The sequence below is a fragment of the Psittacula echo genome, assembly GCF_963264785.1.
Source record: "Psittacula echo genome assembly, chromosome: 4".
Lineage (NCBI taxonomy): Eukaryota > Metazoa > Chordata > Aves > Psittaciformes > Psittacidae > Psittacula > Psittacula echo.
Window position 1 is genome coordinate 93,524,923 of NC_137738.1, and position 72,089 is coordinate 93,597,011.

A 72,089-nucleotide genomic window follows, 5' to 3' on the forward strand; every position below is an offset into this window, starting at 1 on the left:
TGTTTGTTCAGTGATTAATAGCCTATCTGAAGTAAACTCTCTTACTTGCGGAGTGAGAAACGTGCTGAAGTATACATAGGTGATGCATAAGATCCAGCCTTTTCTTTATCTCTGCACTCACATTTAACCATTATCTGTAAGTTTATTTATGGGGAGTTTTTTAAAACTGATTCTCACCACTAAATTCTCCTATGTATGAAATAAGTGGGGTTTCATGAGGCTACAGCATCTGATCACTCTAAAATAAGAGTATGAACCTTAAACTTCAAAAATGATCCTAGCAGTTGCTCAGCTTCTAGGAATGGCAATACTGGGTCAATACCAATTCTTGCAGTCCAGAAAATGAAGCACTGCTGAAAGAAAAAAGGTTGATGTAAATCAGGCTGATAGCTAACAAACGCCTGCTTTGGTTGCATTACAAAGTTAATCAGTTGCAATGACATTGCATTAGTATGTCAGCTTGTCTGAAATTTCAAATCTTCCCCCAGGTAGCTGTTCAAGGACAATTAGCTTGCTTTACGAATCTCAAGAATCTAAACACGCTTCATACAAGGTCCTTATGTGGGCTGTTGGGCTCTGCTACCTCTCCCCTACCTTGCCAAGGCTTTGGCTGGCTGTGCAGAAGGCCAGCTCTGGTAACAGCAAGGCCAAACAACTGGGGACCAGACTGCTATGACAGGAGCTGTGTGAGAAAGAGCTCTCAATAGCCCCACCCTACCCCTGCCCCTACTTTGCCAGGGAGCCCATCACCCTTGGTCCTTGCCTGAGCTATGATGCAGGTCTGCCCATGCCTGCCCAAGTACTTCATGATCCTGATCTTCTCTCTTGACTTTGGATGTGCCTCATCACCATGAATTTGTCTGTCTGGTCCACTGGCTGAACCTAGTTGCTGTCACCCCACTGCTGCTCTTGTTTGCTAACTACAGGACTGCACCTCCTGTCAGGCAAGTCACTGCGCCTGCCAGCCTTGCCACCCTGAGCTCCCTGCCTTCCCTCACAGAGCAGCCCACTCCTGCTGCTCCCCAATACCTCAGGAGCAAGGCTTGCAAGGAATATTCATCCCTATTTCAGAAGAAAGCTCTTGGGCTTGAATGTGTGCCAGGCAGCTGGGCACACACCACCAAGTATACCTCACCTGTATTCCAGAGCTATAGTGCTGGACACCCTGGAGAGCTATGCCTCACTGCTAGCAAAATACAAACACCGATCACTTCTTGTGACCAAAGTGAGCAATATACAAACACCACCACCCCCTTTCAGACATTTAATAGCCAGATCAAGGCTAGGAAATTGATTTTCCGCATGAAACTGATTCTAATCAGCTGGTGGTTCATGGGAAAAAGGAGCATGAGATTAAAAATTAGTTCAATTAATTTATGAGCTTTAAAATTACATACTAGCTTTCTGTCCTAGAGACATGCTGGGTATCCAATTTGCCTGCATTAGAGTAATGTGAGCCTCCTTCAGGAATGTATCTACAGCAGGAAAATACTTTTGGCACTGCAGACCCGCTCCTGTTTAATTCTCCCTGGTTCTTCAATTCTGCATCACTCACTGGTTATGTAGTAGAGCATGAATGCAGCTATAGCTATGATGGAGACAGCTTTGCCTCTTCTCCACCTTACACAAACACCCTACTCCACCACAGTCTCACACAAACCCTCAGCAATCCAGAGTTTCTTCCAATGAAGAAATTGTTGAAGAACTGTCCATTAGGCAGGTAGGTGTTCCTGGGCAAAGACAAGCAGACAAATTTACAACCCAGTCCAGTCAAGTTATGTTTACCATTCACAGATATTCAGATTCTTGGGCCAACTCTTACTGCTCTCATTCACAAATACTACCTGCGACTTCCAGTTTTCCAGGATTCTTCTGCATAATGACTAAGTACCTTCTATTTGTATTTCTATCTCTAATCAGCCTGATTCTAGCAAGATTATATATATATATATATATATATAAAAAATTTATATACATTGCACATAAAAATACAGCAAACTCACAGGCAAACCCTGCAGTGCTTTGGAAACCAAATGCAGTAGAGACTATCTTCAAACAACATAAGCTATGAAAAATACATCAAATCTGTCTTCCAGTTTCCATATTTGCTGCCTATAATATGCAAATCACAGTCACAAACCTACCTTTCCAGGCATCTCACAGGTGATGCATATTAAAACACTGTTTAAAGTGTATCCCAAATTCTTTTATGTGAAATAAACAGTGTGCTAAAGACAGTTTGCATGTGCCTTCTCTCAAACAGTACCATGTATATTCCTTTAACTATACAGGCTCCAACCCAAAAACATGATCAGTATTACCATGAGGTACTCCGTAAGTGCATGAAAAGCAAAACACTGACCTAAGCCAGTAAGAAGAATCTCAAAACAGAAGTACACTTCTAAGCTGAAACTTAACCATTTTAAACTTAGTTCACTGCTACCCTGCAGATCAACTGTGTCTTTTTGTACCGCTCTTGACAGCCAAGAGAATCACTGCTGAAATAAGGATGCCTTATACCATAAATGCACCTCTAATTCTTGATCAAACATAACGGGATTTAGGCCTACCCTGAGAAAGAACAAACTCCTCCCAATTCCTGTTCTTCTAGTGCCAATTCTGACCACCTCATCCCCAGTTCTCCCTGTATCAACCAGAATGGTGTCAAGTTTCCACCATTAATCTTTCCACACTCAATATAGCCACGCATATGAAGTGAACACACCTGCATTCCATGCAGATAATTTCTAAGAGATAACACAATGCTCCAGGGGAAAGATGTTGCACCAGTACAACTTTTAACTTGTCACTGTGCAAGGATTTGAACGGCTTGAATGTTATCAAAAGACAAGATTCCAAGAAGACGGACATACCCTGGAGCAATCACAACTGCATTACATTTTCTTAGTGGGTACAGAGAAGTAACTATGGTACCTGATACACAGTATGGGTGAGACTGACACAGGAATACTGGATAGTCCTGTGTTAAACAGAAAGCATAAGAAGCTTATGGTCAGTGCAGGAATTTGACAGCTAGAGGTAAAAAGCAGGCAATGAGACCCATCACTAAGTTGAATGCAAGGACAGAGAGGTGTTGGTTACAATTTATGTTTTAAAGATGAAAATACCAGGTGCAAAAGGCATTTTTAACTTGAAGGAAACCATATCATTAAAAAGGAACTAAAGCAGGTAAAATTAAATAAGGGAGAAGAGGAAAAAAAATTAACCATGTGACTGATTATTCTATTATCTAACACCCACCAAAAAAAAGCATCTGGTTATTAGAAACTAAGGTTTTTACTGAAGTAACTGCAAAAAGAATTTTTATGGCAAATACTGTCCAGGAGACCTGACCACACTGACAGCCTCTCTGGTTTATACAACAAAATACTTAACAACCTCCAAATCTCTTAAAAAGGCATAGTGCAATGCAGAGATTCACTGATCATTGCTGGATACAAAGCTCAGTTTCTTGGATTTAGCAAAAAAGACAATTTAAAAAGCCTTTTAAACAGCAATAAACAAAACTCCTTTAGGATCAAAGGTAAAAAATCATTTATTTTCTTAAGTGGTGAACTACTTATATAAATGATGGGTTGCAAGGTCAAAGTCAAGAAGCGATGCCGTACCCTGGTTAGCAACAAGTATGATTTGGGGAATCAGAAGAAGACATAGAAAAGATCTACCATTTTCTTAACATAGGTTCTAGCTTCTGAAGTTATTTAAATTAACTTTTTGAAGGATAGGAGGCTACTGGTATGGCCTTAATATGTTTATTATGTGAACATACATCACTTGGTCATGTTGAAACACAGCTGGCTTACCAAAATGTATTAAATCTGGTCCTAAGGATTCTGAGTAAAGGCAATATCCATGAAGCTTAACTTAATAAAACTATGTTTTCAAGAGTCCCCTTTGTACATTGGTGTGGCAAGACACGCTTCCTTATAGAGTGCCTTAGAAGAATCTGAACCAGGCATTCCCAATTGCCCTCTTGACAACCATTTGTACCTCTTCCTGGCTACTAAGGCAACCCAAGAAAGTAAAGCCAAAGTCAGTTTTTAAAAAACACAATTGTGTGTCATCCTTTTAGAACCATAAAAGAAAAATGTTGTGCCCTTTTAAAGGTAAGTTTTTAAGACAAAGCAACTTATCCTTGATCACACACAAAGATTTCAGAAAACAAAACCCCACAACTCTTAAGTTAAATAAAAACCAGGCAGCCTTGTTGTAAACATGAATTCTCATATAGAAAACATCTCGGGTTACAAAATAACCAGTTGCTGTTGATTTCTGCACAAATACAGTTCACACTGGAGTTTATAACAAACCATACCTGTAGTGTCCTCTATCAATGCTTTTACCTTCATAAACTTTCCCAATAATTAACACAGGGTTTCACAAGTTCTGGCTTTTGTGTTCATCAATGAACAAAATATAAATACATTGGTACAGTGTCCCAGTTTGAAAAAGTCCCCATTTCAAATAAAAACTAAGTTTCTTAAAAAGATAACATAAATCAATGAAACGGTCGTCCTCTTCCTCGTTTGCTCTTGAGATGACTAGCAGGGCGCCTAAGGGTTTTCCTCTCTTGACGATGTCTTTTCTCAGCTTCCTGCTGTTTCCTTTGCTGCTCTGACTGGAATATTAAAACAAAAATAGACTCAGGTTCTTATAAACCTACATATCACCTCATTGTTCAAGTATCTAGACATCAAGTCAGAATTCCATTAAGGAAATATGGATATGTTACTGTAAATGGGCCCATACTATCTTGTCTTAAACTTAATTCTGGGTGTCCCTAGGCATTATCATTCCAAGTAACTCAGAGCAACTATTTAAGACAAAGACAGCAAAAACCAGTGAATAAAATAATGCATTTCAGATGAAAACCAGTGTTTAACAGTAGACTGTAAAAATTACAGTCCAGATTTTAACATTTAGTGCCCTTAAGAAAGTAAAACACAATTTGAGCTATGCAGAATTTATCATTTAATGTCCCTAAGCAAGCAGAGCATAACTTGAGGCTATTCAGTACCCCCTTTGGTTAACTAGCATTCCCACATTTAATATTTGCACAAATGGATTTTAAAAAGACAGACCAGTTACTTAAATTTGCTGAAACCTACAAGTTTTCTAAAAAGTGTTCTTAGAATGATAAGCTGTATGCAATTCTAGAATGACTTGCCACATGAAAATAATTGTAAATCTCTGCTTCTGTGGCACATGCTCTACTAACATTTTTCCTCTTCATCAAAAACACGATGAAAGGGTTTCATTTACACACCACATAGATGAAGTGGCTCTTACAGCCATGAACTATTTTCTTTGAAAGACTAAGGCTTGTCTTCAAACTAAGCATAAACTGCAACTAGAGACATGACTAGCCAAGCTCAGGCAGCAACTAGAGCAATTTCAATAGCAGCACAGGATAACTGCATTCATAGTGTGACAGAAGAATTACTGAATATGTAGCTGCATCCCCACTGCACCTAATTCTATCAGTAGCAGTATTCATGCACCAGCCCATCTCTCCCTGAATCTTCCACTAAACCACCATTTAAACTTGAGCTCCAGATTTACATGCAGAGGCAGCATTTTGGCTGAGGCAAGATATGAACCAGGTCATTCTCTGTAGCAATAAGCCCATAATGGTATCTTGGTAGTAAAAGCTAATGGTCTCTAGACTTCATGGAATTTATTGACTCCTGTTTCACTGCAAGAATTTAAATATGTAACTAGTTTCTCCCTCCAGACTTCACTTGAAACAGTCTTGGGAAATCTTAATTTAAATGTTGACTCCTACCGCTACTGTATTGAAATTAAATGATTGTGATTTTATTTGAAGCTTTGTGGTTTGTTTTTGTGTATTTTGTTGGGTTTTTTTAATGTCCTCTATACCTCCTGAGTAGTATAAGTGCTTAGGTATAACAAAATAGCAGGGTTTCTAAAATATATATTTGCTATGATAAAGCATGCTGAAAATGCAAAACCAGGATACTACACCATACCAAAACCCCCTGAGAACTAAACTGGGAAATATCAATGACATTCTCATTGTTTGGTCTGTCAGTGGTTGGTGGGCATTCAGGAAGCTGGTAACATACTGCAGCTGCAGCAGCCAAGTTCAGTCCCAATTCCATTGACTTGCAAGTTTGAGTGATACCAATCCTATTGAAACACAATTCTCTCCCCTATTAAATCTTCCCACCTACTCCTAAACACACCTGTGCTTTAAGGAAATGGCACCACAAAGTGGAAGTTGATGATGAGAGCAACACTAAAACCCCCTTTTTGGACTGCCAACTTCATCTTTTCATCCTCTGAAAAGGAGTGTGAGAACAAGAGCATACTGCATAGCATTATCTCTTCCTAGCTGTCCCTGCTTCCCTGAGACTTAAGAATATATACACAGGGTCTGTTTATTTGAGAAAAAGACTGGTAAGTCTTATTTTGCTATTCTGTTGATAGGAGGAAAGATCTCCACTGTAGACGCATTATTTTTCTTTTAATTAAACTTTAAAAAGTGTTTTAATGCAAATGAGCACAATGTACACATTTCAATAAAGCAACATCAGTTAAAAAAAAAAATCAATATACGTTAGCAGCAAAATAATTTAAGACTTCAAAGCTATAGCGTATCTGATGGTATCAAGTAAAAATGGCATTCTGAAGCACCGCTGTATCTGTCTTCTCCCACCTTACTCCCAAATCTTCACAAAACTGTTAGTAAGAAGGTGATAGTTCATTGCTCATCACCAACTGCAAGAAACCTTGTGGCTTTGTGCTTTCTAAGTTAAAGCTACTATTAAACAAGGCTGTGCTTTCGAAGCCTGCAATGCCCATTTAATTAGCTGCAAGACACTAACGTATCAGTTACAGCAGTTAGTAAAATCCCCCGAACTGTTATCCTACACAGCACTGCAGAGGAATTCCACAGTCAATACGTTTTAAATTCCAGCAATAAAGGAATCAAAAGCATATGAAAAAGGATGTCTGCAAACAGAAAATAATCAGGTAAAACAGGTAAGATAGAAATAGTCCAATACATCTGGGTTATTTAATACTTTTTTTTTTCAGGCATACCCAATGTAAAATCAAATAACTACTTTTAGCCATTCTTTAGCAGCAGTTTTACTGATGAGAATAACATTTGACCACTGATAAGGAGAAACATACTACAGCATAGAGGTTTACCTGAAGAAAATCAGTTTTAACTCAAGTACATTTTGTCAGCTTAACATCAATTAATATCAGTCTTCTGGTTTTACATTGTGTCCCTTCCTCAGTTCTAAAGCAATTTTCTAACAAAAATCCTTAAGTGTTCTACATGCAATTAACTCTGCCTACACTACAAATTAATCACCTGTCTGTGATTTACAAAATTCCTTAGGATGGGAAATCAAAACCATTTAGGAAAGGCAGATAGGCAGCAGTCAATTACACACTTCCAGTGGAATTTGTCAAGTAGAACAGGACCAGAGCTCATTCTTGTGATCCGTTACACAAGTTCAATGACAAATGTAGTTAGGAGCTTTGTTTTTATCATGCTGAGGCCTAGCAACATTATCAACCAAGAGAAAGCCTGTTATCTATTGGACCTGCGATCAAGATCTGATCAGTCCTGGCACAGAAGTCAGGTAAGGTCACAAGCTTCTGATGGTATGTCTGCACATAAACTATTAGAAGATGGGAGCCATTATTTTCCACCAGAACATAAGATTTTATGAGTGCTGCCTGAGTTATAAGGATATAAACACACAGAATACTACCGGAGGCTTTCATTCTCTTGGCAAGAAGCAGAAGAGTTGGCAGCTTATAAAGAAACGAAGAGGGACATTTGTTTGACGGTTTTAAAGTTCCTGTTCTTTCATGCAAAAACTAAAGTTACTTGTGTATTATCTTAAAAAAATTACATATATAGCTTACCTTCTTTAATTTGAATGTTGCCTGTTTGCTGCCTACCGTGGTATCAGACACATTCAGCGTGCCAAGTTTTTCTTCAAGCTTTAAACGATCTCCAAGAGTTTTCCTGCAGAGAATAATTAACATTAGTCCCCATTCTTGTTATCTTTTTATTATAATAAAGACTGATAATGCAGTCAAAAGTAATCTCAATTTCTCTGAAATGCCAGAACTCTAAAAAATAAACATTCAGTAAACAGAAAATAGACAAGTTCAAATCATTCCCTCCAGATATTGCTTTCAGTAGAAACACTTCCAAAATTTATGTAAAACTCACTGGTTTTTCTGCTAAAAAAGCAACAGGACTCTAGTTGAGAAAGACACCATACCCTTCCATCGCCACAGTTCTCTACAAAATGTCAGAAAAAGTCAGGAATATTCAGCTGCACAGTAAGAGACATCTGCACCCCCGCCCCCCCCAAAAAAAAACAACCCCAAAGGCCTAGATATATACAATTTTCTTGAAATCTCATTATTTCTGAATTGCAAACACTTTTGAGGGAAGGAAATAATCTCAAATACATCACCACCAGATAAATCACTTCAGTGATGGAGACAAACGAGTCCAAATACAAATGACTGTTCAGACACTGCGCTTGCAATAGTCTAATGTAAACAGTTTTCTAAGTAAAAGAACATTGCAAAAAAGTGAATGTGATAAGACAGACCCTGACCCCAGAGAGCAGATACACATAAGCACATGCCTTCAAGCACGCTGTGCTTGTCCATTAGTTTCTGTAAACAACCTCGTACAGAACCTCTTCCTTGGGCATTGAAGTGTGGCATTTCTACAGAGGAGGAGGTAGTAGCTGTTGCGACCTAAACAGATACTGCTTTCAGCTCTCCTCCACTGGAGGATGTCCTACAAAGACAAGACACATGGACATGCCGCAGCTGCTCTAGGTTGCAAGCTGATATTTAGTATTACCATTGCTGAGTTCAGTTACATTGGGTTGTAAACTGGAACAGCTGAGGAGTGGAAATACGCCTTGTTCCCGCATAGCCTCCAGCATAGGGTGAGGCAGGCAGGCAGGCAGGGATGGTGCTGGCTTCAGCCAGCCTCCCAAAAGGCACCTGTGAGTCCTGACATGGCTTGTCCTCCCTTCTATAATGTGGGTGCTATGAGTACACAGTGCCACCTGAGAATATGGCATGGCCTGTAGGATCAGACAAACTCACTCCGCAATATGCTTAGAAAACATTCACTTAACTGTAAATGAAATTAGTTTCTGCAATTTGAGATGCTGCTATTGATGCTCTATGACATCTCTCTGAAAAGGGCTAAGACATATTTTTTGTACAAGTTTTAAAGTGGAAAACAAATCATCATGAAAATACAGATGACTAGCAGCCATCAAAGTTGATGGCATTTACTATGGATGAAGGGCTCATGGACTGTGGCCTATGCATGAAGCCTCTGAAGTCCACTGAATTTTGGTTAATGAGCCATTTTACGTAACAAAGACTTTTCAGATTAACAATAAAAAATTAATGTCAAGAATTACTTTATTTCTCATGACTAGGTACTTTGATTGTATTTTTTTTCTGTAGTACGTTTTTCATTCAGTACATGTAAAAACTTGTTCCCTCCGTGTGAATCAGGAAGACAAGCTAAGCCTTAGAGCTAACTATGGCAGAAGATCAGTCACTGACATTGTGGTGGGATTTCTACATTCAAGTGAAGTCCTATTTTCCTCCCCTTTGAAAGTGAACTGGAGAAATATGGCTACTACCCAGCAATTATTCAGCATGACTGCCTAGGTAATGCTTCAGTCAGGAGAAAAACTAAAATGAGTTGATATTAGCAAAGCACTGTGGGGTTCCTGTTTTACTGAACAAACACAGGTATGGCTGTATTTATCTGAAAATGTGCAGACCTCAAATGATAGTGAATTGCACACACTGATACACAACTAACCCAGCTGTTGTGTTTGTTTAAATCATTCACAACCAACTGATTCAAGGGATGCAGTAACACTGTTATTAAAAGCAACTTCCCCTGCCCTGCAGTATAAAACAAACAACAAAGTTGCCCAGGCACCTCTTCTTTTTCCTCATTATAAGGAGAGCAGCTTTTCAAGACTTTTCTTGCCGTTTTACTTTACCAATACCTAGGAATGTCAACTATGCTTTTGTTGGCTTTCTTGCCCATCTCTGAAGACATATACAGTGACTGTCATAGTTTATAAAGCATGACTACTGTAGTTTTTCATTTTGACATGCTCTAACTTCAATAACAAACGTTTAATGGAACATCAAGAAAATCAAAAGAGCTCTCAGCACACTGATAAATGCCCTTTCCTTTTCTGGATTCCTTTTAAGTCACTTTGCAAAGAACTTATGCAGTAAGTAAATAAAGCAAAGTTCTGCAGATTTTTATGTGCAAGCATTGGAGTGCAAAAAGGGAAAACGAAATGTAGATGGATTTGAGACAAGGAAGTTTTTATAACCATGAGTAAATTTTGTAGCTTTCCTGTGCAAAGAAATGCGTAGACTGTTGGCCTATGAAGAAATTTATAGTACGCACCAGTGCTTTAGAAGCTGGGCTTGGAGCCGTGCTGAGTCAGGAACATGTTGAAAGAAACACCCAGTTTTATATAAGTCATAAACTGTTTCCTCAGGTAGAACATTATACGATTAGAGAAAAAAAGAACACCTAGCCATTAAATGCATAGTGAAGGTATTAAGGTACTTAATTATATTGGTCACAAACCATCATTCCGTAACTTGGATAAATCAAATCAAAGACAAACATGCCAGCCTCACCAGATTGTACATGCCACTACAGTCTTTCCAATTTTCAGTACGTTACTTGAATTAATTATTTTTATGCTGACTACTTATCAGTGAATAAGGCCAGCTGAAAACATATTTCAGTATTTTCTTCATAAAATCCTAATATGTGAAAATGCTTTTTAACCAAACAAGTTAGCTCACCACGCAACGTAAGTCATTGTGATTACAGAACAATATATAAGAAACAGATACCAGCTGTTAATTTATACATCTTGTCTAAGAATTCGACAAATATCAAACTCCATACTGGAGTTTCTGGATGAGCATAAATGGTATCAGTGACTAGAGAGCTAACTACTTAGATAGAAACAAAAAACAACAATGAAAAGACAATTCAATGACAGCAAGTCAGAAAATCAGAAAGGATGTGATGCTGTCATATCCATTTTTTGGTCATCCTATTCCACCCTCAATTTTCTCTCCTTTCTCCTTATTCTTTTTCCCTTTTTTAACATTTTACATTACACTCCATCTGTGCATCTGCCACAGAGAGGGTATGTAACCTGAGCCTCCTAATTATGATTCTATTATTCCAGACATGAGGAAGATATTTTTTACAATGATGGTGGTAAAATGCCGGCACAGGCTGCTCAGAGGTGGTGGATGCCCAATCCCTGGAGACATTCAAGGCCAGGCTGGATGTTCTAAAGCAACCTGATCTAGTTGAAGATGTCCCTGCCCATGGCAGGGGGTTGGAACTAGATGACCTTTAAAAGTCCCTTCCAACTCAAACTACTCTATGATTCTATCCCACCTTGCAAAATATTCTGCAAAAAATTAGCATCAAATCTTATGACACATTCTCTTCTTCCTAAAAGCAGTCTCCTAGAAGTCTTTCTGTGGTTTATGTCATCATTGATATTCCTCCTTCCACGGGGCAGGTCTGTGGTATTTGCTTTCATTTTTCACAAGCTGAAGCAATGATTTTTCTTCCTCAGTACACCAGATGAAAGAATTTACTTTGACCTGTGTTACACTGTACTATTTTTTTTCCAAATGTTTCTCTTCCTTACATTTGTCTTGGCTTATTTACTTAACTTTCAGTATCCCTGTTCACATTTAAGCTTTCCACGTTCTGAACAAAATGAAACCTTAATATTTTTAATTGAGTGTCCTTGAGAATTTTCTTTTGAGGTCAGCAGCTGAATATGTGTAAAAAACTCAGTATGTGAGTAGGCTGCAGCCATACTGTCTTTTAGTGAAGCATTCCAATGGCAATGAGAATACAGTGTCATTTGACCAGTATCTTGTTCCTTTCAAGTCACTTGCTAATATGACTATAAATCTAAGTACCATGTAAAAAACTTCCTTAACCCACAATACTCTGACAGAGTGTCCAGTGTGGGTTTTCTCCTGACAAAAGTAAAAAATTGCTTCATCTTCTGGAAAAGAAAAATAATCACAAGTTGATGAAGAAATCTAAGAATGTTAAAGTTCAGTGTATGAATATATTCAATATGAAGAACAAAGAAAAACCTCTGTGTTAAAACACTTGCTGATAAAAACCAGCTAAGGAAAACAGGGGAATTAGTTCTGCAGAACCGCTATAAACCCCAATTTATAAAAACTACTACTTCTATTTAAAGAGGTACAAGATGGAAAACAGACTACTAGATTACTGTAAAAACATTGTCCCAGTAATCCTTAAAGACCATTTTACATTATGATTCCAGTTAAAATCTTGCACATTTAAGGGACAGGCTGAATTTTTATCAAATATTTCTCGACGTAACTCCAGAAAACTTCCATCACAAAACAACCAGGCTGTAGAGTTAGTCATTAGGGACATGAAGAAACAGCCCCATTATATATATATTATTCACTTCCTTTGACTGTATAATTTCATTCTAAGCAAAAATGTGATGGCTATTATGAGATCCACCTAGCCCAGCACTTGTTTCCAACATCAGTTCTGCTCTGCACCCAGAACGCTGCAAGATCTTTGAAACTATTGTGTTTCAAATTTTCAGTATTAGTGTCTACACTCCAAATAATAAAAGGCTATTAAATCTCATCTTCCAAAGGGCTACAAAAAATATCAGTGAAATTTTCAGGCATTAAGCACTTCAAAGTGCTCTAGTTTGACATACTCAAAGCCAAGTCCTTTAGTATGACATACTGTATACAGTACCCAATTACTTTAGTTGATCATCAATTCAAGGAACCCCAAATTAAAAAACAAAACAACAAAACCAAATCTGATTTTTTGTATCGCAAAAAGGAAACCAGAAATAGTAAGGCCTGACAATGTAAGGCCAGCATCGCTTTTTGGAAGTTTCTGGATGTCATACAAATACTCAGATAAAACATTTTAATTTTTTTACCACCTTGATTTTCCCCTCAAAAATAGTGACCAGTGATGCAGTATTTTACGTCTTTTTGGAGGGACAGACGAGAAACATCCACACTGTCAACCTCATACTCACATGGTGCAGAAATATAACCAAGTCTCACAGTGTTTTTTGTGAGAGTAGCAGTTTACCAACACGGACTAAGGGATCCCCAAATCTGGCTCAGAATATTAATCTCTTACTCATCTGTGTCTCTGCCATATTTCAAACATTGTGTTTGTTTAACCACAAAACAAAGCTTTCAACAACTATGATGCTTTAAGTTATACCCTTGAGTCGCCAGATGTGGCATTAATAGCTAGCACCTCCAAGCCAAAAATGCCACTGGCCTGCACTGTAGAGAAATACTTGAGTATCTTCCACCCCCAGCTATTAAAATAGGAACATTAGTCTTACTTCATTAATTTTTGTTTTTTGGCAGAGTCTTTGAAGCTTCTGAATTCCTCTCCTTCTTTAATCTCAAAAAACTGAGGTTTCAGTAATGTTTGCTGATCTTCCTTGAGCCTTTCCTGCCGCTTTACTTTTTCCTCTTGGCGTAAAAGCTTGCGCTGTTTCCTGACCTCTTCAACCCAGCCTTTTTCATCATCTGAACTCTCAGAACTTTCTGCATCACTTGCTTTTCCTTCTGGTTCTTCCTCCTCTTCCTGCAGACAAAAATAGTATAAAATAACAAATCATCAACTAATTTTCTTTTCAAACCATTCCTGCAATTAGAGTACGTGACAGCTTTTACATAGATACAGCTGAAGAGAACTAACATTTGAAGTAAAGAACAGCAAACTAAGCAGAAGATAATTATAAATTTGTTTCCACATACATATTTTACGTTTTTCAAACCTACATTCATGTAGACACAATACTGTTCACATCTAAAAAATTGGACGACATTATAAATTACACTTAATTACCATAGCTGTTAAGATATTCTTGCATTGCCTTTGTCTTCTTTCTAAGGTGAAAGATCTGAATACTTGAAACAAAGGGAAAAACCATCATACTATGGATTTTTTTTCTAATCCAAATGGAAAATATTTTACCTGTCCCTGTGCTTCCAGTTCCTCCAACATCTTTAGTTTCCTCTTTCTTTTCTCACTTATTTTAGAAACAAGTGGGTTAAGTAGCCTAAATTCTTCACTCTGCTCATCCACCTGGAAATCTGGATTCTCAAACATGACCTTAAAACGATCATCTTTCAGAAGACTAGGCAGATTCTAGAAAAGCAGCAAAGCATGAATAAGTTATAAAATTCTGAAACACACATTGGTAAAATAAGTAACACCTTTTTAATTAAACATAACTCAAAGCCACTATTTGAAATGCCAGTTTCTTTATGCTTCCAGGTCACATAAAGATCAAGATTTATGCTTATTATATTTTATTACATAAATATCATTCAAAGCTACCTCTAAGCAAGTCTTTTTAAATGCACACGATAGACACCTTAAGTACACAATTACTAATATTTTTGAATTAATGTTTCTCATACATTCAGCCAGCTAGTCTGGAGACATGTTTATATCTATTGACTAATCAGAAGTACCTCCAAGGCAAATACCCTGTCTGACAGGCATGATTCTACAACATGTGCAACAACTTATCAGGGTAAACATGTCTTTATGCAATGCTACTACTGTTTTACTGAAAATAAGAAGGTTTCCATACATCTTACATTTTTTTCTTCACTGCCCTCGCATACAGAATGGAAAAGGCAGTTTCATTCACGTCAAAATAAAATGAACTCAGTATAAATTATGCTACTGTTGAATCAGAAGCAGCTCAAGCTACACCTTCAGCTTACGTAAATACCTCTTGTCATCATTTTAAAATCATTGAGTACATAGCTTTTTACTATAAAAAGCTGATCTTTCAACATTGCCAAACTTATACCGGCACATTCATTCCACCCCAGCATTAAACTTTCAGTGTTACCTAAGAAGGGGGGGGGCGGTGGGGAGAGAAGATACAGACAAAAATAAAATCTTCTTCCTAAGACTCGAATGCCATTTCAGAAAAATAACTAGAACGTGCATCTTTAAGTATACTTTGTTAGTCTGCTTCGTAACACAATCTGTATGTACTCCTAAATGCATCAGCCCCCAGTTATTGAACTCCTATTTCCATTGTAAACTGGCTTATACTGTCTGCATTTAACGTTTTACCACCACCTACTTCTTCAGTAGTTAATGCTTCCAATCAGCTATAACACACAGGATTTCATTAGACGCCACACGAAGCTAATGCCTGCCTTACATGTATGCTATATTCCTGTGGGAATGAACACCTATGAAGTGCTACCCACAGAAAGCTCCCCCCCCACTAGATATTAAACATTAACTCATTTTTTGACTTCAGACTTCAGTTAAGACAAAAATGGATTATTTTCAAGATCAGGAAGAATTCCTGGTGCACAAGAGCAAATAATTTTGGCTATATTTGTTAACCAGGTACACAAAGGCAATTTATTCTTCCAATAACATCTGTTTTGTCATGGTCAGCACCAAAATACCACCAAATGCAAACAGGTCTTTTTCAATTAACTTTGGTCAACACTCATTGTTGTCTGCATTTAGCAGAGTCCTACAAGGCCCTTACCTTCACAGTGAGTATTTCATAATTTTAAGCTTTAGGTTACTACATGGCCTTTTTGGTGCTGCAGCTACTGCAAAATTCGCCTTGAAGCCACCCACTAGAATAAGTTATATGTGAGAAACAGAGACAAAGGAATTTTGAATGTCTGGCCACATAACAGCAGAAAAAAAACCCCCACAAACCCAACAACAAAAAACCTCAATACTGTAAGCATTATATATATATATATAATATATATAATATAGATATATGCCCCCAGTTACAGAAGTCCCCAAAACAAATGCTCACCTTCTGTTTCCTTTTTCTAGTAGCCTGTTGCTCTTCTCCTTCTTCTTCAATGAGTTTGAGTGCAAGCTCTTTATTGACTTTCGGAAGTTTCTAAAAGCAATTAATTAGTTAATTAGTCTTTTACACATACTTTACATTCCTAAGTGTGGTGAGGAGAGAATTCTTACTCATTCTTGTAACTCTTTCAGGAAAGCTCCAAGACTGGTTCCAAATATTTCTATGTACTATTAAAGCAATAGTACTTGGGGAAAATTTAAGCGGAACTACTTTATAATTTTTAACCTGTAATGCATCAAGAGCTTAAAAGTACCTTAAAAGAAATTATTTCTTCTTGTATGTTGAGCAAATTCAATCTACAAAGCTACTAGTTGTAAAAACAATATTGTTTTTATATACCTCTTTCCAGAGTATTATGTTTTAATGACTTAAGTAATTTAGTTTAATGACAGAAGTAGAAACTGCAAATTTCACCAGTGGGTTATCTGCTCAAATGGCAAATGTCATGAGAGCTACTTTTTTACACTTGGTATCTATATTTTTAATTTGTGGGTATCACACACACGAGAACTACACAGCTCCATTCAAAAGGTTCTATAAATTATTTTGTGTCTCTGATGATATACAGAATCAAATCCTACGTCATTACATCTCTGAGATATTCTTAAGAGTGTATTACTTTTTATGACTAGTTTTCCCAGAAGTACTGTCACTGCTTAAAGTATTTACCTTTAGTTGAACTCTCTGTGCACGTGTTTCTTCTATCTTCTGCCTTATTTTCTCTCTTCTGTATTCTTCATAGGCAAAAGGATTGGCCATCATTTTTGCCTTTGAACAAGCAGGAGAAAGCAAAAAGAAAATACCTTTAATACAGGACACAGCCCATTATTTGGAGAAAAAACCCAACCAACCAACCATCACAAAATCCACAAAAAAACCCAAACAGAAAACCGAACCAAACAAAACCCCAACACACAGATTTTATTGCTAAGAATGAAAACTGACACGGATGAGCCTTCTTTACCTTATGATAAAGTCTTATGTCCATGAAAAAGCCATGCATATAGGCTCTGAGCAATGATGATCCAATGAGATGAGTAAGGCCTAGGGGAAAAAAAGTTACAGAGAATTTCAAACAGCTTTCATATTTACAGAACTCCTGTTCCAAGCCAGGCACTTCACTTACCTGACTCAAGACAAACAAAAAGTGCCAACACATCAGTCTAACAGTCACATCCATTACATCAAAACTAAGTAAAAATGCAAAAAGACAAACCAAAACAGAAAAAAACCAGCTCCCCACAGTTTGGCCGGCAAATTTGAGCTGCTTCAGAGCCACAAAAATCCATTTTTCTTGCCATAACATATATTACTGTGCACTTTTAAAAACGCCCACATGCTTTCCATTCCGTAACAGTTTAGAAAGGAAAATTCAAGAGGATTTTTTTTTTTAAAGCCCATAGATGTTTGACAATCACTTTTCTAGTGTGGTATAGAGATGTTTTTAATTAAAGTATTTTGCCTTTTGTAACTTTCCTTGAAGAAACAACATGTTGAAAAAAAACATGTCATAAAAGTGTCACGCTAAGCCCTAACCTACGTAAGAATGAATACTTAAGAGTTCTCTCATTTTCTTTCCCTGTATCATCACCAAATTCCAAGTCTGAGAAAAAGAAAAGGTTTTAATAGCAAAATATCCTCCACAACCCCCAAATCTTCAGAAATTAAGAATTAACAAACTTCTTCCAGAACACTAAATAGCAAAAAAATGGAAAGAAACCACTGTATGCCTCAGAAAGAAAAGTTTTTGCTAAAATTTTAATTGTTTCCAGGAAATAATCTTTCTCCATATTCCAAAATATGAGTACTCCAGCTAATGGCCAATAATACAAAGAAACCCTGACATATGAAATATACAATATCCCTCAGGCTGGTTCTTCATTTGAGAGCTTAAATTTATGGCAAAATAAATTTGACTAAGTTATAGTGAATTTAAAGCAGATAAGTATTCCAAGTCAAGTCTCTGTAGATAATACTACATTGCTTTATTCTGTTACAATTTGGATAGGGGTCTGAGGGCTACATACAGATCACCTGCTTTAGGATAGTAACACTGAAGATGCAGGTCCTTTGTATGACCTCCTCCTTTTATGGCTTTCTGCAAGGCCAAACCCAACTCCCATATCCAAAGGCAAATTAGTTAAACTGTATCAAAACACTGCAAATAAAATATGTAATGGACAGAAAAAGGTCTAACTGGCTTGAGAGAAGCATGCTTGCCTTCTCTGCTATGTCATTCTCAGCATTCCAATTCCATGAACTTGTGCTTCTATTAGCCCCAGAATGATTTGTATTTTCTGGAAATTACTACATTCAAATAGGGTAGCCTTTGGCAGATTTTGCTGTGAGTTCCAACATCCTATTTGAGCACCTTGAAAATACATTGAAAACTAGATCAACTTCTCTTCCTGTGCCTTCCATTTAGTGTCTGAAAGCACACACAACAGATTCCAAAATACATTAAATCAGTCAATTATCATCTAGATATTTGCAACACGAATATCTAATGATGCACTGGTTAGGAACCAAAGAACACGAATCGAACAAGAATCCATCAGTCTGGGATATGACTAACCAAGAAGACTAGAGGAAACTTCTGCCAGTGAAATTTCTAACAGTCTTCATACATCACATCAGAATTACAAAACTTGCATGTGAGAGTAATTAAAAACTGAACAAAGAAGCCACCTAAAGAGGATGTTCAACTGCTTTACCTAAGTTTTCAAGGTCTTTTCTGGTGACGAATTTGTAATCATCATAAACTGTGCTCTCTGGATTCTCTTCCAGTTCTTCAGTCAAGTTGTCCAAGAAAGAACACCATTTTGGGGCAGGTCCTAAAACCTGTGGATATTATGGAAAGTTAGAGCTGTATATTCTTACCAAAAAAACCCTACATTTAGGGTCCCAACTACTGCGCTATAATGGATTAACAAAGGAACCCCTCTGAAATCAAGCAGACCTTAAGAGCAACAGCAATTAGAGAACACAATTAAACCCATTGCTTGCAGTACCAGTAATGAGTACTATCGATTATGTAACTGTTATTTTCATTTAGGTCATTTATTTCAGACCAACTATCTAGAGTTTCAAGTTGTCCCAGTCTAATTGATTAATTTATTAAAAGCTCAGAGCCAGACATTATGAGCTAATGCCACTAGATAGCAACTAATCTGTACAGCACTGTTGGATCTTGAACTCATTAGGTTCACTATGCAACCATGTTAAAACCTATTCTGCCCTATTGATTTTAATTAAAACACTACAGATATATTTAACGTATTTTTATTCAAGGATAAACCCAGACTGTATGAACAGATAACGGGAAGTATTTTAAAACTTGCATATTTCCACCATGAGGCAAATTGTTTATTTGAACAATATTACATTGCACTATCAATGTACTTTTCCATGCAAGTTTCCTCCAACTTCCCAAGTTAACAAATTAGCTCTCTTCACTTTTCCCTCCTGCTGTTCTGATTGAAATTCCTCTCTATCCTGCTCCATGCATCCATACTCAACTGTTCCAAAACTATTATTTCAGTAGGTGGGTTAGCTGAATGGAAAAATCCAACACTACTTTTTTTCCTTTCTATAGCAAATCAGCTGACATTTTAGAACATAAAGTGGCAAACTCCTAAAGCTACACTTTTAATGAGGCTTCTGATTTGTTTGCTAAATATTCACATTAAAAACTCTGCAGTCAACACGACCATAAGAATTGTTGTGATTCAAGAGAACCATTTTAAGATCCTATTTGATTACGGAAAAAAGTAGAAATAATTTTATGTCTATAAAATACATATAGTTTGCTTTAACATGATAGTGTGGTAACAGTATGAGATAATGTTCATTAACAAAAAAAAAAAAAAAGTCTTACTTGTAAAGTTATAACTACACACAAAAAGTTATACATTTCTAAACCACAATATTCTAGACAGTAAAACTCCACATGATCAGATTATATTCCCGACCACTATCGTCACTGTACCAAGTATGATTTATCTGTAAGATTTCAGCTCTAGCTAAGAACTGTAAAACTCCAAATGAAAAAAAATAATACTTTTTAAACAGTGCTGCATATTTTACTCCAACTAGGAAGAGCTTCCAAGGAAAGACCTGAGATGTCACTAAGAGGAAGGCTTTTGCCTACACAATGATTAACCAAATCCCCATGTCTGCTCCAGTAATACTCAGCTTAAACACTATATAACAGTGATTTCTTGCCAACATTGCAGAAGCTTTTGTCTCTACCCAGATTTTAATTTTTTCAGTTATTCCTCAAAAACAATGTCTTCAAATCTGAATGCCATATTTTTATATTAATATAAGAAAGCAATTTAGGTATATTATATGTACCACTGGGTTTCATGCCATTCAAGAAACCCGTTATCTGGGCTTCATTACCAGATCAAAGCATGACTGGGGTGGAAAAATCTTCTCTAAAATTTACCTATAGTTTTGTTTGCAATTAAACAAGTTGCTTATTAACTAGGAAAAAAAAAAAAAACACCAAAAAAGAAAAAACCCAAAACAACTTCTCTTGCAATCAAATTCAAGTACAACTTCTCTGCTGAAGATTATTAGAAATGAGATTAAAGAATCCTTGAGTCACATCCATTCCCATTAAATACAAAGTTCCCCTTCATTCCACCCTCCTGACACATCATGTAAAGATCTCTATCATTTCAATGAAACTTTTTCATCACTTCCATGTCTACAACACGATCTGCTCAAACCTTACAAAGCCCACATTATTCGTTAGAACTCAGGCCTCTCCAATCAGTTAGGGTAATCCCCCAATGGTATCTTGACTGGTATAAATCTCTGAACAAGTAACTAAAGCAGAAGTCTCAGAAAAAAAGGAAACCAGTTCATCTGCTCTTCAGCTGTAGCTCCACTCACTGTACTCAAAACTGGTATCAAGAGTAAAACCTTTCATGGCACAAAGCCAAAAGACCCTACTATTCATTATAATCTGCCAAGTGAGTAGAATGATCAGAACACAGAAAACAAGGAGAGGGAAATGAGATAATTAATGGAAAAAAGCAGTGGCAGGATACCAGGAAAACATTGAAAGTCCAACCATTATTCAAATTTCGCATGCAAACTGACAAAAAGCAAAACCCCGCTGAGATGCCTGTGTATGCTTTATTGCCTTATTTCCCTCTCTCCCACCCTACTGAAACCACCTGCCTACCTATTCAAGGACACCTGAGGAGTTTTGCTTCAAATATTTAAATGGAACATTTTTAACAAAGTTTAGGCAGAAATTTAAGAATAGAAAAGGCAAATAATACCAACCATGACAAAAAATATAAACAAGAAATATCCTTCTGTTGCAATCATGGAATCATCTAGGTTGGAAAGACCTTTAAGATCATCAATAGTAATTCTTCACAGAATTTAATTGCTACTGCATTTTAACTGCAAAGTCTAATGTTCCTCTCTTATCCCCTGTCAACCAACAGACATGCCAGGATGGCACCACTCTGAAATGCCAGGCTCTGCCACTCATGTACCCAGATACATGTGGAACAGTTCAGAGGGCTGCTTACATTGTGTCACCAATGACGAAGCAGTTCGGTGATGCCAGCCTGTCCCCCAGCAGTCCATATGGGTTTCCATACAGCACGACTGGGACTCCCCAGAGATATTGCCACCACCTCAGCCTGGTATGCAGCCCCCACCAAAACCACAAGAAAAGCCACCAAACTGTGGAGCTTACGTAGACTAATTAACAGAGTTGTCAATTTAGACTGGGAATATACAACTCCCACCACATCTAGGGGACAAAAATGCACTGGAATTCACAGCAAGGATAAGGAAATGTTACCAAGGTAGGTAATCACACGCAACTAAACTGACAGACCTCATTTTCACAATATTTATGATATACCAAATAAGTTTCTCTGCAAGCTTTAAAAAAGCTGCACACAGCTAATGGGAAAATCATTACGAAATGAGTGCACAACTACACTTGGTTTTCACTCAAATATTTCTTAGGATAGGAAAACCAGACATCATCACCACCATTTTTGCTATTTTCATTATTCTCCTATTTTCAGTAGGAAAATCATCTCTTGGAGACAATTTCTGCCAACTGCTGGTGGAAGCTAAGATGATCATCTGAAAATATTTTTGCCTATCCAGAGAGGAGCCTCACCTGCGGGCAGGGCAATGCTGGCAGCGAGCAGGGTGGCCTGCCATTGCTCCCCTCCAAGCACTCTCCTCCTTAATCCATCGGAAATAGCAAGAGGTGACCGAAATGGAGTTATTCCACCACCACCCTGCAAGCATCAGCAACGGCTGGGTCACGCCAGGCAGCAGATGAGCACAGCCCTCTCCTCCACACAGGTACCTCTCCATTGCGTTTTGTGTCTTATACCAACCACAAGATGTGGACTTCATAATTATTAGTATTGTGCCATCTAATGACAGGGTTTTTTTAGTACATATTAGAATGTTTTAACTTCAGACACAGTAAACAAAATATGATGAGTATCTAGCATGGAACTGAGGAGAGAAAAATGCAAGGCCAAACTGTTCAAGAAAAGGAAGATAAAAATATTAACGGAAAAATATTTTTTTTAATATTATAAAATAAGTTCAAAAAACACAGGCCTTTGTATTCTATTTTACAAGATGTTTAACTTAATAGTCTTGTAGAACCACAATTCTTACATGGTGCACCTCTGCCTAACTCCTGAGCACTTCTGTAGAAAATACTATGCTGTCATCAGTCTGTAATTCCCCTGAAATTAATCAACACTAGGAAAGAGTAGGTATCATTCCCAACCCACAACAGATGTTCCTTATCTTCGATCTGGAACAGCAGAGAGCAATTGTATGCTTTTAAATACACTCAACATGACAGCCAGCTCCACAGAGCCCTTAGAGCCACAGAAAAACTGGTCCAATCCCAACGAGTATTAAACATATTCAACAACTCAAAAGATGCCCAAGATGCATAGAGACTTTCAGAGTCAGACATCATGAAATTTAAATTAAGCGACTTTCAATACACCTACAGGTGAGTATTAGTAAGTATATTTTTGAAGGTTTCGGCAGCCAGTCCTACATGAGTGAACTGAATAGCTGATCTTCTCAGGGAGTCAAAACAGGTTCCAAAATGTATTTTCCAGGACGTTAAATAGTAAGTCCCTGGAATATTTCATACAAGGCAGTGATCAGCTCTTCAGTTTAAGTAAGTTTAACTTTTCAACTGTAAATAAGGAGTTAAAACATATGAAGACTCAACCAGCAGAAACTCCTCCCAACCTTTACTGATGCATTTTAGCAATCAAAAACATACAAAATGCCTCACAGACAGCATAAATCAGATTTGAAAACAATTAACTAGAATTTGCTAAATTTACACTGCCTGACTTGCCTCTAGAAGACTAACTTAATGTCCGTGGACATCATTCAACAGAACACTTCCAGAGGCTTTGGAAAGCAGAAGTATTAACTGCCGTGGCTGTACAAGAGAGTAACGAGCAGTTTCACAGAAACTTCAGTTTCACAAAAATTAGTACTGTGATGACACATCATACCATAGCACAGTAACACAGCTAATAACAAGTAAGTATGAAAATACACACTGCATCATTGCTCTTTCAAAATGCATTTTAGAAGTTAAACCTTCTTTCAAAAAAAATTCAAATTGTTTGTTGTGGGACCTTCTATGGATTTAGACTGTAAGACCTTTACCAGGTAGCAGAAATGTACTAGCAAAATCATTCCCTGCTATACTATTTGGGTAATGTTGATTACAACAAAAATAGCATATTTCAAGGCCTTCAGAGTTCTGGATACAGTATATTGCATAAAATTACTAAGATAAGAACTTTAACAACTGTAAGGCAAGACAGAAACTAGCTAATGAGAAAGATTTTATGTCAAAAGCTGTGCTGCTGTACAGAAAGCAGGTTATAAGTGAAGCTCCAAGGATTATTCTATTAAATGTTTACAGTAAGGACTGCCATCATACATAGTAGGAAAACACCTATAAAATCTGCTGATGACAAACTGTCACACAAAAAGGGTCAAAATCTCTCAGGGAAAAAAGCTACGCTGAAAACAAAGATTCTGGAAATTGGATGAAATGTATAGCCAATAGCTATTAGCTGTAAAAAAGAGGAGAAAAAGATACTAACTGTATACAGTATATATAACTATACGATACTCAAGGCAATAAAACAGTCATAGAAGGCCACTGTATTAATATAGAATAGGAATAATAACTCAGTGGAGACATCTTGTACAACTCCATGCAACAACATGAATGCACACTGTAGCATGTACATTTTGTTTGCGGGTTTTTGCTTACTTGTTTTTTAATCAAATGGTACAACAAAAAAGCATTTTAAAGTTTAAACAGGACACATTTGCTGGAGAAAGCAAACGCACATCTACACATGCATGTTCTCAGCTTCAATCAGCACAGAAGAAAGGAGATTACAGAAGGTCTAATGAGAGAGAAGAAAAAAAACCGGGTGATCCCTGGGGTGTGGGCAGTGATTGAAATGTGCAATTGCATTTTAAAGGTAATTAGCTCCCTAATTGCATAGCCAAGTTTAATTAATGCAATTACATGAGTAATTAATTACTATTCATTTTAAGAGTACTGTTTTCAATGTTTTGTTCTTTAATTTTAAGAATTAGACAGATCTCAATATGTAGTAACTTTGAAAAGTTTCCATCTATATGCATTGAAAAAGCAAGAGAAGAAAGAGCACTTTGTTAACAGTCAAGTGCAATTGGTAACTCTCAAAAAATCAGATGGATTATTTCTAACTTGTAGACATGAAAAGCTGCAGGTCCCCATTCCTGTTTTTATGCTTTTGGGCTTCAGTCATACCCAGCCCAAGAGCTTCAGAGAGCCCAGGAGATTAACCTGTGTCAGAAAGGAGCCTTGGGATCACATTACCTTGTTATGTTTTTATCCACCATGTTTCCATATACAGTGTTTCCCTTAGCAACCAACATGCTCCCAACAATTTGTGATTTTGAATTTTATTCTGTCATTCTTTTTTAATCTACTTTCTTCCCATGAACACTCCACAATCAACTCCAATTGCACCCTGTTAATCTCATGAGTAATTCCATTTAACGTACTGAATACAATTCTTTAATTCCCTAAATTAAATGGGTTTTGGGAATAAACTCCGAGTACATCTCTCATTTTCATTTTTCATAATTTCATGCTTTCATTCACTCTACATGATATGGTGTAGATTTCATGTTTTTATGGCCATCAAGTACAGCTATGGCCAGGAGAGACTGAATAGCACATTTTTCCTTTTCAGCATACTACTGACAACAGCACTGCATTTGGTTTTAAGCCCACACACTCATAAATTTTACTGAACTATACAATGAATTGGCTCTCTTATCCTAACTCCAGCACATCCAGACATTTTTGGCAGATTCATCAATCAGAGAGGTTGGTTTTCCTACCTTTCACTATGCTATGGCAGGTGCCAAATCAACAATGCAGAGGCTTTACTCTTCAGAAAGCATGTTGAAGGAAATGTTGCTTTTAAGATCTTCCCAGTGTTAAACAAAAACTGCTGCAAGAACTTGCACACATCTAGGAATGAGATACTAAATCTTTCAGCCCTGGTAGTTATCAGATAGTAAGTACTTCCAGCTCTGGTAGTTATCAGATAGTACTTCTTTTTCTAATCCTAAACAGTTTTGCTTTATAGTGTGCTTTGGAGTTTTTTCATCTCATACTCTGGTCTGACAGGTATTACAGTCCATTAACTAGTCACAGGTCTGCTCTCACTGTTTTGTCTTGATAAAACCATCATCTTTCAAAGGAGGCAATGGTGTAGTTGCTACTGCTCATAATGTTGGGGAAAAATGCCTCCAAAAAAGTAACAGCAAATAACTTTATAGTAATGAAAGTTACTCCTTAGAATTGTAAATAAGGTTAGCAGAATAGTTCTCTTCCTCACAAAGACAGGAAGAAAATGGGACACTTTTCATGTCATCTGTAACTTACCGGTCATGGCATTAAGAGTAAGGAGTCCGATGCTTACACTATAGTCCCTATCATGTTCTGACATGCTAACATACATAAAAGATAAACACTTGTCACTATTATTACGGATCTTTTAATTTATCAGACTCCCTACACATTTTAGATCTTTAGATAACTGGAGCTGAGACAATCTGAGCTCAAAAAAATAGACAGAAACTGGAAGTAGGAGCCACTATTTTCACATTAAGTCAACTCATCAAATGACGCTCAAGAAGTAGGAAGAGAGTGGCTTCTCGAAGCATGTTTCAATCATAACCTGCTTCAAGCACTTTCCTGTAAATATAAGCTGGACATAAATTAGAAGTTCCTGAAAGCCTATTCTCACATAGCAGCTTCTATAGCGTATCTGCTGTAATAACAGAGTCACGTAGGTAAGTTACTTGAATATTGTGCAATAAATTCAGCTGAGACTCACTTCACGTGATGTATTTACCTGTGAACATCTGCTGGTAGATATTTCTTTATCCATGAACATAAAAGGTGCAGATCAGGTATGATTTGCTGATCTAATGCCTTGCTAACAATAAAAGGCAGCAACCACACTTTACTTTGGCCATCCACCCATTCCATCCCATATCACATCCGACTACATGTTCTTACAAATTTGCTTGCATAGGTTCTGGTATTCATTAGACCTTTAATGAAGCCAATTTACTGTTTAGTGACTCAACATCACTGAACCAGCACAACCCCCTGACAAACATAACACCTCCGCATTTTATATGAAGTTTGACAAAAAAAACCCTAACCTTTCCCTATCACAATACTTTCTGAAGAATGTATCTCTCACGAAGTTCTCCCCCTGCCCTTAACAACTGTGACTGCAGAGGAGACAGATAAGGCAATTGAAAGTGGGAGACATCATAAATGCCTTGGCCTTTTTCTACTTTGTAGAACCAAGGAACTTCTACACAGCTTCTACCTGTTCCAACACGATCAGAAATTTGTTTCTTAAAATACAACAGCATTTCTTGCAATACTAAGAGCATAAGCCACCAATGGACAAAAATTCCCCTACTAAAATCATAGAATCATAGAATAGTTAGGGTTGGAAAGGACCTTAAGATCATCTAGTTCCAACCCCCTGCCATGGGCAGGGACACCTCACACTAAACCATGCCACACAAGGCCTCATCCCACCTGGCCTTGAACACCGCCAAGGATGGAGCACTCACAACCTCCCTGGGCAACCCATTCCAGTGCCTCACCACCCTCACAGTAAAGAATTTCTTCCTTATATCCAATCTAAACTTCTCCTGTTTAAGTTTGAACCCGTTACACCTTGTCCTATTACTACAGTCCCTGATGAACAGTCCATCCTCTGCATCCCTGTAGGCCCCCTTCAGATACTGGAAGGCTGCTATGAGGTCTCCACTCAGCCTTCTCTTCTCCAGGCTGAACAGCCTCAACTTTCTCAGCCTCTCTTCATACGGGAGGTGCTCCAGTCCCCTGATCATCCTCGTGGCCCTCCTCTGCACTTGTTCCAACAGTTCCATGTCCTTTTTATGTTGAGGACACCAGAACTGCACACAATACTCCAAGTGAGGTCTCACGAGAGCAGAGTAGAGGGGCAGGATCACCTCCTTTGACCTGCTGGTCACGCTCCTCTTGATGCAGCCCAGGATACGGTTGGCTTTCTGGGCTGCGAGCACACACTGAAGCCGGCTCATGTTCATTTTCTCATTGAGCAACACCCCCAAGTCCTTCTCTGCAGGGCTGTTCTGAATCTCTTCTTTGCCCAACCTGTAGCTGTGCCTGGGATTGCTCCGACCCAGGTGTAGGACCTTGCACTTGGCATGGTTAAACTTCATCAGGTTGGCATCAGCCCACCTCACAAGCGTGTCGAGGTCCCTCTGGATGCCATCCCTTCCCTCCGGCGTATCAACCGAACCACACAGCTTGGTGTCATTGGCAAGCTTGCTGAGGGTGCACTCAATCCCACTGTCCATGTCACCGACAAAGATGTTGAACAAGACCGGTCCCAACACCGATCCCTGAGGAACACCAGTTGTGTAACATGTACACTGATTTTAGTGTGTACACAGAATCATAGAATAGTTAGGGATGGAAAGGACCTTAAAATCATCTAGTTCCAACCTCACACTAAACCATGACACCCATGGTTGGCTTTGTCCAACCTAGCCTTGAACACTGCCAGGAATGGAGCATTTATAACTTCCTTGGGCAACCCATTCCAGTGCCTCACCACCCTCACAGGAAAGAACTTCCTTATATCCAATCTGAACTTCCCCTGTTTAAGTCTGAACCTGTTACCCCTTGCCTATCACTACAACCCCTACTGAAAAGTCCATCCCCAGCATCTCTATAGGCCCCCTTCAGATACTGGAAGGCTGCTATGATGTTTCCATGCAGCCTTCTCTTCTCCAAGCTGAACAGCCCCAACTTTCTCAGCCTGTCTTCATACAGGAGGTGCTCCAGTCCCCTGATCATCGTGGCCCTCCTCTGCACTTGTTCCAACAGTTCCATGTCCTTTTATGTTGAGGACACCAGAACTGCACACAATAATCCAACTGATGTGTCACGAGAGCAGAGTAGAGGGGCAGGATCACCTCCTTCGTCCTGCTGGTCACGCTCCTTTTGATGCAGCCCAGGATACGGTTGGCTTTCTGGGCTGCGAGCGCACACTGAAGCCAGCCCATGTTAATTTTCTCATGGACCAACACCCCCAAGTCCTTCTCTGCAGGGCTGCTCTGAATCTCTTCTTTGCCCAACCTGTAGCCGTGCCTGGGATTGCTCTGACTCAGGCGTAGGACCTTGCACTTGGCATGGTTAAACTTCATCAGGTTGGCACCAGCCCACTTCACAAGGTCCCTCTGGATGGCATCCCTTCCCTCCAGCATATCAACCGAACCACACAGCTTGGTGTCACTGGCAAACTTGCTGAGGGCGCACTCAATCCCACTGTCCATGTCACCGACAAAGATGTTGAACAAGACCGGTCCCAACACCGATCCCTGAGGGACACCACTTGTTACCGGTCTTCAGTTGGACACTGAGTCAGTGACCACAACTCTTTGCGGGCAGCCATCCAGCCAGTTCTTTATCCACCGAGCGGTCCACCCATCAAATTGATGTCTCTCCAATTTAGAGACAAGGATGTCGTGTGGGACAGTGTCAAACACTTTGCACAAGTCCAGGTAGATGACGTCAACTGCTCTGCCCCTGTCCATCAGTTCCATAGCCCCATCAGAGAAGGCCACCAAATTGGTCAGGCAGGATTTCCCCTTAGTGAAGCCATGCTGGCTGTCACCAACCACCTCCTTGTTTTTCATGTGCCTTAGCATGCCTTCCAGGAGAATCTGCTCCAAGAGTTTGCCAGGCACAGAGGTGAGACTGATTGGTCTGTAATTCCCCGGGTCATCCATTTTCCGCTTCTTGAAAATGGGGGCTATATTTCCCTTTTTCCAGTCATTGGGAACTTCACCTGACTGCCATGATTTTTCAAATATGACGGACAGTGGCTTAGCAACTTCATTCGCCAGCTCCTTCAGGACCCGCGGATGGATTTCATCAGGTCCCATGGACTTGTGTACGTTCAGGTTTTTAAGATGGTCTTGAACCAGATCCTCTCCTACAGTGGGCCTAGGGTCTTCATTCTCACAGTCCCTGCGTTCGCCTTCCAAGACTTGGGTGGTGTGGTCAGAGCATTTGCCAGTGAAAACCGAGGCAAAGAAGTCATTAAGAACCTCAGCCTTCTCCAAATCTAGTGTAGCCTGGATTATAGTAACAGCCTCTAACTGCAATCTAAATTAACAAGTATGAACCACCAAGACAGAAATGCAAAATTCTGGCATGTTCCCTCCTCCATTTCTCTGATGGGACAGGAGAATTCCAACTGTCACTGTGCAGGGACTTGCCTCTTGTGCTTTTAAGCGTCTGGGACCAAAAGAGAACAACTCTCAGAATACAAGCCAGATGCCAAGGAACATTACAGCATAACTATCTTTACAGTCATGAAAACAAAACTGTTGTGAAGTTCAGAGCATGTCCTACATTTTAGGGAAATATGGGGGATGCGACAGCTATAAAGGCAACAACAAATCCAACTGTACTGGAAATCTAGGAAAGTGTGAGCTTTGTAACAACTCTCTATCATAGCAGCTTTATTTCTTTTTGTGAACCTGAGAGGAAGATTGCTTTGTGAGTTTGTACAACAACTGCCAGATAACACAAAGAGAAGGAAAGACAACTACCTGTTGGGAACCTGCAACTCCTCCAGTCAGATAATAAAGATAACCGCAATATAAACCAACCTACTCTTCCCAGAGCATAATGCTAGAGAGAAGAAATTTTACAGAACTTACAAAATAAAATATTTCAAATATGCATTTGAAACCTTTCATATATTTGATGGTTTTATTTACCTCTCAGATTTGTGTGATAGGAATCTTAAACTCTCACAAGTTTGTTACATGTTTTGTATGAAATAGTCATAACTCACGACAGATTTGGTTTGCTACTGAATGCAGTTCAGAAAATGGCAATACAGTTAGGCCCCAAGTCACTTGCCTCTGCTTTCAAACATAATGAAATACTTACCTGAAATTATCACAGAGAAAATTCTCATGTACTTTATATCTTTTCTGATACAAAAGCTAAAAGAGACATCAATTGTTATTACATGCTAATAGACCACAGTATAGCAAATAACTTCTTTTCAGCAATTATATCTTTCATTATCTGTGACTGCTTCTCTCTTCACTGACAGATGCTGAGCAACTGCATCTAAATTTTCAGAAACCAAGTGAAGAATAGATGGCCCAAAGGAAGGAACAAATGCAACTTAGGTAATTAAAAGAAAAATAAATCTTTCAGATACTCAATGACTACATTTTCTTCCACTTAAAAAAGGGGAAAACACTCCCCCCTCAAAATACAAACTCATGAGCAGAGGGCCCCATACTACCAATTGCTTCAGAAAGTCACAGCACTAAAAGACATCCCAGTCTATCAGCTAGCATAGCCGAGCAATGACCTGTTATACTTCAACAAAACTTCAACTTTTAAGAGTTTTCTCCTTTGCCCTACGAAGAATATGATGTAAACTATAAGGAAGTATTGACTTATCAGTCAGCATGTTGCTGTATCTATTAAAAAAAAATAAATTAATTAAGTGCTGCCTATCATACTATCATCTACAGCCATAAGCAGGGATCACACACCTTCATAATCTAAACATTATACTGAGCTACTACATCATCAGCAACAAAAAACATCTAAAACAAGTTTTACAGGAAGATCAGAAACTGTTTCCTGATTATTGAATGTTGGTATTTTCCTTCTATATATGTGTGATAAATGGTACAGTGTCCTGCAGCCAGTGCATGGGAAATGGAGGATATCCTCTCTTGGGAGTAAGCCCAGCATGTTATTTTTCAGTTTGAAAGTGTTTAGGTCAAAAGTAGGAAGCTCACATTTCTGTTTGTGAAGATAAACAACTTTTTTCCTATGCTTGTAAATACTGTGAGATAGGTAATGTATCATTCACCAGATATTCTTTTTATACTGTTTGCACAATATTCTGCATAAACAATTAGACTGTTCTGGATGGAAAACACAGTTCTAGAAGACTGATATAACAAAACTCAGAATTAGTTTAAAGGCGAAGATGCACTCAAATGTCCTTTTATTAATGGAAAGTTTTTTTTCTCTTAATACTTGGCAACCCCAAAGCTGGGACCAGTGCTGTTTAATATTTTCATCAACGACCTGGATGAGGGAACTGAATGTACCCTCAGCAAGTTTGCTGATGACACTAAACTGGGAGGAGTGGCTGACACACCAGAAGGCTGTGCTGCCATCCAGCGAGACCTGGACAGGCTGGAGAGTTGGGCAGGGAGAAAATTGATGAAACTCAACAAGGGCAAGTGTAGAGTCCTGCATCTGGGGAGGAACAACGCCATGTACCAGTACAGGTTGGTGGTTGACCTGCTGGAAAGTAGTGAAGGGGAAAGGGACCTGGGGGTCCTGGTTGATAGGAGGATGACCATGAGCCAGCACTGTGCCCTTGTGGCCAAGAAGGCCAATGGCATCCTGGGGTGTATTAGAAGGGGGGTGGTCAGTAGGTCAAAAGAGGTCCTCCTCCCCCTCTACTCTGCCTTGGTGAGGCCGCATCTGGAATATTGTGTCCAGTTCTGGTCCCCTCAGTTCAAGAAGGACAGGGAATTGCTTGAAAGAGTCCAGCGTAGAGCCACAAAGATGATTAAGGGAGTGGAACATCTCCCTTATGAGGAGAGGCTGAGGGAGCTGGGTCTCTTTAGCTTGGAGGAGACTGAGGGGTGACCTCATCAATGGTTACAAATATGTAAAGGGTGAGTGCCACGATGATGGAGCTAGGTTTTTCTCAGCGATGTCCAGTGATAGGACAAGGGGTAATGGGTGTAAACTGGAGCATAAGAGGTTCCATGTGAACATCAGGAAAAACTTCTTTACTGTGAGAGTGACAGAGCACTGGAACAGGTTGTCCAGGGGGGTTGTGGAGTCTCCTACGTTGGAGATATTCAAGGCCCGACTGGACAAGTTCCTGTGTGATGCACTCTAGGTTACCCTGCTCTTGCAGCGGGGTTGGACTAGATGATCCTTTGAGGTCCCTTCCAACCTTCGGGATTCTGTGATTCTGTAATATGCTACTTCATAACAATCCTGCTTTCCACTCATTTCACAGTTCTTAAAATGCATAAATGATCATTAAGACCAACACTTCCTATTCTACCTCATAGCTACTGTATTTTTATTTTACTACTTTTTTTCCCAGGGAATGAAGCATTTTTCTACACTGCATGTTGTTTCAGGAAAGGGAAAAAAATTAAGAAAACCAAAGAATCTCTTTGCACATTTCAGTTAATTCAGTTCCATGGTTGCATTGAAGGAGATGAACTCGAAATAAATATAGCCTCACCATAGGATCTCCAAGACAACAACTTAGACAGCATTAACCTAGAATGACCTAATTTTGCCAATCAGAAAGCATGAAAATATCCTAAAATAAATCAAAATTTTCACACTCTAGCCTACTCTGTTCTATTAATGCCAAAATCCCAGACACAAATCTTAAAAAAAATTGCATCATTTGCTTCATAGCTTTTACCATGCAGAAGCCAAAAATCAGTTCAGAAGATCTTGCCCTAACTCTAACAGCACCCATAAACTATTTGAAAGACACCTGACTGTACAGAACATTAGTCTTAAGGGCATGAAGTACAAAGTGTGAGTAGGTGTTCTTCTCTAATTGCATCTCCTCCATATAAAGACCCAAGAAAGAAGACAATTAGTAGATCCCAAAATAATTGGAGTATGAGAAGGTAAGTCTTAGAGCGATTAAATTATTCTGAAAGGCTATCTATGACCATACAGGTAAGTGTGGAGTGTGCCACACGTGAGAAACATCCGACATCTTTTAAAGTGAAAAAATGATAGTCTGTAAGGATAGATGTCTGATGATCATAAACCCTTGTGAGAACGCTGTCACTGGACTGGCAGAAATTACAAGCTGATTTCAGATAAAGGTTTTGTCTGTCTGTGAGTGAACTGAACACAACTCTTCGGTCAATTCAGTCACAAGTAGGTTTAGAGGCAGCTAACCCAGAAGCCTACAATCGAACCAAAGCATGTTCATCCTTAATTTACAGTCCAGGACTGTTCAAAACTAGTATCAAGACAAAAAACCAACAAACAAACAAGAGGATGAACTAAGGACTTAAAATCTGCCTTCATTGCCATTTCCTTCAGTGCAAGCTCCCTCTGTGGATTTGTTTTAGCAAATATCCAGTGCACTAAATGAAAACATGCAAGCTAGAAGAATTTGGTGCCTCAATCTGTGATCACGCTATTTCAGCATTAGCTACAAAGGAAAAACTAGCTTTTAAATTTTTCTATAGCTTTTTTTTCTAAATCTAAGGATATTTTTTATTTTTTTTAAATAATGAGCATTTTTGAAGCATATTCATAGCAAGAAGATAGTGATAAAGCATAATTAAACCAGGCAAGTAGAGGACCTAAAAAATGGAGAAATTAAATAATTTAAGATGTCATGTATGAAAGGAAAATAATATCAGGAATACTGGTTTTAGTTGAAAAGTCCCTCAGTTTGAAGAGGGCAAAATTCATAAACATTTCTTGCAATAAAGAGAGTCACGCATCCAAAGCGGGTATTGTATTAGAAACCAGACCCATTTCAAAGATATTCTTGGAGAAACTGAATCATTGAGTAGGCAAGAAATACTTGTCCTTGAAACATTTCCAGTTTATAACTCCAACAATCCTGAACTAGGAGCGTGCTAGGATATCAAATGATTTTCCAAAACCACCTGAAAAGAAGCCAGAGACGCTCCAGGATTTATTTTTTCTTAAAGAGCTTAATATCTTCTCTACACCAAAAGTACATTGCTTCTAGCCTTAACAGAGAATTTTCTGCCAAGACTGCAAGAAAGTAAAAAAAATCCAGGACACAGAATATTACACTCAATTAATTACACACTTAATTGCTCTCTTCTTTTAACAGCCTAATGAATAGAACAAGTTTCAGTTTCAGTATGTATATGTAGCCCAAGTTTCAAGTCCAATAAAGGAGACGGGACTGATTTGAAACGTCTGTGCTAAGATCAGACATGTTCATGTAAGCAGTAGTAAACACTCAGAATAAATAACTCTTGCTTTCCACCCTGAGCTAACATGTAGGTTGTTTTCTGTACAGCCTGAAAAGAGAACATTATGTGTCAGGGAAGCTGACAGCCTCAATTAAACTTAAGAGAACCTGGCTCATCTTAGATCCCAGGCCAGTGGACCACCATGTGTCTGTCAGTGGATCTTTCTCCTTTCTTCACTTCTTTGGCCAGAACCTGGTTGCACTATTGACTCAACTTATGTTTCTGAGTCAGTAGTCTGAAAAGTATCCCAAGGCACACACAACTTTCATTTCAACCTTACTGAGGCACACATCAAAGCGATATACCAGGAAGCCAGCTGGCAAGAAATAGGTTCCAAATGCTTGCATAAACTGCAAGTTAACTATTAAGCTATTGGCAAACAGCCCAATTCCAGTCAGAGGCACTTGCCCTCATTAAAGCCCAACAAAATAAAACAAAAACAAAGTCTCTAAGCTAAGCCACTCAAGATGTTACCTATGTAAAACAAGCATCTCATTTTAATGGTCAGATTCAGTTTGGCTATACTCACTCTCTGAACTGTGTACCTGCATAAGGCATCTTGCCATTTACAAGCAAACCTGCCAGTCCTTTCTAGCAAACCAAAAATCACCTTCTTTTCCATCTACTAACAGTTTTGCAAAAAAAAAAAAAAAAAAAACCAACAAAACTGATTGGGGTTTTTATTACTTTTTTTTTTTTTTAAGAAACACATAGTTCTCTCAGACATTCCTAGTCTCCATTGTCATACCTATCTTATTGACAATTCTGCAGGAAAAGCTGATGCATGCCATTTCATTTGCAGACAATATTATGATACCTGCTGTCAACTCTTTTATAATCCTGAAGTTCAAGACACAGTCATTTTTTGGTTTTGCAATGGAAATTTAGCTTTGGCATTAACAATGGAGAGAATGGGCACATGTACACAGATAATTCAGTCAGACATGAGCTCAGTCAGACCGTACTCCAAGCTGGCCGGACACGAGCCAGCTCTCGCTCACAAGCCATGTAGCTGTGTTAGCACAGCACTGTGCCCACACTAATAAAACCTGCTGAGAAGCAGGGTATATTAGACTGGGCACAGTCCTACACTGTCTGGCCAACTTCAATCAAGGACAGAGGATGATGGGTATGTCTGCACCCATCGTGTACATACACATGCCTGCTCTGTAGGACTCCGACTTCTGTGCATATCTTCTTCTTAAGATTTTATTTCTTATGTTGCAAACTAGAGGGCTAGTGCACACCACCATACATTTAAGGTTTTAAGTATCTTCCTTGACTGTAATCATGATATGTCCTCGTAGCTGTTCCAGTGAAGACTTACAAAAGGAGAGTAATTACTAGCACTATAGGGCAACGCGGGGCTAGGGCAATCAAATGGATTCTATTTACACAGAATTACTTCCAAGAGCTCTGAAACATAACTGTCTCCTTTCTAGTAGTACCACTTCCCCAAGACATTTATTCTGTTGTGAATTCAAGAAGTATAACTTCTTGTCAACATCTCAAAAATGGAGAATACATTATAAGCAGTATTCACATCTATCTCAAAGTAAACAAACAAATAGAAAATTAAGCTATTCACTGGAAAAACAATGAGTCCCAGTTGTTACAAAAAGCCAGAAAATGAAATTATGAAAAGAGATCAGATAATAAAACAAACCACTAGTTCTTTAAAGTTTTGCTCCAAAGATACATGCAACTAAACTCATCTTTGCCCATGCAAGGAAATCTACTCAGTGTTCCAAAGATGGAAAAAAACCATGTCTTAGTAATCTACTGACACAGAAACCAAAGGACAGGTGTGCATCTCTGAGCTCAAATACCTAGCCCAAAAGATCAAGGTACAGAACTGTAACATGAGCACGTTAGTAACATCAAGTCTTCCTTAAGAACAAATGCCCTGGAGCAGCTTAAGGCTGACACAACTTCGCCATTTTATACTGCCTTCATTTAAAAAGGAGATTAAAAAACCCAAAAACAGATTTAGTGAGCTACGTATTTGATTTTTAGGAAATGCAGTAAGAAACCCTTCAATTATACAACACTATCCCAGCCCATTCTGTTTTGGCCATGAATACGAAGACAGGGTAAAAAAGCCAGTTATGAGACTGAGACTTCTGTCCTATTTTAGAGTAGCTACTCAATACCTTTAACTTTTCTGTCATCTAAAATAAGCATCCCATGTTTTGAAATTAACTACAGATTGTTGAATACTTATTGTATTTAAGGTATCTTCAGCATCCTTCAATCTCAAAGCCATTGACACGAACTGGAAAAGTTTAGCTTATGCAAAAAGCAAATTTCATCTGGGTAGTAGCCTTAGAATCAAATTGTAAGTTTTCTTATACACAATAGTATTTAAAAAATAGAACTCTTAATTGGTTTTATGCTTTAACATTCATAATTTGAGTTCATTTGTACATTCATGTGTTACTGTGAATGCAAAACCCATAAAAAGGGAGACTGAGGTACCAATAATCAGAGAACAGAGAAAAAGGAAGAAGGTTTAAGGAAAGATTTGTGTTATTTCTCATTGGAATAGCCTGCATGCTGCAAAAATACTAGATAGTATTAGTCAGTATTTAGTTTTGCAACAATATCTGTTAAGTATGATTTAAGATCTAACATACATTGTATATTTTTCTTGGGTAAAATTACTTATCTGACTTCACGAAGGTGAACTCAGTATTCAGAGGATTTTATGAGAGCAAGATTTTTGAGAGAGTGAAAAAAAGCATTCTTCATTTTGATTTACAGTATGTGGAAGAATACTCAGAATAATACTGGCTAGAACAAGTTCTAACATTCATTGCTGGTGACAGTCAAGACAACGAAATAATTTTTTGGCTAAGGAGCAACATTGCATATGTGCCTGCAATGTGCTATAGGTGTAAAGTCTATACATCGTACACACCTGCATAAAAAAAAAAAATCTCAGTGCACAATTTTCAGAGAGAAGCTGAACCTTACCCTTAGTGACAGAAGGAATGCTTTTCCATCTGAATTACTTAAATTGAGCAACTAGTCCATTCAAGTTTAAAAAACTAAACAGACTTTGAAAATATGGGAGTTTAACTTCCTCAATCCATTAGTTAAAAGGACAGAGAAAAGAATGCTTGTAGAGATACTCTTCAAAACCTTACAAAGGACAAAGTGAACAGAAACAAAGCGTTCAGCTTCTAACTACAGCTAAAACTTTGTCTTCATACAGAAACCTTTGTTGTCCCCCCACCCCTTGTTATCCAAAGCATCAAATAACTCCAGTTAACAAAATTTAAGTTGGTTAGAGCTGAATTAGAGACAAAAATAATTTACATCCAAAGAACAACCTGACATAAATGACACACAAAGAACTCATGTATAAATTTTTACTTTTAAGTGCAAAAATCTAGTAACACAAGAAAGCATAACCAGACCACAGAATTGTTTAAAGAGATATACTGTTGTGCTTAGACATGTACATAGAACAGGTATATAGTGTCTACTCCACAAAGAAAGATATAAACCGATGAATCTCCATATTAAAATGTAATCAAGATCATACAAGGCATACAGGGATAACTCAGAAATAAACTAAAGAAATTAATTAAAATTAATTTAAAATTTATAATTTGAAGGAAGACTTCTCAGCTGATTTACAAACTAACTAAATATATATTTCAAAATTAACAAATTTTATCGTTTATCCAGAATGTGAATAAAATTACTGAAGTGTACGTATTTTTAAAGTCTGGTCAGATACTTTGTGTATATATTCAGATATATATCCTACTATTTATCTCCTACCAGGCCAAAAATAAAAACCCCAGTGAATGCACTGCAGAACTGAAAACAAAACAAGAGTGAAACGCACGTGATAGTTTTCTATAACATTCCCTAACCCCAAGCAGCTTACTCTTAAGTCTCCTGAAACCAACCTGAAGAGATATAACATAGCTAACCTACAGTTAAGCCTTTCAAGTGAAAAGTTTCTCAAGAGAAAAGCCGCAATTCAAGTAGGGCATTGAGCAGAAGCTACAGACAAGAGCTGTACTTGAAGCCACATAGTAACATTTCTTTGTCAGAACAGAGAAGAGTATCTACTGCCATGACTACGTCACTATACATTGCATATTAAAAGTAAGTAATGAAATATTTCACATGAAAGCAAAATTATTGTCTTGAAAGTAAGCTACATAGTCCCAACTTAGGAATTTTTTCTGATCAGCTATCAAAAACCTACTTTTTCTGGCAAAGCTCCATTTGAATCTCCTTCTGTCACTAGCCAGTTTTGGAACTGGTAGTGTAAGGCAACTTACGGGTTGTTTTTTTAGTAATTACATATGCTGCATTAATAAAATATGATAGGCTTAAATTTACTTTATCATGTAAAGACAGAGAATGTAGATGTGAATTTGCATAAGTAATTTTCCAACATGAATGTTTCAATGGCATCAAACTACTAAGTTTTAAAAAAGCAGTATCAGCAACAATTTGTCTTACTTACTGGTATATAATAGATATTCATTTTAGGGGCTTCATTGGCAGTCATTAGCATTCCTAAAAAGAGATTTCCACATTTAAAAAAATTGGTCACAAAAGGATAACACTACTTTTAAAATATATATATATATAAAACTTCAGGCATTTAATTCACCTTTTTTTGTAGATTTATACATCAGACTTAAAATATTTTTCCAGGAAAAGAAATGGGAAAAATGGAAAAATTGATGGCATCAAAACCAAAATATTAAAAATATCAGAACGGCAACCTGAGTATTTGTAAGGAAAGAACTCATCCTAGGTTAGGGAAGTAGGGTGAAATCACATTACCTGTAGCTCATACAGGGAACATTCTTGCCCTGCAATGGAACAGCTAATTCAGATCTATAATCAATCTATGTTGTATTAAATGCTAAGGTAAAAAAGGTCTGAAAGCAACACAGTTAACAAGCTTCCTTTCTTACACATTCATCCCCTTTTGTGCTTTACCTTAATTGCTCAGCACCACTTTAAGCAACCCTAAGTCCTGACAACTGTGCGTTGCGAATTTTCACACCAAATTTAAACAGTTCATCCCATAATACTGTTTAGAACAAATCCAGTCAGTACTGCACTCAAAAACCTACCTTAGGCATAAACTTGTATTATGAACACAAGGGGGTTTGGTTTTGGTTTTTTTTGTTTTGTTCTTAAACACACACCTACAGTCTAAACAAATTCATAAATCTTAACTGGTTTATAATACCTCTGTTCATATTTTATCTTGGGAAACCAACACGAGTAGCTTCTCAACACGAAATGAGAGAAAGGATATTGTGGCTTCAAATGCAGTGATATTAGCCAAAAGGGGCAAAAGTAAAATCTGAAATATCTATAAATATACCTAAGAAACACCACGAACAAGGGCTGTAAATACTCTAAATACAAAATACTACTGGAGAAATGTTAAAACCCATGGAAAAATCTCCAACTACCACAAGACTTCTTGTGAGCTCAAAATGAGAAATACCCTCAATTTCCTTTCACATACGGGAATAATAAGGACATCTGGCATATACTTAGACATTTATCTCAACTTTTTATTTCAAACATAGCTGATCACCAGGTAATGCAACAAATGGAATATGAAGAAGAAAAGAACAATCAAATTAGATAACATTCTGATCTAAAAGTACTTTAACATATGCCACTGAGACTATGAATAATTGGGTCAATTACTACACACCCAGAGGGTAGAAATATAATTTACACCCAAGTAGAGGAACGCAATTAACATGGGTGGAGTAATCCTTCCTACCTAATCCTTTTATTAAAAATACACAATGCAGCTGGACTCAAAATGTCAGAAAAAAGGGGGCTTGCTTTCCTGGCAAACCAGAGCATTTGTGAAGGCTTAGTCAGCAAACTGAGGCTAAAAACCATACATGCAAAGGTCTGCAGGCAATTTAAGTAAGGGAAAAGCAAGAATTTATAGTATATACACATAAATACAGACACACACACAATGTACTATAGTCTAGTATATAGGCTACATGCTCCCATAACATATCACCATGCTCACTACTGTTTCAGGAGACAACACATTTCTCCACTGACTTAATATGAATCACTAGAAATAAAATGACAGAAATTAATTCTGCAGGTGCTTCAAAGACAACAGTAAAGGGAAAACATCCTCTTTGAGGGTCTTCCACCAATAATTAAAGGAGGCAAAACCAGTCTTTGGAACAGTACATGGGTGCATACTACAGGCAAAATGAAAGAATACAAAAAAATAAGGAACAACTCTGTGAAGGGAGAAGTCTACTCCACACATTTTCATTGTTTCAGCTCATTAGTTTTAAGCAATTTTTATGGGAAGAGAGACCACACCCTAACAAACTACACAGCAGCCTAATTTGATCACTTTAAAAGGGAAATAAACGAGAACTCTTTTTTCAGAGGAAATGTTTTAATAAGACCACGTTTGGGAAGTTCTCTGCAATACAGTATCTTCAATTTAAAGGAACCAAAACAAGAATATGAAGTGACAGTAAAGGGGAGCAGCAGTTTTAGAAAACGCAGTTTTAACTTAAGAATTTGTTTTCCAGTAGTTAAAACAAATGAGGCACAGATTTCTATACACTGAAGATGCTGCTGAATTTCATTTATAGTCTACAACTTAACTGAAGCTGACTCAACGCTACTCCTAAGTGTAAACCTTTTTTCCTGTAGCCCCATTCTGTGCATGTGTGATCAGAGAAAAGAGATCCACAACTAGTTTAAGACATCCACACTAAAGTCTGTCATCACGCAGTTTGGTCAAAGATACACAAGGGGGTTGCTTCCCATGAAAGACAGCAATACTGAAGCTGGCTGGTAAAATAACTACATTTAAAAAAAAACCAACTACAACAAAACTCACACAAAGCTACTGAAAGAGAATAATTTGACGCAGCCCAGCATTCTGGGTTTCTGGGCTAGAAGTACATACTGCTGGGTAATGCCCATCTTGTCATCCATCAGTACCAAGTCCTTCTCCTCAAGGGTACTATCAATCCCTTCATGCCTCAGCCTGTATTGATACCAGGCTTTGCTCTGACCCAGGTGCAAGACCCTGCGCTCAGCCTTGTTGAACCTCATGAGGTTTGCATGGGCTCTCCTCTTGAGCCTGTCCAAGTGCCACTGGGTGGCTTTCTATCCTTCAGGTGTGTCAACCACATCATCAGCTTGGTGTTACCTGCAAACTTGCCAAGGGTACACTCGATCCCACTGTCTATGTCACTGATAAAAGATATTAAACAGTCCTGGTCCCCGTATGGATGACTCAGGGGACACCACTTGTCATTCATCTCCATCTGGACACTGAGCTGTTGCCATAACCCTCTGGATGCAACCATCCAACCAATTCCTCATCCACCGAACAGTCCATCCCTCAAATCCATACCTCTCCAATTCAGAGAAAGAGATGACATCTGTAGTTTTTCCCTTGTCCACTAACATAGTTACTATTTCAGAGTATTTTACGTTAGAATGTAACTTCACCTTTCCATTATTTTTTTTGATTATGGCAATGCAGTGTTAAAACCATTTCATAACGGTGAGATTAGGGTATGGACTTGCTAAGCAGCAGTTTCACATCAAGTGTTAAAACACAAGCTAGGCAAACATCTTTGGGGTTTCCTGCGCCATGCTGGCTTCACAAACATTCAGACTGCTCTGAGAATGCTGGGACACCAATAGGAGCACTGAGCCATAGCTATACTAGCACAAAGATATTATCTGTCCAGTTTTGCATACCTACAAGCTCATATTACTGGAAGTATTTCCTTATTTTCAAATATTCAATTGTTATTATTCTTTAAATTCTGAATAAGCATGTGGTGGACCTAAGAATCCTAAATTCTGGAGCAACAGTATTTATGACAAACATGCAATGCACCACCTTAAATCTCTTTAATTTCCATTGCCACATGTCCTAGTTTTTCCCTTCCACCTCTGTATGACTATAAAATACAACCTAACAGTTCTTACCAAAAGACATCCACTTGCTGCCCTACAGACATGCTCAAAGAACGAAAGAGTAAGAAAAGCAGAACTGACTTAAGGAGGAGACCCAGGACTGGAACGCACACTCTAGATCACCAGCACGTGATAAAGTAATGTCCAATAAGCAACATTAGGGAGATATTAAATTCCTAGGGAGTGCGTTAAATTCTTTGTGCTACAAGATTCTTCCCCCTCAATCTCATGAAAATGATTTCTGCAACAGCACTTGAGATATGTCTATGTATCAGAGAGGCTACAGAGTGTCCATAAGCTGAGTAACATCCATCCTTGTAAATAGTCAAACTTGACTGGTTATGACCCAAGCAACCTGGTAAGACTTTGAAGTTATATATAACTTCAACTTTGGCCCTGCTTTAAGCAGGAAATGTATGAGCCCCAGAGGTCCCTTCCAAACTAAATTATACAAAGATTCAACACTGTCAAATAACTTACTTCTGTTTCACTCCCTGTCATGAGCCCTTTGTTATCAATGCTGCATGGATGTTAATTCACTCCTGGGCTCTCTGTTGGATCAGATCAATAAGCTCAAAGGTGATACCTGGATGAAATGCTAAAAATCATTTACTTCAATGACCTCTCTCTCTGTAGCAATTATGGATGGGAGAAGATCAGGTTTGTCTACACCCATGTTGCACAGTCCACACTGTTACCACGCATTTATTCTCGAATATACCCCAACCAACTCATACACAGAAACAGGGCATGTAAGATGCATGCTCAGCCCATGCCATAAAGTCCCGGTTTTGGCAGGCTTCAATTACTTGCTTATATTATTTCTGGCACTTCGATCTAAGACAAACAAATACATGGAACACAAAGAAAAATGGTGTCAATGTCTTTTTGAGGGCTCAGAAAAACCTAGCCCAATTCATAAGTAGTGGAACATCATCAGAGGTGGCTAAACCTGAGCACTATGGAAGTGACTTCGCATTTTCAGAAGCAAGGTCCTGCAGAGGTCCTGCAAGGTCCATTACGGTTTTGTGGCTGCATAAGGTCAAAAACGTCCACTACCTCAGCAGGGATCAAGATTTAAGTGCTCATCTTACAGAAAAAGAGAAAAAAGGATACATTCTTAACTGAAGTTGGCAGAAAAGACAAGATAAGTTTTAACTTGTTAGAAATCTCAAATTCGCTTATCTACAATCTTGAATTTGAGCTGCTAGCATGAATCAAAGTCCAAGTCACATTGTCTTTGCTGCTACCTCTAAAATTAAGATAACAGCAGTTTGCAACACATGCATTCTTTGGATCAAGAGCTTTTTACCCTATGCCATCCTTGTGGCCCTAATGTTTATTTAATCTTTTCCAACACTCTTTCTAAAAAGGAAGCAGGTGTCACATAGTAGTTAAGAGTTAAGCAACTCAGATCAAGCGAGGAAAATTAAGGTCAGGTGCAATCTGAGGTACAACCAAAGCATACGTGCACATACAAACACCATTTTGTAAAATATTTTTACTCATGTGGTGGGATCTGGAAACTTTGGTTAAAAGTGACCCTCAACATAATGTTGAGACACCATAAATTTGAAAACAGTCATGAAAAGCATACAAATCTGTGCACTTCGGAATTTACACTTAAAACCAAAGTATTCAGTCTAAGGGAGGGCAGTGTAAGCGCTGTATCTAAAACAAGGGAAGACCAAATAGCTGTAAACACTTGTAAAAAATTGTAAACTTGCTGTAAAGAGGTTCTTCCTAGCTCTAGAAAGCAAGCTCTAACTCATCTGGGACTTAGCCAAGACAAAAAGCCAAAATTCCTATTCTTATGAAATGAAACACTTCAGATATCTGAAAGAGCAAAAGAGGTCAACCACTTAAATTGACAGCACAGCAGCTTCTAACTGTGAAGAGGCTCCAATCTAATACAGACGCAGAAGAAATGACACTAACTGACAAGTAACCATTTATTCCTAGCTCTAGGAGGAAAGTAGAACTGATTTGTATCACCTAAACAGAAAAAAAGACCACAGCTTGGATTAACACAGGCTTTCCCTTTTGAACTTCGTAAAGACATTAATATAGCTAACATACCTGAATTTGGATAAAGGCAGACATCATTGATATCGTGTTCTGGCTCCATTGAAGTAAATATCTTCCCCTGAAATTGTAGGACAAAAATATATTATGAAGCACTCCAAACAACATGATTAGATTTAGTAAATCTTAACATTAAGAATGGCCATTATAGAAGCTAAGAAATATGATGAAATAAAGATGGAACAGATTTTGCAGAACACTAGGATGTTATTAAAGTATCTGAACATAACACAAGGAACTCAACATTAAATTTTGTCTCTGATCCGATCTCTTACAAGGAAGTCTAGCCTACTAGTTGCTGAAGACACAGCAACATACAGTGGCACCTCTGTTTTCTCAGCTCACACTTTTATGTCGAAAACGTATGTGTCAGATTTACTTTATTTTGTGCAAAAGGGGGGTGAAGCCCATAAGCTCCTGGCACATTGTCAGGGCAACTCCCATCTTGTTCAACTCAATGTGGTATCTTTAAATCATTTTATTTTTTGAAATGATGGATTGCGAGTGGAATTTGAGTCTGGAGCTTGGTTCTTGCACCTTGCTCCTGTTACATGAAATATAGCTCAGCACTTTATAAACTCAGTATTAAAGCAGTCTAAATATAAAAGTAGTAAGAGCACCAAAGGGCATTTAGCTTAGACCAGAACTGAAGTTATAAAGGTTATTTAAGAAAGCAGTACAAGCAGGAAACAACATTCCCCCCCAAAAAAAAAAAAAAAAAAAAAAAAAAAAAGAAGAAGAAGAATTGGAAGAGAGTCTGAAAAACCCAGACATAATACAGGTGCTCTTATAAGCCAACACACAAGACAGCCAGTAAAGGAAGAGTCTCTTAAGAACTGGGCCACAGAATCTGAAGCATGAGAGTACATGCCTACACGGTTCTAAATGAGGGACAGGAACAGAGCAAATTTTGATCCTATTCCTTTTTTTTCTTTCCCTGCAGCAATCCCACCTACCTTTCTGGGCCCTTCCTTTCCCTCCCAGTTACATGCTGTTACCCCACCCACCTCTGGTCTCTCGCGGATGATTAATAAGAGTCCTCCTCCACCCCGGTCTTAGCAGACAAAAGCCTCATGCTCTCCACCCCAAGGCACGTCTCAGCATGGGGCTATTCTGGTATCAAAGCCATATGCTCTCCACCCCACAGTCTGCCTCTGCAGCTGGTTCCCAGCCAGAGATAGTCAGCAACCAACATCTGGGAGAGGTGGAGCCAGCTGGAACATACTCTAGGAAGGAGTCCAAAGCTATCTTTGCCTTCCAGCAGTAAGAAAACCTCCCTTTTCCCACTGCAGAGGCCACCTGACAAACCTTACAGTGTTTCATTCTCAATGAGGGAGATGTATATACCTAGCAAAAATAGAGAGAGGCCACTGCAGATGTTTTAAATAATAACCAATAATTTATTTGCTCTTTTAAACAATAAAAAAAATAACTGCAGAGGAGCTTACAAAAAGCTGCTTGTGATCACAGAAAAAATAAAAGAGGCTGCTGAAAGTTCATGAAGAAGCACAACAATAGAGAAATGACTGCCTGAAATATTCAGAAAAAAGTGTCTCTAAACTACAACTGCTCTTGATATGTTTCACTGTAAAGCCAGAAAAGCATAGATGGAGCACATTTTTGAAAAGGAATACATGACTAAATATAGCCCCTCAAACCAAACAAACCAAGTTACAGTAGTATCACAATGAATCTATGGGGTAACATATTTTGTGCAGGCTTCATTGGAAGAATAAGATAAGGAAAATAACAGCTTAATACAATGAAATAAAGTGTTACGAAAGCTAAAAATTTCAATTTCACTTAGAGGTGCAAAAAGCAGGGATAAAGAGACATTGCTGCAACACAATACATCAATACAGCATAATACATGCTGTTATTTAGATCCAGGCTTCAATATCCAAATAGGCTTCTGTGCAAATAAGCAGCACCTGATTTTAATGGGTCATAAACTAACTGATCTACCTTTGAAGTTGGCCATTCTCTGCACAGGGAACTGGAATGACCATGTTTCTCTCTGACGAAAATCGTAACTGGATGTGTTCAAGCAGACTGAGAAATACGCAAACCAGAGGAATTGCTAAGATACTACTTTTTCTGTTTAAATCCTTCTACTGAAAGAAGCATCTTAGGCAGACATGTACAAACAGCTAAAAAAATACCTGACTATATCTTTATCCCTCACAGGCTGTTGAATAACTTCCCAGATGTTGCTTTATTTAGTCAGACTGGACAAAATGCTATGGAAATTAGGACACGTTAAAAACACAACTTCCTACACTCAATTTCAGCTTTGTTTGGTTTTTTTTTCATGCAGCTTATATAATAATCAACAAGTAAAAATTGAGAAATCTGAATGCACCAACATAAAAACACTCACCGTATCTTTGTTCCACATTTTTATGATTCGAGAATCTGCAGAGATAATTAAATCCAACTGATGCTGAAACTGAACTGACTTAATAGGCAGGCCATAGTGGTGATCTTTGACTATTAACGGATTACTAGACCGAAGATCATATAATAAAACCTTGAAGAATGAGACAGATTAAACTTACAATGTTGTAAGATCAAGAGAAAGCCATGCACACTAAAGATTTAACTAAACTTGAGGGTTTTTTACTTAAAAGCAAGGACAGGATTTACATAAGTAGTTTTAAATTCTGAAAACAGAATTTACTTATTAAGAGCACCTCGTTTATTCTGGCAATGTATCTCAAACTCAATGTGTTTCAGTCTAGAAAAATTAAGAGCTCACCATCTTTCTAAAGTCTTTTAAATATGTATTGAAAAAAAATTAATAGTCTTCAAGGCTCTATGTATTCCTTAATTATTAATATTTCACTTTCAGATTCTTGTGCTGTTCTTACAAGGTTTGAATTTTCTTACTCCCTTCCACATTCAGTGACTATCACTTTCACTCAGTGAAACACCATATATATCTGCTCTTGAACAAGATAAGTGTTTTTTAAACCCATGAAAAGACTGACCGAAGTAGAAAAAAATCCCCATACTTCACTTTAAAAATACCATGGCAACAATGAATAAATGAATCTAAATGATCCCTTACGGAAAGACAGTAAAAACGGTAGCTGAAAGACTTCACTTCTACCTTTTCAGCCACCATCAAGGTAAGGGAAAGCAGATCTGCTGAATTTAGACAATACTGATTAAGAGTCTCAAAAAGTTGCAAATTCCCCACATACTTCATAAGAAAACTACAGAATTTGAAGTTGTGTAGTATGTAGGTTGTGATGATATTAAGTGGTCCCTACTTCTGAAGGGCAAGATCATTTGACAAAATTAATCTGCAGTTTAATAATGGCTATTTCTACTCTATGCGATTTAGGCTCTTGCAAATACTTGTATTTATTTGTATTGTCATAGATATTTACATTACAATAAATGCACTCAACGAATGATAGACCTGGACTGGCAATTGCAAAACCAGGATCTCCTTAGAATTGTTGTAGATGAAGTTAAGTCTACCTGTCCAGTAGATGTTCCAACAGCCATATTCAAAGCTCCATCAAATTTCAGTGCTGAAATGGATGGCAAACCTTCTATCCTGCAAAGCACAATGCTCAGAGTTAGACATTCTTTTAATAAAGGCTGCAAATAATTTTTAAATGTTAAAAACAACTAAGACACTTAATGTAAATTAATTCACAGATATCACTCAGAAACACTACTTCAAAAAGCTGCATTGTTTACATTTACAACTTGTGGTTGTATATAATAATAGCCACTACTAAGGCCAATGATTAAGAGACTTCTTTATGACTAAGAAAACCCTTTACTCACATTAGCACTGAGAAGAGAGGACCATGGGCACGCCATTTTAATGCAAAGTGGGATTTGTTTCTAAAAGCAAAACTTCTGGAAAAAAAAAACCAGCCCAAAAGATGACACTTGGAAAAGGTGGCCTTTACTCACTCAGTATCTGCTGTCACACTGCTTAAAGCACAGTCCAACAGCCCAACTCGATTTCTAGTTCTAGGGTCCCAGCATTCCACTTTACCCTATGGAGTTTAGAAAATACATTTCAAGCTTATGCAACTGACGTCTGGTATCCTGAAAACGTTTAAAATATGTATTATTTAATCTATGATTAATCAAATCATAACATGAGTTGTTCTAATAGTAGCATACAAGCTCCACACATTTCACTTTTGATTTTCAAAAATGTGATCTGAATCAATATAATTAACATTAAATCTCTGATGATTAATAGAGTACACATGCTAGCTAATTTCTACAGATGGCTACACTGTAAAGCAAGGTAACATTTTCTCTCCCATCGGCAAAATTCTTGAGCATCTCAGCAACCAAAGCAGCTCAGAAACTGTATCTGCCCTATGGTCTAAAAAGTCACCTTGTTTAACAGATCTATGCTTAACACAGCAATGAGATCACATCAATTAAACAGGTTCCCGTCATGACTTCTTATCCTCACGCAAACCAATATAAAAAAAGCAAACACTATTGCCCTTTTATTAAAAGGAATGCTAACATTTACCTCAGCCGTCCCCATAGCAAACAGGAAATGTACAGGATTTATGTCACAGACATTACTCTCTCTGAAACAGAAAAAGGAGCAGGTTTAATGACCTCAGGCTAATTTAACACATGAACAACCAAAAAGATTTCTGTGATCAGGTATACAATTGCTCAGCCTGGAAAAGTAAAAGCTGGACAGAGAGAGAGAGGCAGCGACAGAGAGATGGCCACTCAATAGCAGTTTCTTATACTAGGAGGAGCTTATCAAGAATTTGGAGCCATCAGAGACACTGCTGATTACTCGAAATAGGTAAGGTTCCAACTGGACGTAAGGATAATGTTTTTATGCTATATGGATAATTAAGCACTGGAACGGGTTGCCCACAGAGGCTGTGGAACTTCCATCCTTGGAGTTTTCACATCCCCTGGGAAAATTCATCTGAATTCAACATGACCATGCCTTGAGCAGGAGACTGAGCTCTAGGGTTCTCTCCAGTCTGAATGACTCTGCATTTCTCTGCCTATACCCACCACCAAGCCTTGCCATATTGCTCTGCTCCACTACATTCTTAAACAACTCAGTTATGTCAAAAGGTCTTCCCAGTTACTCATGTTCAGAAGTTTACACCTCATTACACATTCTGATGAATGGCCTGTCTTCCTTTCCCTCACCCAACCATCCTATTTCTCAACAGGGCACCCAAGAGCCCTGTATTTTTCCAGCAACTCTTCCAAAGTACAAATATTTCTCTTTACATCACTCCTCATGGCACTTTCCAGCTTCTTCCATTCAAAGGCCTCCACCTCCAATTCTGTAACCCATTCAACTTCCCCACTTCACAACCTTTTCATGATTTCAAGTCTCACCTCTCTCAATTCAGATTGTATACTACACACTTAGCTCTCTTGCTGCACGATTCCCCTTTTTGTCTCTGCTGCTCAGTTTCTGTAACATGCCTTCACAAATATTGCTCCATCCATTAAGCTATCCTACCCACTGAACACCAGATGCTGCCCACCAACGAGCCACTGTATCTCATCAAGTCTGTTGTTCTCATCTGCCTCTCCCAACATGAAAGCCAGGCTCCTGCTCTAGTAGTGTTTTCAAAAGAATGAGACAAATGCTGGAGATATAAAAATTCTCTCTGGGCTACTCCAAGAGCAGAAGGACAAAGACATGTCTGGGAAAGTACATACCCTGTGGGTAGATCTCTATATGATGGCTAAATTGAGCAATAATGGCAAAGTTTTAATGAAACACTCTTAAGATCAAGTTATATAATACCTATTACAAGTCTATATTAAGCAATTTTAAAATATCCAAAAAAGAAAACTCAATTAAAACATAAAAACCAGAACAAATAATTACAGAACATAAAACAAGGCTCAGGCTCGGCATATGTTCCTTTTCAACTCTTCAACGCATTTGGGCAGTATTCAGATACAGCACTGATGGCAAGCATGCTAGTAGTTTGCTTCCACCTGGTGGAAACAAGACAGATAGGCATCATACAGCTCAGATAACTTACGAAGCATCAGTTTGCAGGGAGTTCAGAAACCTTCCTTGTTCCAGATTTAGCCTGTATACTTCAGAACTACAAAGGAAAAATCCAAAATTACTCCTTCCTCTTATGAATACTGAAAAATACTGTTGTAAGTTAGGGATAAAAGTTCTAACAGCCTAATTTTACCACATACACAATTTACAGACTTCACAACCTAAAAACATAAGACAAATCTATCCTCCAGTGTTAAAAACAGAGAAAAATGTGCATGTTTACCAAATATATTTATTACACTGCAATATCTTACCAATTATTCCTTTTGCAGGGAAAAGATGCATGAATTCCTTTAAGATTTCTTCTTTTCCTATGATTTATGTTATATCTTGAATTGCTATTTACTTTGCTTGAAACCCTACAGACCTCATCTTCTTACTGTCTTCTCACAGAGTCAATTAATTATTTCAAGTGATTTGACTCAAAAAACATCAACCAGGCTAGAAAAGATATTTAATTTTCCTTACTTAGATGCCAATCAATTTTTAAAACAGTACACTGAATAGCAGTTCCTATAACAAATTTGCAAATATATGATGTACCTGGTTTAAGAATCAGAAAGTCTTAAAACAGTACAGGAAACCGAATTAATCTTAGTCTTCCCACATTAACCACTCTTCACAAACAGCCTCCATTATTAATTTGGAAGGAAATGCCACTTCAAATTTTTAACTTTTCTGGTATTTTAATGTTCATTTTATTCTTGGAAAATATTGCTAACAGTAGTGAAATAAAATAATTCATTTAATCGATACCTTGCTCCTACAAAATACAGGTCACATGATGGATAGTGGTAAGAGAAATCTCTACCAAATTTTGGTATTCTAGTCTTGTAGTAATGGCCATGCTGTGAATGAAACTCCACAAATCTGCCACACTGCAGGAAGACAACCTGAAAATAAAATAGAAAGCACTGAAACACACAGAAGCAGATTACAATCTCCCCATCTCACAGCACAGACTCCAGTGATTTTTTTCAAGCTCACACAGGTTAACCACAACTTCTTTAAACCATTTCTATTAAAATTATAATCAGCTAGTCCTTCATCATTCTCACTAGCTACAGCAAAGAGCATTACTAATAAATATTAAATGAATATCCATGAGAGTATATGTGACAGACACCCTAAAAGCAACTCTGGAACCAGAGCAGTATTAGTTATCTTGGTGTTGTGCTCCACCAAAATTAACATCTGTACTTCCTTCAGGCACCAGATTTACTGATTTCTTTCAGGTATAATGCCATGCAGACACCAATATGTTCATAGATATTAAGAACAAAAACTGTACGTACATCCTGATGGACAGCAGCATTCCAGTAAATGAAACCAAAGACCTTTCTATATTTTTTTTTGTCTGCCATCTGAATAAGCACATATTTTCTTTCTGAAACACAGGCAAACACCTCAGTCCTGGAACACCCCACAGGAAAGCATTTTTAGAAGGCTAGGTCTATGCTAGTAAAGAAAATAAGCCAGAACTTTCCTCTATAGTCCTATCCAAGTGAAAGAGCTCTTCCTACTCCAGAGACATCATTGCCCACAACCTCCGTTACACTCATGCTGTATCTCAAACCATGCTCAGGCACTATGTGACAGAGGAACAGTTGGCCTAGCCCGATCTCATGACACAATACATACAAACAATTAAATTATATGGATAACAGGCTAACTCTCGACTCGGAGCCTCATCCTTATTTGGTTTAGATTTAGAAAAGCTGTAATTTAGTTTAGGATATGTATAGTCCATGAATCTTCTAAAAGTAGTAGATAATGAAGATTTTAAGTTTTCTACTGCTGGAGTATATTGTTAGCAACACTAACTAAAAATAAAGATGAGAAGCTCAGGAAAGGAGAAGTACAAAAGTTATTCTGAATGTCATCTTTATTGATGTATTTGCACATTCTTCCCTTACAAGACACAGAGAAAGTACTGACCTGGGCTAGAACTTCATGCTTACTTATCAAGTCCCCCTGCTTTTTCTGATACTGATATCAGAAAATGTTTACCAAAATACTGATATCAGAAATGTTGAAACCCATAACGTTTCAACCTGTTATTTGTGGACTCACTCATCCTGGTCCAAGACCAAGTGGAATATCATTTTTCAAAAGCATAACTACAATTTTGTATGAGATTACAGATGCAGCTGCAGAGTCAGTGTTACATAATGTTTTTCATATACATCCTAGTCAATCCTTTGTGTGCCTAATGCCTTTATGCTTTTATCTGTCTAATGATTTATGCTTTTAACTGGAAGTTTACCACAAGCAAAGCTCTTCACAGAAGTTCAACTGGCCTTATGGATACCAGCATGAATGAAAACCAACAACACGCTCTCACTGTGAAAATGAAAATAAGCCTCAAGAGGCAATCTTACGAGGACAGGGGGAGCAGATTGGAGAGAAGCTAAGTTCCCTGGGCTACTAAAGAACGAGGCAGTGTGTCTAGTGTTGGGATCCTAACTCAAGATGGATGTTGAGAGCATCAAGAGGGCTACCAAGAGAGACAAGGGGCAAAACACAAAACACACAGAAAGGTCAGAAGAATCTCAGCTTGTTTAGCAAGGCAAAGAGCACCTGCAGGGCAACCTAACAGCAGCTAGAACTGAAGCACAATTACAAAAATGACGAGTCAAACTCTTTGCAGTAGCAACAGTAAAAAATTTCAGATTTTCCTGGGCAGGTTGAACAGGAAGAAAAAATTATTTACTAAGATGTAGTGCAGTATTGTAACAATTTATTCAGTGAACTGTGGAACTGCCATGCTTGCAGGTTTTGACAGTCCTGTTCAGATGTTTGAAGGCCCCCCTCAAATCAGCATTTTCATGATTCTAAGTACTTCAAGTGTAATTTCTCAAATAATATTCCTTCTTTCTGGCATGTTCAAAACATGATGACAGTTACCTGAAATTAGTTTTCTTTCTAATGATTTGTAAGTTTTAGAAAAATGAAATCGAAAATTGGGTTGTATCAAGTTGTGAAAGTAGGGCTTCAGTCTGAAATATAGTACCAATTTCAGCTGAAAACACACGTAACAGCTACTATTCATAACCACTCAATCATATTTGTAAACACAGTGTGTTCCTCAGTCTCCCAAATAACTGGTTTGTACAACCAGACACACTCCTTTACAGACAAACAAGTGAGAGGCTACTGTACGGTACCAGTCACCGCCTTCTGCTACTTGAATTCATGCACATCTTTGGAAATATGGAAAAAATTTTGAACAGACTACAGCTCAAAGGCTAGATGACACTGCCTCTGATCAAATAAGAAATATTTATTAAAACAAACCTGTACCAGAAGCGCAAAGGTCTCTTCTCCAAAAAAAAACCAACAACCCAACAAAAAAACCAAGATAAACACTTAAAAAACCACAAACAACTTTACTTCTCTCCACAATTTTTGCCTCATTCATATGCTTACAATCATGTTGGCTACAACAACACTGAGAAACTAGGCTATTAACTAACCTGCAGCTATCCCACCTCTCAAAAATGGTGTATCGGTGTACCACTTGCCATAATGGATTGTGACTAAATGTTATCCTAGAAACAATAACTAATTCCATTTTCCTCATTATTTTTGTAAGAAAAACCATTATTTGACGTTTTTCTCTACTGCAGACAAAAGACCTTAAGAGTGGTAAGAAAATTATAATACAAAGAGAGAAAGAAAACAACATTTTGAATGTACAAAAAAATGCTTGTTTGCTTTTTTAAAAAAAACCTTTCTGTTCCAAAAGTTGTGTTGATTGACTGCCTTTACTATATATGAAAATGCATTTTAATATACATATTAAACCATTTTTTCATTTATACATTGAAAGCATTCAACATACCTTTGAGTAATCATCTGATAAAATCTCAAATGTAACCACTAGAGGAGAGAGCAAGAGAATTTTAAGTCAACTAAGTAAGCAAACTTACTTGCAAACACTGGCATAAACTCTCAAAACATTTACACTCACGCTAACCTTTAGTCATATAAGCATTCCCCACAGGTGTCAATGCATAATTCAGGCATTGTGATAAAATCTTTAATTATATAACTCTATTTGCAAAATAACAAGTAGTTTTCTAAAACTTTAGAAACATATGGAGCATCTTGTAATCTCTTTATCGTGCTTTTATACTTGACATGTTCCTCAACACAATGCTCAGCTGTGTATTTATTGGCTCAGGGAAGGTCTAATCAAATGGTTTTCAGTAAGTGTGTGGTCCATGGACCTTTAGTAACCCGTCAAAGATAATAAAAAATGACATAAGCTTGGACATACTATGTGCAAACTTGCACATGCAATCCTTCTAAAGGGTCAGTACTTCCAAAGAGTTTCAATATCCAAAAAAAAAAAAAAAAAAAATAAAAAAAAAAAATCACAAATTTAAAAGCTACACTGCTGAACACTGCAATGTATTGAGCTTTGCTTAGTTTCAAATGAGCTGGGTTGGGAACATTAGGAAGTAGCTCCTTCAGCTAAACTGGTTCCATTTAAATGAGGTAGCTCATTTAAAGTTACCTGAAGTGACTCTATGCTACCTTACAAATTAAACATACTTTCACAGTCTAGTAAGATGCCAGTTAAAAAAAAATATATACTTTAAGCTCTAATTACCAGCAATCATTTACTATTATGATGACTCCTACTCTTTCAAAGTGGGTCTCACTCTTGCCATACTCTCCTCTCCCCAACCTCTCTGAACCCCTGCCCCACCGCTACTCCTCCCCTATGTTGTAGCACCATGCCTTCACCCTACCCGACTCCTTGTAGCCCTGAGGCACAGGGTAAAAAAAACACTCCCCTTTTTCTTACCTAACTCAGTGGTTCTCAGTTTTTATTTTTCACACCACTTTGACAAACATCACAGACCAGTTTCATTTTTCCATAATGATTTAGGACTTCTGCCACTCTATGCTCACCCCTTTATTGCTTTGGTCACCCCCTATCTCAGTTTTCAGCCACCTGTCTTCTAACATCCCAGCCCTCAAACAAAACAAAACAAAAAAACCCAAACACCATTCCTCAAATCTGTGCACCCTAAAACTCACAGCCACAGCAGCTCTGACCTTCCCCCCCAGTCTAACTGCCAGCAGATTCCCCTTTTCCCATTGTCTAGGTGGCTCCTGGCTTTCCTCACCACAGTTGTTCTTCATCCAAATTAGTAGCAAACAAGGTGTAATTAGATTCTTGGCCATGCTACCATCTATCCTCAAGTACCTTGCTTCCAAGAAAACAAACAAACCAACCAACCAACCAACCCACCCACTCTCAGGAAATGCTCTTTACCCTGTAACTGAGCTTGGGCTCCAGAAAGCAAGCCGTGAGAGCTCATTTCAGGAGCAATGGTGAAACCGTAGTTCATTCTCCTACCTTAACTGCTTCAAAGGGGAAAGAAGGTAGATCTGGCCACCACCTAGCCATCGTACCCATGTTACATTCCCCACCCCAAACAGAGCACTCACACTCTGGGCCCCATGCTTACTAGCTCAAGGTAAATCTTACATTCTTCGCACCACCCCAAGGGAGGAAAGAACTTTGAAGGAGGACAAAAAGGGAAAGATACAAAGGTAAAGACAAGGTGATGTTTTACTCTAGATTCTTGTGTTCCCCCAATGTACATTTTGCCCCCTCACCACAGAGACAGAAGTTTCTATTTGAGTACTATCTGAATTACACATGAAAGACATCTTGTGCTAACAGCTATAGTTTATACTAACCTTCAGAATCTAAGCATCTTTCAAATTTCTGAGATAACTGATAGGCATCAAAACAGCGGATTCTTGGCTTGTAAGTTCCTGGAAGAATAATTTGATCTTTAATTAAAAATGTTAACAAAAATACAACACTAAAGCTTATTTTTCTTAATTTTTTTTCTTAATTTTTTTTTCTCTTTACTATAATGCCTTATATTACTCTACTGCATTTCAACTACAAGTATTCCAATCTTACCAAAGTCTCTGTGACTGGAAAAACATGTCTCTTAGTAACATAACTCCACAGCCTTGTTTTTCTCTTTGGTGCCTGAAAGCACCCTTCTTGTATGTCAGTTCTTTTGATTAACAGATACATCATACAGAACTGAATAATACCTTCCATAAGTCTGAAAGACCAAATCTCCTTATGTTATTACTACCTACTGAAGTATTGATGTTTCGATCTTGCTTTGACAAAGTTACAAAATGTAGCATTATCCTCCATCCTTTAAACAATACTCGACAATGATGTTCAGAAGTTATTTAAAGCAAATTTACAGACAACAAAAATACTAAAGACTTTAGTTTTTAAATGTATTATAGACAGTTTAGGTTTTAATTGTATTCTAAATGCCCAGTGGCAGGGGGGTTGGAACTAGATGATCTTCAAAGGTCCCTTCCTAACAACATCTGTATTCTAAAAAGCAGTTTCACAATACCACTACCAAGACAGCAGTCTATCACATCTTAAGAGTAAGCTTCCAAAACTGTTCAATGCTACACTCAAAAATGAACTCTCACCAATTCTACCTGAAACACTAAGTCATTCTGCAATGAAGGTTTTCTAGCACTTTGGGCCTCTGCTACAGAAAGACACTTTGTTAACTCACCAACTGCCATAATATACTGTCCATCTCTTGATACCTTAATCTTTGTGCTAACCGTGGGCATTTCAAAGTCTTGAATAAGTTCAATTCTTCTACGGATATCTATTAAAAAAAAAAAAAAAAGTTGTTGCTTAGGTAGCATAGTTGTATCAGTACAAAAATCTGTCATGGTTTCTTATGGAAGAATGTTAACTGGATATAGGAAATATCTTTAAAAGTATATCTTTATTTATAATTATATTCTTTTAAATACTGTTAAAAGAATCTTAGAAAGTATAAAGATCTTAAGTATAATTAACGTGTTATATGCAGATTAATAGTCTGTTAACCCCATGTGGGGGCTACCTCCATGCAAAAATAAATGTCTAAGGTAACTACATAACAAGTTACTATATAAAGTCATAGCAAATATTTATCACATAATGCAACTAAGATGTTGTATAATGTATTCCATCCTTCTGTTAACTCTCTGTATTTTTTGGTTGGTTTGAGTTTCTTGTGCATCTCTTCCTAGCCATTTTTGTTTTGTATAATGATTTTAGGTTAAAATTATGATCTTCCTGCACTCTAAGATTAGCATAATACAGTAGGGGAGTTTACAGTTGGAGTATGTATATATATCTGTCCTGGGTTCAGCACTGCATCAGCTACTAAGAAGGAGAAAAACTGACTGCTGCTGCTGCTGAACCCAGGACAATATCTATGGAGTTTATAGCATACATATATATGGAGTTCATGGTTTATAAGCTATACATGTAATTCATCAATCATGTTTTTATACAGTCACATAATCACGTAATTAATCCATCATGTTTCTGTAGAATCTACAACCCCAATACTTAATGTCTGAAATTTAAAACAATACAGGTAATATTCTGTTCACATAATGCTATACAGGAAGTTGGAGTAATTATTTATAGTTTTAATTTTGTAGTTTTTAAAATATAAGCTGTGCATAACTTCCCTGTATCAGTCAGTGAAGTGTCTTCCTCTGGACTTGCACACTGTATACATGTAACTGAGTATTACAGAGGATCATATGATGGGAAAACTCACCCACATCTTTCTTCTGTAAAGCTCTTTTCTTCCTGTCTGAGAGCCACTGTAAGAAAATACATAAATCAGTCTTGAGCTCATTATTCATAAAGAAACCAGAGAATCACTTAAGGTTTATCCAACCTGTAAGCAGAAGACATTCAGGCCATTAATTTTTTTTTTCTTGATTATTTTAAAATTTCCACTGGTATTTTTAACCATTCCACATCAAAAAAACTTAGACACTCGTGGGTTTTAGAGATCTGCAGAATAACACACCTATAGTTACAGATGCACGCATTCAGTCTGCATTCGTAGCTTAAAAATACTCGTAGCTGTTTCCGTTACCGACCCTCCACCCTCACCACAAGCGCACACAGAGCAGGGGCAGCTCCATGAGCCGCTCCGGCCCAGGCTGCAGCTCAGGCCCAAAGCGTACAACGCGCCTCTAACCGCTCCCACTGTGGCACACGGCTGAGGGAGCTCCTGGCCCGGCCCGGCAGCGCGTCCCTTGGCCCACCCGCAGCCCTCCCTCGCCCCGCTGCTCCTCACCTCCGGGAGACTCCTGCCAGCGCTGAGGCTGTAGATCTTCACCTCATTGAGGCTGGAGACCTGCATGGCCGCAGCTTTCCCCACCTCTTCCGGGGTGGAAGGGAAGCGGAAGGCGGCTCGCTTCCGGCCCACTGCTGCTTTCCCCGGCGGGAGGGCAGCGGGATCGTGTGCGGGGGCAGCGGCAGTTTGGGGGCTCTGGTCGCCTCCTTCTCACGGGACCGAAGCACATCATTCTCGCAAGGAAGGAAGAGGATCCATGGGGACTTAGGAGCCGCCAGTTTCCCGATCATTCATTTCTAGCGATCCAAAGGTGCCTGTGGCTCTCCTTCGTGGTGTTCTCCATCCTGTAACATGTGAAGAGCGCTGTCTTTCCGTGAGGCAGGCTGTGGTGCCGCTCCGGGTGATTAAATCACCAAGGCAGAAGCTGCTTCTGCAGGGTTGGTGGAAGAGGTGAAGAAGGTTAATTTTCTCACCCTACAGCAAACCATGTCCATTGCCTAAGGAAAGTGATGAATCCAGGGTTTGGTTGATCTGAACCTCACCAGCACCCTTAAAAGACCCTTCTATATTACTTTGTAGCATCACCGTTTAAAGAACAGGCATGCAAAATTCTGACTGTTCCTAGTCTAACTTACAAGAGCAACAGCAAGTATTGGAATCATGTATATCAAATTAACTCAAGAAACAATGAAAACACGACTGAAGTCTCATGCTGAAAGAAGGTAGATTTAGATTATATATTAGTAAAACGAATTTCACTATGAGACACTGGCACAGGTTGCCCGGAGAAGCTGTGGCTGCCCCATTCCTGGCAGTGTTCAAGGCCAGGTTGGATGGGGCCTTGAGCAACCTGGTCTAGTGGAAGGTGTCCCTACCCATGGTGGGGGGGTTGGAACTGGATGAGCTTTAAGGTACTTTCCAACCCAAACCATCCTGTGATTCTTTGAAAACTCTGGTACAAGATGCAAGCTGAAGCTGTTTCAAGTAGGTCTTACTATTCCCTGGATGATATATTGCAACAATGATGATGCCAATATCATTAATAGAAAGGAGACTATTCTAGGTTTTATTAGAGGGTATTGTAGCCGAGATTCGTGAGAGATCAACACCACTAAATATAGTTGCCTGTGTGGATAGTAGATGTCTAAACTCTAGGTTCAGAGCTGAAGCTTCACTTGCCTAAATGTAAGTTGTCTAGTAGTGTTTGAGATGCCATAAGGCATCAGGACACCTAGATGGGGCTGACACAAGACCTATGGACAACCCCTTGCCCTTCTGCAGCAGGAACTAAACGCCAGTCAGGGTGTGCAAGGACATCTCAAGTGGCACTAGAAGCTCAGGCAGGTCAATCTCATCCCTAGTAAAAGCAGTGAAGGAACCCTGAGGAGCAATGTAGCGCGATAGCCACTAGGTGTCTTCTTCGGAGGGAGGTCGATTATTACCGAGTTCTACTGTCTCATAACTTAGACAACCAATGGAACCTGAATTGTGCAGGGGAAGTATTGAAAAAGCATATTGCTTCCTGTATATAATCATAGAATCATAGAGTAGTTAGGGTTGGAAAGGACCTTAAGATCATCAAGTTCCAACCCCCGTGCCATGGGCAGGGACACCTCACACTAAACCATGAATCCTTGTTGCATGTAGTAAAGATATTCATTTAGATTTTCCATTCAAATTAATATACATGGAGCAGATAGGCATACTGACTGCAATAAGCGTGACAGAGGGCCCTTTCAGCCAAGAGCAGATCATTTTGCTTGCTTATTTCTGTTTCTAGTGTCAGAATTTGCTGTGTGCATTACCTGGTGACAGATGTAGTAGTGCAATGTTCTGAAATAACGTGGTGATAAGCAAATCGAATGTTGCCTTTACGGATTTTAATGACACCTAGGCAGTGCTCCTTCAGTACATACATACATATGAGTACTAGTTGTCAGGTACATTCATATTGAAACAGCATTTCATGTTCAGTATGTAAAAGCAATTCATCAGAAAGGCTCTGCTGCACTTCACAGTACAGAGAGAGCAAAGAACCAATATTCCAGTATTCTTTAACATAACTAAGAAGTAGATACACAGCTAAGCAATTATGATAAAGAAGTAGTTTGCGCATTAATCTTAAAACTACATAGAAAGAATGTTTTCATTTAAATAATATTTTATTATCCATTATCAAGTTATTTAAGAGTTCCTTCATTAAAATATTTTAGACTATAATTTTAAATACCTTACTACAGTAATAGTAAAACACATGACTGGGAAATAGGACTTAAAAGATTCGAAGCAGATGGAAAATAAAACCCCACACATTACTAGAAGACTAAACAGGTAATACACGTGATAGATGTATAAATTGTTTTATAGAGAACTACAGCTCTGTGGTTGCTGTTTTGCAAGCTTAAAACAAGCTTTCCCGTTAGTATCAATGTCATAATTTTCTAGGTAATTAATTTTGGTTATCTGTTTGAGAAATTTCCCTTGGGAGATAACTTCAAGCAGGATATTTCAGTACTCTTAATGGCTGTTTGGAGGCAGAGTTTTGCTCTTTAGTGCTCTCAGATGCCACACTAAGAGAGAGGCAAAGTCACTTAAGGTTCATTTCCTTGATAGATCAAAGGAGGCAGAAAAACATGTGATGATCACGAGGGAATTAGACAACTTTGAGACCACATGGCACCGCACACAGGACCAGGAAGGGGAATGGCAGGGGAGACATGAACTACTGTAGTTGTGTTACCACCAGAGCGTGCAGCACGCTCTCCATATCCCATGGCATGTGGTTCTGCATGCTGCTTCCCTCCTCCACCTCCACTGCTGCTTCATCCAGCCCGAAAAAAATGTGTCATGTGACTTTTTAAAGTCACAGTAAAACCAGAAAATGTGATAACAGAAAACATTCAATAGGACATTGTTTAAGCATTAACATCATGCTTCCTTGATAGTTTTCTACTAAAACATTAAGTAGCATAATATTTTCCATTTTAATATGAGTAATCAAAGCAAATGAGTCCATATGAAAAAATAAGAAAAGTGACATCGCTGCAATAAAAATGTTTAGGAAGGAAATAGTGTATATTGTAGAACCTAGGAATCCAACAATTCTTCAGCTTGGACTTTACCTTATTCACTATAATATCCATGTGTACAGGAGCATATCCAACAGCCAGTGCCACTGCAGCAAGTAACATTTCTCATGTGTTAACACTAGCGTCAGCTAACACAATTCTATATATAAGATACTTATGACAACATAAGATTTCTAAGATTAATCATGCAAAACATTTCCACGGCTTGCGACTGCAGCAAGGATGCAGTGAGAACTGCACTTGAGATGGGAAAGAATTTCGTTGTTAGGTGATGAGGTTTACTATACCTTTCAGACCACTAGTCTGTGGGTAGAAATATATCATGTGCATACCCAAACATCAGCAAATTTTGTTTTCATTATTAAAACATATAGTCTAAGGAAACAAGAAAAAAAGGAAGATATGGCAATAATCACTATTTATATGAATGCCGGCACACACATCTATGTATCAGTTATTTTGCATAACTTCTGGAAAGTCCTTCTTTGTGTCCTAGAGGACACTATGGTTGAAAAGAACTATAGTAATCACAGTTATGAGCATTGAATGCTAGCCGAGAAAGGAAAAAGAACAAACAAACAAACAAGGCAGGGAAAAACTCCCCATAGAATTGTTATTTCAGCTGCAAATCTTTTTCTGGAGAGCTTTCAGTAGAGACTCCTCCTCCACACATGTATTGCTTTTTTTTTTTTTATCTCACTAAAAATGTTAAAGGAAAGGAAGATGAATCCTTGGCTAATCTAAAGAGTCCATACATTTAGAGTCTAAGACCATGACCTGCACACTAGCTACCTAAAGCATGATTTAAATGGAACAGTTCAAGTCCAAGACTATGATTCAGGATGTCTTCCATCAGCTGCTTCTTCCTAGTGCTGGAGAAGCTTAAACCCATTAGCAGTATTCATTTAATATTCTTGGAAGTGTCAAAGTCTTTGCTTCTGTGCATGACCAGATCTGCCAAAACCCAAAACCCTCTCAGTTTAGGACAGATCCCGTGGAAAAGCAAGAGCATCCTTCTGTTTAATTTCTTGTGGGGCTTCATTTCCACTTGGTATGCAGAAACATGGACAAAAATTAAGCAGCAGTAGTGAAGAGATTGCCTTACTGCTGTATGACAGCACAGTGACTAGATCACTCGGGTGGAAAATGAGAACTGGCTGCATGTTCTGGAGAACGTTACTTACTCCACATGACCTGTGAAATACTCCCAGTATATTAGCCAAGCTTAAAGGCAACAGAAGGCAAACTTATGACTTAGTAAGGACTAAAATCCACAGCTATATTCTACCAAGGAATAAGCATCCACGGGGGAGGAAGAATCACTACCTTGGGGATGGACTCCTGCACCGCTTGAGTGTTTGTTAAATAAAGAAGGGAAGTCCCAAAACCGAGAGTTTCCTAAAAGTTTCTTTACTCCAAAACCTTCAGACTTGCTAAAGGAGATCAGCGTTTAATAAAATCAATGGACTCTGCCTTTTGGTTTTTTTATGCGAGTTTAAAAGACAGCAAAAAGGTGGGAAGCTGCAAGAGATGAGAAGCAGCAGGATTCGAAGCCGTTCCCGGCTGTTGGGGGCTGGTCTCACCCGGTGCGCCGGCCCCCTCCGCGCTGAGGCAGAGCTTGCGCTCCCTCCCCTCACCTCACCTCACTTCAACGTGGATCCAGCGGCTGCCCCCCGCACTCTCCGCCCAGCCCCAGCCCGCCTCACCGAGCATGTCCGCTCCGCCCCGCCGGGTTGGCAGCAGCGGGAAGGCGCGGGAGACGCGCAGGTGAGTCAGCGGGCGGAGCTCCCCTCGGCGGCAGCATCCCTCCCGCAGGCAGGGTTCGGGGAGGGGGGCAGCCTCGCACCGCGCCCCTCTGCGCTGCTCCGGACCCGGGCATAGCCAGGTGCGCGGGAGGCAGGTGCCGCATCTTCGCTCCTGTCCGTCGCACCTGAGAGCAGACGGGTGCCAAGTCGCGGGAGAGCGTCCCAGAGCAGCGGGAGATTCCAGTGTGGCTCTTCGCCTCGCTGTCTTGCCCTGATCTCCTCTGTTAACACCGGTGTAGTTGTCCTCCGTGGATTCTCTTTATTGCCTGCCTTGTTGTGTTGATACGGCCGTTGTACGCTGCGATCTGCCTTCCTCCCGCTCCTTTCTATCCAGCCTGGGAATTAAAACACGGGAAAGCAACATTTCGTCTTGCTAGCAGCATCTTTTGCAGCCTATGTGTTTGGCAGAGGTCTTTGCACACCTTGCTTTCACTTTTGCGTACCAGTGGCCAAAAGTTTGAAAGAATATTTATCAAGCAGAAACAATTATGTTTGGGGTGTTTAGTCAAGGCTCTGAACTCCACAGGGGGGACCGGACATACAGTGCGAGGCAAATGGAACAGGCTGGGAGGGAAAAGAGGAGGAGAAAGGTTTGTTTTTTCATTCAGAAACTGGATGTAACAACTCTGAGAAAGGAGGAACAGCCGCACTCTTTCCATGACATTCTGGAGAAGGTCATGTTCCATCTCAGGCTGAGACACAGGACTGACTCACTCTCCTGGTGTTTCTGGAAAAATAATCATTGATCCGTCCTAACTCCTTCTGTTCTTAGAGAAGAGCCTGTTTTGTGTGGGGCTCTTTTTAACCACTTACCTATTTTGTGTTTTTACAGTAACCAGGAGTGAAGGGAAAATATTAGATCATGTCGGAGTTCTGGCTAATTTCTGCCCCGGGAGATAAAACAAATCTGCAGGCATGGGAGAGGATGAACACAGTGACGTCTAAATCCAACCTGTCCAGCAACAGCAAATTCCATATTCCGGACTTAAAGGTAAATGAGGAAGCGGTTTCTGTATGGGCGATACAGCATTTTCAACCATGGCTAAAGAAATTTGGGTTAAATGTGGGATTTGTCAGTTGGGATAATATGCAGAGAGTAGAAGAAGATTGCATTTGGAGAGTGAGTTGCGGTCAGACAACTAAAAATTGATCAGAAAGAAAAGAAGTCGGTGTCATTGTGACCTTCACATTGGAAAGATATACATATGAGGAGTGAAAGTGAGATGAGTCAAATAACTAATCTTCTGTATTCAAGGTGCCATTTGCTCCTAGTTATGCAAGTCATACAGCATTGTACATCTTGGATCGCTACTGCAAAGGGAGTAGTCAAGTACCCAAAACCATGCCAGTAAGACTACTGACAGAAAACAGTGCTATAATACACATTACTCCTTGGGAAATGGATGTGTGTGTTTGTTCAGCTACATTACCCAGCTTCATATCAACATAAAAATAGGAAGACTATTAATCCATTATTAATATCCTTGCATTATTTAATCCTATCTTATAAGATCTGAACCTTATTTTTATTTCACTTTTGGCTATGTAAAATCTAAATATGCTGCATTAAAGTCAATGGAGCTACACAGGAACTTGGTTCCTTGGGGATTTATCATCACCAATCACTTAACAAAGCTACACTTAGTGTATCCAAAATCTGGCTTTAATCCAGGAAGATTGTTAACAGTTATAACTTGAGCTATGTTGCTTTTTGCTTGCGCACCTGAAATTGATATGATTTTTACCACCTATGGGCCTTACCCAGATTGATGTGAGTCTGTTAATGTTAAAGTCCATTAATATTCTGCTAATTGTTCTATATAAAATATGTTTCTTCTCCTTTAGCTTGACCCTTCATGGTGTTGAGCTGGCAACATTACAACAGAAAGGTTTAGCAATATACTGCAATACCACAAGCATGGAACTATGACTGTGACAGTCATACAAAAAGCAGATGTTGGTATTGGAGGAAAAGGCTTTATGAGAGTCTTAGCATTTGGTAGGAGCAAAGAATGCAGATAGAGACCCCCTTTTGAATAAGTGCTCCTTTCCTAATTTCTCTTAGTACATCTGATTTGTTTGTATGTATATGGTGTGCATTTCTAGTTACTCTTTTATCAGGTTGAAGAGTAGAATATGCAATTCAATGATACAGAAATGAAAACAGGAAGGAAGACACTGATGTATGCTCTGGAGACTACACATACTTTTTTCCTTTACTGGAAAAGGGTTTTTATGCCCTAAGTCTAGGTAAAGGAATTGCTACTATTTTCCACTAAGTAAATAAGGTTCTGCCCAACTGTTGAATTCACAAGGGCAAACACAAGTCAGTGTCCCGAAGACTGCCAACAGAAGCCTTAGGCAGACTTGTGCATCTTTCACCTACTTCTTATCTTTTGCACAGGTGGGGACACTGGATGCGCTTGTTGGTCTGTCAGATGAATTGGGAAAACTTGATAGCTTTGCTGAAAGGTAAAATAGATCTTATTTACTACCTACAAATGAGAAACAGACATTGTTTTTATGGAACAGTGTGTCCTTGTGTTCACCTCAGTCTGACTCAGTTCAACCTGAACTACAACTGGACTAAAGTGGATCGACTTTGTTTAACCCTTTTGTTGGTTGTCATGGAGTCATCAGAAAGAATGATAATTCCTTAAAATTTAGCTGAATTAAGTCTGTGATGGTTTTGTCTGCACAGCAATCTGAGTGGCAGTGTGACAGAAGCTGTTTCTCAAAAGGAAACTGCTTGTAAGGGTTCTTTCATTTATTTTTTTTTTGTTAAGAACATCCTCCCACCCCATCCATAAACTTGAATAAATAAAACAGCATTTAGAGAATAGGAAGCCTTCCCTGATCTTATTTTCCCAGACTAGTTCTGTTGAGCCTTCTGCCATTTCAGCCAAATACAGGAGTTCTAAAGAGTAAGTTGTTCTGAATGAAATCTGGACCTCTCCCTCTTAGGCTTTTAAACTTCTTGAAAAACAGAATGTTGACTCACATTGTATCAAACCTATTTATGCAAAGACTCACATTATCTCCTTGTTGCTCATTGCCCAATTTGCCTTTTGGGCCAAACTGACCTGGGTGTTCAAAGAATAGTATAGTACAGCAAGCTGAGAAAATGTCAGGTTGTAAGATACTTCATGGCACAAAGTAGACTTTGTTGTTGAGGCAATGAAAGTATAAGCTGCTGGGGGTTCTGGGTCTTGATAACAGAGGCATATTAACTCTGGGGCTTTTTGACTTTTTCCCCCAGCCATGAGCGATAAGGATTTGCTTGTCTATATATGCTGGATACTTTCACAGATTTTTTCTGGCAGTTGCAAATGCACAGTGATATAAACTGTTTACATCTGTGCTAGGCAGTTTGGGTAAAAGTAAGTCTGGTAGAATACATTTCTCCAAAGCATTTTTTACTTTACTGGTGCTATAGCAGGGCTGTATTAGGATGATCACATTTGGTCCTTCTGGGTTGCATACAACATTGAACTTTTAAGAATATGACTCATATCTTGAATTAGAAAGGACTCATAAGACTCATCGAGTTCAACTCCCTGCTCCTCAGAGGGCTACCTAAAACTAAACCATTTTTCAGGATTTGTATCAGGACAGAGCAATTTAATTCATCAAAAATACCAACCCCAAACCCCTTTTCCATTGTGATCCTGCAAAAAATCTGCCACAAGTTCTTTATAAGCATGTTCAGGCCTCTGGTTCATACTGCAGAGGTTCTTCATGAAGCAGGAATGGGGGCAAATTTGGAGATAGACACTGCCAGTGTGCCAGTACCTGCTATCTCTGTTCTGATGGAGCATGTCCCTACTCAGGGCAGCAGATGGGCAAGCAACTGTATGATACGGGTTTGAGGATTGCCAAAAATCACGCAGAACTGATTTTCAGAAGGGTTTAGCTGACCCCCAGCTTTCTGAAGAATTAGGACTTCTGAAAGGCTGACTGTAGGATCTGTGTAAGATCACAAGGGGTAGTTTTAACTGAAATGTCAGTATGAGCTCCCTCGGTTCTCTGGTTCCTTTAGTTACCTATGTCTTAACTTGACAACACGGTACAGCTCAATGCCACTTTACTCCACAAGTTGCCCCTTTAATGCCAGTAATGACTCTTACTATGCTATAGGCACAAATAAAGGGGTCAGTGAGGCCCCTGCACTTAACCTGCTGATTTGAGGACTTTTCCGATTTGTCTTGTTTGCCTATTAAGCTGGGTAACCAAGAAGAATCAAAAGGTTTTAAGAATAAGAAGAATGTGTAGAAAAATAAGAAAAATGCATTAGAGTAATAACAGAGAATAACCCACACAAATCTACCATGTCCCACAAGGACATAAAAAGCATTTTGTGTTAAATAAATGCCCAGGGCTATGAGCCTAAACAGTGATTCAGGGGTTAAAATGCCAAGCGCTCGAATGGCATCCAGAGAGCTACGAGCCTGTTCAAATGACTGGAGCATTTATGTTCCTGCTCCTCTGAAAGAGCTACCTGCTAAACTGTTGCTGGATAAACACAGCTGCCCATAAAGCCAGGCAGTGCAAACCTGTCAGCGCTGCCTCCTGCCAGGACAGCAGAGAAGGGGCAGAGTTTGCAGGATCTATTGTTTCCACATACTTTTATTATTTATTTACGCAGGGAGGCAGAGTGTTTTTCCATGTCACCCTGTGGCAACGTGGAGCTCTCTGAAGCTGACAGTCCCCTCAGTCACCCTTACCCTGGGGGTTCTGCTGGATGCTTGGTTGGTTGAACATTCTGCAGCAGCATCAGATTGCAGGGCTTCTGCTCCCTGCAGTATTTTGAAGGCCTAGCTGGTGGCACCCTTTAACCCACAGTTAACATTTAAAGAGTGTTAGACCTTTTTCTTTTTTCCTTTTTTATTTTTCATGTTTTAAAGTAATGGTATTGCAGCAATTCCAAAAGCAAAATATGAGAGTCTTCCAAGCCATAATAATAGGCTAAATGGAGTTATTCTCTTTATGGGTTTTTGTTACTACTTCTCAAGGCAGTTTAGCTGAAACCCTTTCCCTTTATAATGCATTATTTGAGAATGATATTTGCTCAAGGTCTCATTTAAGGGCAGAGGTTTAAGGGTTGGATGCGAAAGCTGCTTGCTGATGGATGTCACGGTAGATGATGGGGCTTCTACAGAGGTCTGATTCTTCTCACTTGCCTCAGACATCAGTGGTGCACAGGTTGCATGTTCTGTCTTTGTGTGGGGAATGTATTGGATGAGTGAATCCCACTTGCATTTCACAGGATGCAAGGCAAGGCACAGAAATTAAGCCAGGACTGGAGAATGTTTCTCTGTCCCAGTGTATACATACATTTTGGCTGTGCCCTGCTGCAGGGACCTTGCCTGGGCAGTTATGACTGTCAGGTGCATAAGAGCACATACCTGTCCCACCATCTATACCTGTGGAGAAAGACCAGAGCTAACTGTCTCCCAGCTATCAGGTTAGCCATCAGCTTCACTCCACAGTAAAGAAAGCAGTTCAGCCCCCTGTGAAAAGCTGCTGGGTTGTACGCTTTTCTTTTGGCTGCTTTCTCTTGTAATGTCTTTATCCTCCTGCTATACCAGTCTTACCAACTGGGCTGGAGTCCTGTCTTGTTCCAAGTTCCTATGGCTTCCTGAGCATTGTGAAGGAGCCAAAAACCAGCTGTGTCTGCAAGCTGAAAATTGCAGAAGTACTTGGCAATGCCACAACTGATGGGGAAGCTCGGTGTGGACCCTGCACCGTCCCTGCACACTGCTCACAGTGAGGAGCTCTGTTCAAATCACTGCTCTGAATCGGACAGAAGGAGGTTTTGAATCTAATTCTCCCACACCTTAAAGGAGTGTCTTGTCTACCATGATAAAGAGAGGAAGAGTCCCCTAAAGAAGAGGAATAAGAAGGAACTTCTCTCTGTCCATCAAGATAACAGTGTAATTTTCCTGAGTACATTGTTAGAACCTTATCTCAGCAAGCCCTAGGGGTTTGTTTAGCATCCCATAGAACAGATATTCAGCCTATATGTTGCCTGTATGTTGCCTCTTGTTCCTCCATCACCTTTGGCACTTCAAACATGGGTTTCTTCCTTTCTGGTTTCTGCTGAGTATCATGAGTGTAGAGAAGACTGAATCTTGATCTTCTGAAAGTTTAGAGCATGACAGAAATGATACTGCCTATGTGTTTGCAGAGATCAGTGTATTTAGAAATAAGGCATTTGGTTCTGCAATATGCCATAGATGGTTTATCTTAATTTGAATGTCAAATTAACTTGCCTTGCTTTAGAAGTGTTTTGTTTGGACATCTCCATGTTTATCAGATCATTGTTGCAACCTTTTTTATAATAATTTCTTCACTAACAAATCTTCTTTTTTTATACCTCAGCATAATAAAGAAAATAGCCCAGTACATAGGAGAAGTTATGGAGGACTCAAAAGATAAGGTGCAGGAAAATCTTCTGGCCAATGGAGGTAGGTTCTGTGAATATGGGTTTTTTGTTTGCTTCAGAAAATGAACATGTGGTATTGAAACATGCACACATTAGAAAGGACAACTACCAGCAACATTTTTAAAGAACACATCTCGCCAGCTGCTATTTTTCTCAAAGGTAGCAGAAGCTCTATCCAGCACCAACTTTGCTTCTGGGGCAGTGTTCAACAAATAGTACTGAACTGATTCCTAACACCAGAGCTGAGGAGTGAAGAGGAAAGCAGGAGACATCTCTCTGCACTTCTAAAATGACCTAGCACCTTCCTGTGCCCTTTATGGGCTTGATCTCTTACAGGCAGCTAAATCTCATTTTGTATGGCTGCACGACATCTGTCAGTGGTCTGGCAGCGATTTGCCTTCCCTCCTACAGTGCTGGGATAGGTCATGTTGTTAACTGTGGATTTCTGACATCACAGCTGGGTGTGGGGCAACACCTTCAAATGATGGAGCCATGGCTGCGCTCACAAGGTTGTGCTAGGGGGTGGCAGGACATACAGGTGCTACTCCTCTTAGGAGGAAATGGACTCGAGCATAGTGCTGCCCTTGCTGCCTGCAGTAGTGTGGCAGAGAAGAGCAGGCAGTGACAGCAGGGGCACTTCGGACATGCCAAAGGGCTGTGGGAGCCTATTACCTTCCAGTAGGCCCCCCTACATCATCTCTAAGTAGTCAATGCAGTGTTTTTATAACCTCCATGAAGTAATTTTCCCTGCTTGTTGTCTAGTATGGTACTCAAGGCCATAAAGGGAGCCTATATCACGGACAAAATTAACATTGAGAAACTGACAGTTGCTAGACCTCCTCACGTTTAATTAGACTATAAGTGTGTTTCAGAGCAAATTCCTCCCCAGCTATCCTGGAAAAGTACAACAAAATTGGATTTGTTACAGATACTAATAACAGGCCTGTAGAATGATGCTTTTACATAAACTAAGAACGCACACTCCATCTCCCTTTGACTGTCTGCAGTGTTGTGCTTCAGATCTGTATGAGTAAATGATGGGGAGGAAGTTCTGTTAGAAGTGTCCTCCTTGTATGACAGAAGACTGACATTTGATGAGTGCAACTGTTTGCCAAATATGACAATCCCACTTACTGTGTTTCAGGACTAAAGGATAAAATGAAATGTCTCAAAAGTATGTTGAGGATTGATGATTGCTGTGTTGTTACAAGCATGCATCTGTGTGTACTAGTGCTAGAGGAAAGTCTTGGTCTGGTTGTAGAGATACAGTGATCAGGTTACGATGGATTTCTCAAGTAACAACCTCGTAGCTTGATCACGATATCCCTATGACTTGAGAAACAACAGGTTTCACTTATTTCCTTTGTTTCCTCTTTTTACACCAGTTTCTTTCCCTATTAACTCTGCATGTGTTGTAATAGAAGGATGTGAAAATTATTTGTATGTGTTAATTTCTGTCTTCTATATGGATTTGGTCTTTCAGACAACTCATACTAAACTGAGCCATTAACCTTTCCAAGATTATCTATTATTACTATTATCTAAAAAAAAATTGAGTCAGCTTTATTATATGGGGACTCCTCTAAAATGCTCCAGTGTCATTCTTTACAAACAACAGCAACTTTGCTGTATGAATTCTTCTTCCTCCCCTTTCTGGTCAGCAAAAGTTGAAGACTTCCTCAAGGTC

General features: G+C 38.8%; 2 protein-coding genes across 2 annotated transcripts in view; one reads left to right on the forward strand and one right to left on the reverse strand.

The window, feature by feature from the left end:
• Positions 1-3,517: 3,517 nt before the first annotated feature.
• Positions 3,518-59,144, reverse strand: NOL10 (nucleolar protein 10). Its single transcript, XM_080616506.1, has 21 exons — positions 59,064-59,144; positions 58,533-58,578; positions 57,480-57,578; positions 56,614-56,691; positions 54,737-54,774; positions 51,649-51,785; positions 50,864-50,929; positions 49,354-49,414; positions 48,771-48,856; positions 48,324-48,402; positions 47,215-47,364; positions 44,829-44,895; positions 39,253-39,305; positions 18,761-18,887; positions 17,011-17,090; positions 16,716-16,814; positions 15,990-16,079; positions 14,150-14,323; positions 13,509-13,756; positions 7,930-8,032; positions 3,518-4,639 (listed from the first exon to the last, which is right to left on the reverse strand). Exons 1-21 carry the CDS (start codon positions 59,127-59,129, stop codon positions 4,520-4,522), a joined length of 2,067 nt encoding a protein of 688 aa, XP_080472632.1. The 5' UTR covers positions 59,130-59,144; the 3' UTR covers positions 3,518-4,519.
• Positions 59,145-64,819: 5,675 nt separating this feature from the next.
• The window catches only part of ATP6V1C2 (ATPase H+ transporting V1 subunit C2), a gene marked incomplete at both ends in the record, with an annotated part of 16,820 nt that continues 9,550 nt past the window's right edge, over positions 64,820-72,089 (forward strand). Inside the window, 3 exons of the mRNA XM_080616341.1 lie at positions 64,820-64,948; positions 66,362-66,429; positions 70,339-70,424. Coding sequence (XP_080472467.1) covers positions 64,820-64,948; positions 66,362-66,429; positions 70,339-70,424 — 283 coding nt within the window. The remainder of the gene's footprint in view (positions 64,949-66,361; positions 66,430-70,338; positions 70,425-72,089) is intronic.

Excerpts from the sequence above, each read along its gene's own strand:
- NOL10 (XM_080616506.1), bottom strand. The coding sequence starts at position 59,129 with ATGCAGGTCTCCAGCCTCAATGAGGTGAAGATCTACAGCCTCAGCGCT. Across the intron at positions 49,415-50,863 it reads TCCCTGCAAACTGATGCTTC|AGAGAGTAATGTCTGTGACA; the intron begins GTAAGTTATCTG and ends TTTCTGTTTCAG. Across the intron at positions 39,306-44,828 it reads CTGCCTTTATCCAAATTCAG|GAATGCTAATGACTGCCAAT; the intron begins GTATGTTAGCTA and ends ATCTCTTTTTAG.